This window comes from Mycetomoellerius zeteki, unplaced genomic scaffold (genome assembly GCF_001594055.1).
Source record: "Mycetomoellerius zeteki isolate Tzet28-1 unplaced genomic scaffold, Tzet1.0 scaffold204, whole genome shotgun sequence".
NCBI classification, from domain to species: Eukaryota; Metazoa; Arthropoda; class Insecta; order Hymenoptera; family Formicidae; genus Mycetomoellerius; species Mycetomoellerius zeteki.
The window spans coordinates 89,095-161,183 of record NW_017257000.1 but is presented as its reverse complement, the minus strand read 5'-3'; the positions used below and the strand labels follow the sequence as shown (position 1 = coordinate 161,183).

General features: G+C 34.5%; 5 protein-coding genes across 7 annotated transcripts in view; 3 read left to right on the top strand and 2 right to left on the bottom strand.

Moving 5' to 3' along the window:
* LOC108722467 (protein lozenge) overlaps positions 1–13,791 on the top strand; it is a 38,091-nt gene extending 24,300 nt beyond the window's left edge. The window contains exons 5-6 of the mRNA XM_018447597.1: positions 11,881–12,051; positions 12,866–13,791. Coding sequence (XP_018303099.1) covers positions 11,881–12,051; positions 12,866–13,341 — 647 coding nt within the window. The 3' untranslated portion in view covers positions 13,342–13,791. The remainder of the gene's footprint in view (positions 1–11,880; positions 12,052–12,865) is intronic.
* A 2,986-nt stretch (positions 13,792–16,777) lies between these two features.
* On the bottom strand, positions 16,778–34,084 carry LOC108722465 (brefeldin A-inhibited guanine nucleotide-exchange protein 3). 2 transcript variants are annotated; one of them, XM_018447595.1, is made up of 22 exons: positions 33,920–34,084; positions 33,397–33,530; positions 32,664–32,798; positions 32,346–32,511; positions 31,905–32,034; positions 31,557–31,841; positions 31,018–31,251; positions 30,677–30,904; positions 29,970–30,346; positions 29,676–29,860; positions 29,441–29,603; positions 28,984–29,292; positions 28,669–28,891; positions 28,421–28,594; positions 27,827–28,235; positions 27,475–27,687; positions 26,511–27,396; positions 26,288–26,420; positions 23,075–23,303; positions 20,411–20,640; positions 18,330–19,896; positions 16,778–17,455 (listed from the first exon to the last, which is right to left on the bottom strand). In XM_018447595.1, the coding sequence occupies exons 1-22, from the start codon at positions 34,002–34,004 to the stop codon at positions 17,312–17,314; spliced, it is 6,639 nt and encodes a 2,212-aa protein (XP_018303097.1). In that variant the 5' UTR covers positions 34,005–34,084; the 3' UTR covers positions 16,778–17,311. The 2 variants fall into 2 exon arrangements, with proteins under 2 accessions (XP_018303097.1, XP_018303098.1); XM_018447596.1 differs by having other exon boundaries at positions 31,557–31,826.
* Positions 34,085–34,678: 594 nt separating this feature from the next.
* Positions 34,679–39,822, top strand: LOC108722449 (C-mannosyltransferase dpy-19). The gene is made up of 9 exons (XM_018447573.1): positions 34,679–34,778; positions 34,881–34,993; positions 36,182–36,319; positions 36,401–36,469; positions 36,539–36,898; positions 37,466–38,285; positions 38,359–38,521; positions 39,343–39,471; positions 39,536–39,822. Exons 1-9 carry the CDS (start codon positions 34,679–34,681, stop codon positions 39,753–39,755), a joined length of 2,112 nt encoding a protein of 703 aa, XP_018303075.1. The 3' UTR covers positions 39,756–39,822.
* A 1,788-nt stretch (positions 39,823–41,610) lies between these two features.
* LOC108722484 (uncharacterized) lies at positions 41,611–62,428 on the top strand. Its single transcript, XM_018447633.1, has 8 exons — positions 41,611–41,977; positions 49,535–49,759; positions 50,318–50,895; positions 57,489–57,669; positions 58,958–59,092; positions 59,873–60,353; positions 60,791–61,046; positions 61,832–62,428. Exons 2-8 carry the CDS (start codon positions 49,537–49,539, stop codon positions 62,201–62,203), a joined length of 2,226 nt encoding a protein of 741 aa, XP_018303135.1. The 5' UTR covers positions 41,611–41,977; positions 49,535–49,536; the 3' UTR covers positions 62,204–62,428.
* Positions 62,429–66,218: 3,790 nt separating this feature from the next.
* LOC108722456 (uncharacterized) lies at positions 66,219–68,328 on the bottom strand. Of its 2 annotated transcripts, none has more exons than XM_018447583.1 (2): positions 67,858–68,328; positions 66,219–66,624 (listed from the first exon to the last, which is right to left on the bottom strand). In XM_018447583.1, the coding sequence occupies exon 2, from the start codon at positions 66,592–66,594 to the stop codon at positions 66,361–66,363; it is 234 nt and encodes a 77-aa protein (XP_018303085.1). In that variant the 5' UTR covers positions 66,595–66,624; positions 67,858–68,328; the 3' UTR covers positions 66,219–66,360. The 2 variants fall into 2 exon arrangements, with proteins under 2 accessions (XP_018303085.1, XP_018303084.1); XM_018447582.1 differs by having other exon boundaries at positions 66,219–66,594.
* Between the last annotated feature and the right edge of the window lie 3,761 nt (positions 68,329–72,089).

Sequence of the window (72,089 nt, the reverse complement as noted above, 5' to 3'; positions counted from 1 at the left end):
ATATAAATTTATAATGTTAGATATGATGATAAAAATACTTCCTTAAATACGACGATTGAAAAATGCATCACCAATAATGTGCGACACGTACCTCGATAAAACGTCCGCTAGAAAGGGCAAACTCGATCGAATCAAACCCTTTGCTCCGATGCACCCACCGTTTTCCCACGCGATCGACGCGAGTTCCAGACCACTGGAGACAGACTATTACTACATCCCGCTTCTTCTATTCACGCTTTTCTCATCCCTTCGTCGTATCTATTGCCAATTTAACTTCCGGTATTTAGATTTAAAAAATCCGTCGTTAATCCGTATCGAGTACAAACAAGCCCTTAAATGGCATCCTTATAAACTCTAACATAAAAATTCTTTTATTAGACAATCGTCTCCAATACGTTACCTTCTATTTTTGTAAATATTTCCGAGATTTCTAAAAGCGTTAAAATTCAAAGTTCAATAATAATAATGACTCTAGCATCAAAATTTTCTTTTAGACAATCATTGAAATCTCCGTAGATAAAATGGAAAAGCGCACACGAAATTATTGGAAGATGATGCGGACTATGCAAGGGTGAGTGTTCAATGCCAAAAATCGAGACGTCCCTCAATCAAGAATACTGATTCGAATCGATTTGAGCTGATCGAGGAGCGATCTCGAGCAAATCGATCCAAGGTTGATTCGCTCGCTGAAATCGTAGAAAGAATCATGTCGGACGAGCGAAGCGAGAAAGTGATTCACGGAGATCGGGATCGTCATTTTACCGAAACATTCATGCACATCAAACAAAAAAGCCTTGAAAGTATCCTAATAAAAACTGAGCTTTTTATTTAAAAATAATGAACGTAACTTTTTCAATTAATATAAGGTATTTTGAAAATGTCACACATACTTCGCTTTTTTAAGTTTATAACATTCGTATACTTACAAAATATACAGGCAAAAAAAATCCTTGAAAGTATCTCAATAAACACCGAGCTTTATTTTAAAATAATGAACAATTTCTTTAATTAATATGAGTCATTTTGAGAATGTCACATATTCCGCTTTCTTTAATTTATGATGATAAAAAAACTTCTTAACGTCATTCGCGATTCATGCCGTGTTTCTTCCCGTTACTTCTCTAAATCGTAAATAATCCCAACCTTTGCCGGCGGATTTAAAGTTCCACCACGTTCCTCGTAATCGTTGCCGTTCGCAGAAAATATTCGCAATGAATTAGCATACTCTTATTCGGACCGTTACAGGAAACTTTCTTCCCAACTTAACGAGTTTGATTTCATGAATCATATTGAAGATATTAAATTGACCGGATGGTTCACGGTTAGTATTGACAATGAGTCACATACTTCAAATGTTCGTTGTTTATAAGTATACTTTATAAGTATTTTATTTCATCATAAATTCCATAATGTAAATTCGGCATTTAATCTCAATATCAGCAAGAAGATTCCATGCGTGCCTAAACGGTGTCGATCCTTCTTTTACACGATTTCTTTCATCTACACCGGAAATTCCACAAATCCTAATGTCGTCACCTGATTCCCTCGTAGTTACCTCGATCCCGATACGTACTCGTAACTCGTAATCTCGGTAAAAGATCTTGTAACTGGGAGATCGAAAAATAATCCATTAAAGTAGCTGATTATGAAGTTCGGTATTTCCGAAAAATATACATCCGTGTAGAGACCCCGCCGTGTACCGTCGGCAAATTTCATGCATCTATAGATGATCGAGGTACCTACCTATAATTGAAAAAAACACGGGAGGCTCTTTGTGGGAAGAAGGAACACTAAAACGGGTGAACGGAAGTACCGAGGCGAGGTAGACGAATTAGGATCAGGAGGAAGCCCATGCTCCCAGTCTTTTTTTCCTGTACAAAATTCCTGTACTCGTAGCATCGCCGGTACACTGACTCGATCGTGTCGACGAAAGAAAGGAGAGGGGAGGTGAGAGAACGAGAGAGAGAGAGAAAGAGCGTGAGGAATAGAATGGATACGTAAAGGGAAGAAGAGAGTACTCTTCGCGGAGGAACAAGAGAAAAGAAACGAGAGACAAGACAAGAGAAGGTGGAGGAGGCAGTTACGTGATCCACGCTCGAGAAGGCACGGCTGCTTCCTTTCGATCGTACCATTTTGCCTCACAATGTTACAGGTCTCACCTGTCCCTATTTATTTTTTAATATCAGCAATACATACCGGTGAAGAATTTTCCGATATCCGCCTGTAAATTTCACCGTTTTATTCATTAATAATTGACTTTCTGGTACTGAAATTTAACTGACAAACGTAATAACTTTAATCTACGAGAAAAAAAAGAGGAAGTGAAATTTTTATTATTTATTTTTTATACAACTAAAGAACGTTTAGAGATTCAGTGAGTTGTCTAACTCGGACTTCTCATACGGGATACATACGGGATAAGGTGGCTTAAAACGTGAAAACGGATTCGTACGTGCGTGATGATTCGCGAAAAAAGCCGTTACGGACGACGGCAATTTATCGGCAAAAAGCGAGCATTGTCGTGATAGAATTCAGCCAATAAACAATAACGGAGAATCGAAGACCAATCGCCAACGACCCATCTGAAACGCCGACCTAGCGCAGTCGAGCAAGAATTCTCCGAGGTCCTCTTCAACTGTACTCTTTTTTACTCTGAATTAATTGATAGCCAATCAACAACTCGACTTGAGCGTGGTCAATTGATTAACGATCTACTACCGCTTTCGCTGATACTCCAATAGTTAGAGATTATACTGCTATAATTATTCGCCGTAAAAACACAGAATTATCATCGTCAAGGAAACAGTACTTTCATGCACTTTCCAAATGAAAAACAATATATAATTTCACTGGAATTGCACAAACTGCGTGAAAATTTCAATTATAATAATAATATTCAAAGTCTACCTATAATATTACTGTGACGTGAAAAGTTATGTTTATTACGAAAAGTTCAAATCTTTTGTTGTAAAACGTACAAGCAAGGTATCGCATAATAAAGATACAACAATAATATCGCCCTGAGATTATTACTTTTATCTGAAAATGGGAAAGAAAATTCGTCGTTGCTGCATTTGAAGAAGGGCAGGGCCACCTACGCGAGTTCCGTCGGCCCGGATCCTAATGAAAGGTCTTCCGTGACCCAACCGTACTTCAATACAAGGAATTTGAGTATACTGATTTAGACGAATTCGGATGAAGTCGAGTTCGAGCTGAAAGATTGTAGAGTCTCCAGCAGAGAGAACAAACAAGAAGTTATTCTTGGAAGTAGCAGTGTCATTGAATGAAAGGTCTCCCTGATTCATCTGGTTCTTTCTATCTTTGCTGCACTTTCTTGCGCGTTCCGATGTGCTCTAGATTCATTTAACAATCGCAATCGCGAGCTAAACGCAATTATAGAAAGTCTTTAAAAAATACGAAATATTTTCTTGCTTTATTTACAGAAAGCAATATATTCGTTTCGAATTAAAAGAAACACGTACATGAGACGGACGATCGCTGTTGAAACGTCTCAAGGGAAAAAATGATCCCAAAATTACGTGAAGAAAGGATCGCTGAATACACGTACGTATACACGAAGCGTACTGTTACCTCAATTATCCTTTCCGTCGCTTTTCGAAGACACAATAAATAACCGGCCTTTCAGAAGCCAAAAAGGCGTAATTGAAAGTCGCTTCCTTTCAGCGCCCACTTTTGAGGCGGTCCTGTGGAAACGTTTAGTGTACAAAATTACAAATAAACTCCGGAAACTCGTTCGCGAAATCTCACACCGACGCTTAACAGCGGAACGATATATTTTCATCTGAAAAGAAAATAGTATTTATTTGTTACAGTAAATATGTCCAGAGTTTAAAACGTCATCAGTGTATTAGTGATTATTAAGATATTTGTCAATGATAATGACAAAGAAAATGACAAACTAAAAAGAAAAAGTTAAATATTTTGTAAAATAAGTAAAAAAACATATACTCTGATTGCAAATAATTGTGAAAAAAATTGTTCCTTTCATGTATTGTAAGTCATATTTCCATTCATTTTCTTACCATCTTTTAATTAGGACATAGTGTCTACATTTTTTAATTTTTTTAAATATTGTACTGCATTTATCTAAATACATGTTTCTTATAATTATAAGAAACTGAAAATTAAATTAAAAAATTTAAATTTAGTTGCTGGTGCAATCAAGATGGTGTAATAATATATTAATTAAATTTTACTAGTGTCCTTTTTTAAATTTATGTGTTAGTATTTTTCGATCACCGACAAAACAAATTTCATGTGTAATGTCACTTTATTAATACAGTTTATAATATAATTATCAATACAATTATTGATCAGTAATAATACAGAACTGATCATACTTTTTTCTTGTTTAGTTTAATTATTGAGATATTTATTTCTTGAGATATTAATTTCGTTATTGAGATATTTATCTTATTTGTTATAACAATTTACTATAAATATTATTTAAAAGTATAGTAAACAATGAAATGTAATATAAATAATAAGATTCAAAAGTGCAAATTGTGTGGAACATAAAGAAAAAAACAATCATGTATATTTTCCTATCAAATAAGTCAATATAATTTTATTTTTATTAACACTCTCGTAAGAAGTTGCATGAATCGCGATCGAGAGTTTTTATGTAATCTTGACGAGCAATTATTGCGATACTATGCGGTTGAAGTTAAGGCCTCGGTATTTCCGGGCGCATCGATGGAGCTCGCCATTCATGCTTCGTTCTTCATTCATCCTGAAAATTGCGCGGGAACGTGCGAGCAAGAGGAGGATGCACTAATCCTGACCAAGAGATGATATCAAGAAAGGCACAAACACCAAAGTGCGTTAGAAGAAGAAAGAGATGAAGCAAGGAATTGAGAAAGAGCGAGAGAGGGGAAGAGGCAAATTCGTCGATTAGTTCTTTTTTTCAGCACCTAAACCTGAAGCCCCATTGTCCGGGCCAGGACAAATTACGGCATGATGCGTGCGTGTGAAACACAGGGGCCCAAACTTTGCGGCCGGCGCGACGTTACGCTAAACAGATTTCCTCCTCTTACAAATTCGGAACCGGCGAATTGAATGGAGCGTCCAAGAACAACGAGATAAAGGAATGCACTGGGGATGAATGGCGATGTGAATGAGAACGGGTTGCGAGGGAGAGGCGAAGGAGGGAGGAGAGGCGAGAGAACGCAAACCGAGAGAACGAAATTACCGGCGATGGTCATTGAAGTCGAGCAGCGCGTGAAGCAACGGCATTGTTGATCTCGGTTTCTCTCAAGTTGAACCTTCAGGTTACTGACTCTTGCAGGATCTGTCGATCGAAAAGAACAGCGCGCAATCGAATTACTCTGAGGGAAAAGACTATCCATACTTTGTATTCCTTTTCATACGTACCAATTTTGATTTAATTGAGCCGCGGCTGTTGGGCGAAATAAATGCAGTGTCCTTTTTATGATGTTGACATAGCATACATTTTACATATCTCTTTTTTGTTTTTGTCATCTATTAATAATTTATTATTATTTTTCATTTTTTCCTTTTTAATTGTATGTTATCTTGAATATTATTACTTTAATCTGCTGCGATCTTTATTCTAAATTCGTTATCTTTCTTATATATTTTTGGCAATTTATTATTCTGTTATTTCATTTATGTAAGTATACGTTTTTACTTTTATTTTTATTGTTAGCTTAGACTTCGAGACAGCATATTGTTGATGCCTTACCATTTGAGGTGCATTTTTTCTATTTTATTTTACACTATATTTACTTATACTCTTATGTTATTTGCACTTCAATAATTTATTATTATTATTATTATTATCATGGGACAATAAAAGAGATATTACAATAAAATAGTTTTACACATCTAGTCCTTTCTTGACATAGCACAAATTTTACGTATCTTCTTTATAATATAACGAAAAAGATATTACAATAAAAGTTAAGTTTTACATATCGATCGTTTTGCTACAACGACACAACCCAAAAAACAAAGTTTTCCAGAGAATAATTAAATGTTTTGAGTCGTTAAAATTTTATACTATTAACAATTTGCAATTTTATGTAATAACAGATTGTAGAGGAATAAACATGTTCTTTCTTTTTTCTCTTTCGTTCCTTTTTCTGCAAGCAATTTAAAAACAACAATTTTTGCATTATGTTGCATTATTGTAGCAAATGAGTAGAAATCATGTAGAAAATTTTCAGTCTTCTGTTAATTTCGGTATTTTAATATTTTCTCTCGATCAGACGTACGAGATCGAAACAGCATCGGACAGATCGGGTCTTGCTGAGATCTCGTCGTCTCCGAGAAGAAATACTATCCTCGAGACAGGATACTCGGTATAAGAAGAAATCGTTGATGGTAAGCGATACGCGCGAGTTTCCTGAGCGCGCGTATGCATAAGACTTCTCTCGTTCACTACATTATGCCCGGTTTATGTGCCGATATATCGACCGATATATCGATCGCACATAGACGGACTTGGCTCGACGTTATATTAAGACGACGCGGCAATATCGACTTACATTACACGACCGAACGAGCATCTATCTCGGTGGGAACCGAAGCCCCACGAGCTTCTTGAGTTCTTCTTAACGGCTATGATCTCTCGGCTTGCCAGAGATTCTGAATCTTGCGGCATGTCACGCTGTGAAGGATGAGGCAATTAGACAGGATGTTGTATTTTCGAAGATGTGCACAGTAGCGAAATAATGGCGTTCGTATATTTCGACCCTAAATGCACACTGAAAAAAATTTCTGATTGAAAATGGACGAATCAGAATTTTCTGGTTAAATTTATTAAAATTCTAGTTGAGATAACCCCGGAATTCTGATACAATATTTTTGGTAAAATCTACTAGAATTCTGATTTTTATCAGAATAATTATATCAATCAGAATTTCATCAATCAGTTATTTCAACTAGAATTCTAGCAGATTTAACCAGAAAATTCTGATTCGTCCATTTTCCACCAAAATTACTATTTAATCCAACCAGACCATTTTTCTCAGTGTAGCTGACATAAATATAACGTTTAATAATTTATATTTTTTCGATTTTTTATTCTTATGTTTGACATATCATAATGAATAACTTAAAAAAAGTATTTTAAAAAGTATTAAGGACTGATTAGCATCTAAGGTTGATTTTTAATTGGTTGTGTCATTGTGCGCAATATAACATCTTGTCTAATTCTACCATGATAAGGCGAGGTGAAATCAGCATTCGCTGAAAGCACGTCGAACTCACGACATCACTTTTCTTTCTCTTTTTCTCTCTCGCCTCGAATAGCTTTAAGGAAAAGTTTGATAGGAAAATGTTACTTGATAGAGGAAAATGTCGATATCTAACTAATAAGGAAAAAAAACGGAATACATTTTCACAGTAAATTTACGTGTGTAGCAATTCCAAATTATGCAATCATCGGCGTATCATGCGATTGAATGTATAATAATCCTAATTAGCTTAATTTGATTTACATGCACTTGAAAAAATATTTTAATAATACCAACAAAATATGTACCAACAAGAATGACATTTTGGTGAAATCAAACAGAATTTCTGGTTATCATAATCAGAAATGAATTGTTATTATAACCAGAAATTCTGTTTGATCTCATCAAAATGCCATTCTTGTCGTTGATATGTTTTATTGGTTTAATCAAAACATTATTCTCAGTGTAAGAGTTTAGTAATTTGAAATGAGAAAAAGTTTGCTTTTTAAATTGCAACATCAACTGATAATAAAATGACTGCGATGCAACTTCTATGCAGCTTGCTAATATCAAGGTTGCAGGCAGTCACGATCGCCTAGGCCGGATCTCTTTTCTCGGAGCGCGGAGAAGAAATCTCTGAACAATCTTAAGTCGGTAGCGAGAAGATGAGGTCGATCGAATCGCCGGATAGCGGTAGCATTGCGGAGTGAAGAGACGAGGGATCGAAATGGTAGAAGAGTGCGGGGGCGACGGCTAGATGGGAGGGAAACCGAGAAACGGCGAAATGACGGCGGTCGATGGATGGTTCGTTAAGTAGATGGCTGGTCGGAGGACTAAGCACCAAAACCACCTCACTGTGGTTTCACACCCGCGGAGAGAGAGAGAGAGAAAAAGAGAAAGAGAGGGAGGAAAGGGCAGGAGAAAGAAAGAGAAAAATATAGGACAGCAGTAAACAACTCGGAGTTCCTTTGGTCAGGACTCGTATGTTCCTTCAGCCACGGGATCGACGACGACGAGGCTGTGATCCTCCACGAGGAAGAACAAGAAGTCGCCTTCTGAGAATTGGTCATCGGCGACAACGCGAGCATTAGCGTGACGACAATGGTCAGCTGTGAATGGTCAGCTGCGATGAATGTTAAATCAACGACGATGACGACGAGCGAAATAGAGCAGCGTGAACGTCGATCGTTAAATTATTAATCGAATAACGATGGAAAATCCAATGGAAAGTTCGAACTGACCTGTTCTTATTTTTGTAGATCGGATTTTACGCTCCTTATTACGCATAGATGAAAGAGTGGATTTTCCTATGCATATAGGGGAATAAAGATGTAAATGACGTAGCTAATTTACATTTAATTATTTGTCGTTTAATCGATATATTATACAATAAGTAATCCAACCCACGTTTAACTTTACCATAATATGCATTATTTTTCCATTCAGGTTACGAAATCTAGCAATTAAGAAATACGATTATTGTATTTCTCGAGTTTAAATTTGAAATATCGCACTGAGAAAAATGTTCTAATTGTACCAACAAGAAATACAAACAAAATGAGTTGATCAGAATTTTCGATTAGAATGATTGATAGATTTTATTACAAGTATCTGATTTATATACCTTTCTTCCAAAAGTCCAATTAATGCGATAAGACTTTTCTAGTGTATTTATTGGTCTGATCTGTTATTTATTATAATGTAAAAATAATTGCAAGGACATACATAAGAAAATGACTAAATGCATTATATGTATAGAACAGTGTTAATTGGAACGACAAATTTGAAAATGTCCCTAAAAAAAAACGGGGGACGTATGGTCACCGTACTAATAAAGCATTGTTAGACAAAAAAGGAGGAGCGAAGAAGAAGAAGATAAAAAACGATCCTTCGTTCTGAATGGAATAGGACGTTATTTTTCTTTTCTCACTCGTCCGCTCATAGAGAATCATTCGGGAGAAACGGACTATTATCCAACAGATGGTCCTGCCGACACCAATCCGAGTAGAGTGCTGTGTTAGTGCCTTTGTTTTGTTACCGTTGTTCCGGTAATTGCGGCAAATACACGGCCATTTTCGGTAATCATCCCCTTCTGCACCCTGCCTGATCGTCCTGCACGGCGGTCCTCTTTGAGAATTTCGAAACGACCTCGACCTTCCGCTTAGTAGGCGTAACGACAGTTTTACCCGAGAACTGATCGGTACCGACCTCGACCTCACCTCATAATAGAGCTCGGCCGATTTGAACGATATTCGAAACTGTATCATTTGTACCTGTCGCATATATCAATGGCTTGAATTTATGAATCCTACACTGAAAGAAAAGATTAGCTGAATTTGGCACAGCATTTTTAATTGGTTGCAGCAGCCAATTCTTGGTTGTATTGCGTTATGTAGCTTATCGAAACCCTAGACATTGCGGATCGGCTAACGCAACCAAAAATTGGCTGCTGCAACCAATTAAAAATGCTGTGCCACATTTTACCATCTAATTTGCTACAATAGCTAATCTTTTCTTTCAGTGTACATATTTCTAACAAATAGAACACAGACCTAAGAAGAATTAACACGGAAATCCCCCAATCTATCATCAACAATTAATTGTAAGCATCACAAGATAACGTGATTGATGACGAATTCTAGTTAATGTTACTAATCGACAACTAATTGTATAAGCATGACAAGTATAATAACTGATAACGACGAATTCTAGTTAATATTGCTAAATAGAGGAAACTTGAAAAAGATTGTAACGAATTCGCGAGAATGGTATTTTACATATATTTTCCATATGAGAAGACAGAGGTATTCCCCACACGCGTGATAGCTTGCACGCGAAAACAGATAATTCCGACGAGTCCCGTGTTAATTTTCCTCGAAGCGTGAATAAAACGTTTAACAGCGATGAGATATAATTATCATTGGACAACGTGCTATTAACAGAGATTTTATTAGAAGTCTCGCAATACAAATTATGTATATCGTAATCTTATTGAGATAATGATCTCTAAAAAAAGACAAGACTGAAATAAATTCGCAATTTTCTATTGAAAAAGATAATGATCTCTAATACAAAAAAACAAGACTTTGATAAATTTGCAATTTTCCATTGAAGAAATTAAAAATGTTTTAAATGTTATTGCTTCTTTCGAAAAAATTTCTAAAAGTTGAAAACTTGTTTTCAAAGTTTCAAGATTATTGAGTTTTCTGTAAGAGAAATCGGTACATTTCGAAACTTGACAATGATCACAGTGAAGGGATTCCCAGAACAAAGTGAATAGTAAATATCCTTGAAAACCGATTTTTATTATTAATCAACCTTCATTCGTTCAGCAATAATCATCAATGTTCTTATGGATTTTCCCTACCGATTTTTTTCCGTTTGAGAAATATTTGTACCTGTCACATATGATATATTGCACGCTAACGTCAAGTAAAGATTATCTAGGTCAATCTTTGATTTTTTTAAAATAAAATTACGTAAACATTAAGAATTAATTATCACAAAATACTAATTTGTAATACTAAAAGAATATATAAAATGCAAAATATATATATAATAAACAAAAATTAAATTTTATATAATGTTGTATCAAAAATTCCAAAATTAAAATCTAAAAAAAAGAATATTTTCACAAAAAAATATTTTAGAATATTTTATAATTCTACAATGTCTTTCTAGGTAAGAATAAAATAGAACGGTATATAATATATGTATATTTTAATTAAATGAAATGTTGAATCGCTTCATACATATATGGGACAATGACACCGAAAAATTTCTCCGAATCGTATATGATTCATCGCATTATCATTTTTCTCTCTCTGTCTTTCTCTATGTTAGGAATGGTTCTATACATAATCGGGACACATGATACTTCAGAAATCCCAGTACTTATAATGGTACGTCCCAGTAATATTACTAATACTTCCAATAAATACAGAGCTGCAAAGAAAGATGACTTGACTTCTTTCGTGGAAGCGAGATTGCAATTATAAAAATTAATAAAGTGACTTCCGCCGGAACTATTATTGAATATTTAATAATATTATCATATATATATTTGAATCACGAGGAAACTCATTTATACAGAAAGAATCCAGGAAAACGATATGATTTAAAAGTTACGAATTATTCAATCGTACATTTACACTTTTATTAATACGATTGTTACGCAATCGTCGCTTTACTTAATGATCTTGATCTCACGACACAATGCTACTCGTTTCTTTCATACGAGATATACGCACGATGCATATACATTGACTTCCAGCGTTAGTTTCCGTCGCGCCTGCTTCGATTCATGACTCATATCAATTAATCGGCCTATGTTACTCACTCGAAACTCCTTTACCGACTCATGCGATTTGCTGCGCATTTTAAGAAGAATGTTTTACAGTACACTGCCATAAAACGATTCAGTCCTTTAGTTTCTAATGGATTACATACGGAATTTATTTAAATTAAAATTTAATGTATAGATATATATATATAATTTCTTTTAAATATATTTATTGCATTAAAAATTTGTTTTTAATTATAAAGTGTGAAGGTAAAATATAAATCTTGTTTTACAAATTTATGTCATAGGTTTTATTCATATAGAAAATTAATCAATTAATCAATTAATGAATTAATCAAGTAACATTTTCTGTTATAGACACGGGTATCGGTACTACAGAATGGGCTTATCCATCCACGGCGCCGTCTTATCCGGCTCCTGCAGTCAGCAACAGTGGTTCCTATTCTCCTTTACCTGGCGGTGCGTTTTCATATCCAGGGGAATCACTGTCACATCATCCAACAACAGAACCGGTGCCATTGCCAACCGGTACGATTCATTAATACATAAAATAATCAAAAAACTTGAATTCATTTACGTCGCTAATCCAGCAATGTGATTCGCCGACGCATTGCTAATTAAAAAACACCTACGATGGTTTAATACATTCTGACGCATAACTCGTTCCGGGAAAAAGTTTCGTAACACACTATCTGTGAAGGTGTATCATTTGTATCTATTTCAGAAACTATATTATCATTGATTTTTTAGATGAAATAAAAAAACTTTCTGCAGAGTATAAATCATCTTATCATCAATATTTACAAAAATAGAAATGATTCTTAATAAAATAAAGCAAGTTATACACACAAAAAAATTTTTGGAAGATTTTAATTACAGAAAGAACGATTTTGTTAAAGTATTTAAAAATTTAGTCACACGGAAAAACGATTTTGTTGAAAGATCTAAAATTTTACTGAAAACAAATCTGAAACTAATTTTGTCAGATCATCAAAATAATTTGGTTGGAAATTTCAATTAGTTGTTAGAATAGCAATCAAAATTTTTTGTTGCTTTGCAGTTTTTAATTTCCAGCATAATTCTTTCGATAGTAAAATTATTCTCTCTCTCTCTTCCAGTAAAATTATTTTAAATACTTCAGCAAAATCGTTTTTTCCATGTAATAATTAAAATCTTCCAAAAATCTACCAACATTACAAGTTATTCAATGTTTTCATTTGCGCGATTTGTTTGTTATAAATATCGTTTGTAACAAACCAAATTTTACTATAAAGACTTTGTAATTGTTTTCATGATTGTCGAATAATTTGCAAATCGGAACGACGTTGTTTTCTGCTTGCAGTACTTCCTTCGGAAACTCAACAGGATACCTACACGCCGAATTGCGTGTCCATGTACTCAGGACATGGCACCTCACCGACCACGTCCTTGCCCTTGGTGCCGACCAGACCCAGCGACCCTGACATTTTTGCCGGTAGTGGCACGGGCAGTGCGGGTAGCCCGGGTTACCATTACAGTTCCTGGACACCTGGTCCGGCGACTCCGGTCCCAGTGGCTTCCCACAATTACAACCCCAATTATCAAGGCTACTACAACAATCCGAGTCAGAATTACATCACAGGTCCGACACCAATGGTCCTCTATCCTCAGCTCTACAGCACCGTCAATCAAAACCAGATTCATTTGCATCTGCACGGCGATCTGAGTGAGGAACAGGTCACTATAGCCGGTGGCAATCTTACCATCAGTAGTATCCGAGAGATCGGCGTACTTGGCGAGGAAAGCGAGCAAAGAAACGATGTATGGAGACCGTATTAAAAAGAAGAGATCCGTGTTAATATAATTGAAATTATGCGACATATCGTGTGCGACTTACAATGCGCAAATTTCCGAGTGTGGCAATATAATTTCTAATTAGTGTTCTAATTAGTGTAACAAAGACAGCAGGATTTTTACCAAGTACTTTCCAAAAGAAAGACGTGCATAAGATAAGTGCTGTATGAATAGCAATATTTCTTCGGGTCATCCATAGTTACGCGAATTATTGCGTCTGTAAGAACCCAGGTGAATGATATCCGGTGTTTCTCGTAGTGCGTCGCGTATAGGAAAGTAAAAATTATTGACTCATTCACGTTGAAGCGAAGTGAGAAAGTGGGAAATAAACTTTACTAAAAAAAAACTTCTTCAATTTATGAAGAATCACCCAGTAATGGGAGATTTCATTAAAGACTCCTAATGAGACTAATCAATGAGTGAAGAATCGTCATTGTGCGCACAAAAGTGGAGAGCCTTTCGATGTTTCGTGATCGTGTATTTGAAATTGATTCATTCATGTTGAACATGAGATGAAATGAAATAAACTTTACTGAAAGAAACACTTCTTAGAGATCAGCGAACTTCTGCGAAATCTGGTTAAATAAAATTGATAAAACTGATCAATGATTAGAGAATTATGTGCGCGCAAAGCGGGATCTTCATCTTCGTTCGATTGTTTGTTAAAACGAGTTGAGAATCGGATCACGAAAGTATCATTTGATTCTTGAGCGGAGAAGTTAGTCAAACCCTGTAACGTTGTAAATATACACATATTTTCAGAAATGAAATAAATTTGCTCGATAGGTTTTTAAATCCTTTCTCTTGACGTGAAAAAGTTTTAACACGAGTATTAAAGGTAATCAAATACATTTGAAAAAAATTTCCTCTTATGTCCACAGAATATACTATGTGAATAAACTTTTTTAAACTCTTTCACAAATTCAAGATTAATTTCAGAAGTGATGAATGGATCATTCCGATGGAGTCTTCACACATAAATGCGATAGAAAACTTTTCATTCGCACGGGAACGGACTATAGCGACGCTGTTGTCTCTTTCGTCATGGGGGAACAGATAACCCTTTTTACGAGCGCAGCAAGCTCTATTTAATATTTAAAGCACGTTGGAAATGACGAACGGATGGATAGTTGCGGTCTGGCTGGTCGCGACATCGTCGGTTCGTCGTTCTTGCGTCCCTTTATTAGCGAGTCACCCCATGCTGCCTCGTGTCAACTAAATCTTTAAACTTGCCTCACCTAAATTAGCCCATAGCATATTTTGTGCAACAGCTAATTTATTTATAAAAAATCACACAGGTCGCAGCTAAATTATAGTCATATCACATTTAAATTAGAATAATTCTTCTGAAATCAACACGCCTTTACATTCTAATTAAACGTGAAAAGATGGAATAATTAATTTTTCACTCAACTTTCCCATTTTCGACAATTTTCTTTAAATTTATTAGATTTATGCGCAATACATAAATTTTAAGTCAGAAATCCATCGAAAACAACACGCCACGAAGATGTACCATCGCATTTGATAGAAAATAATAGAAAATAATAGAATATCGTCTAAAAATACGTTGGAATGAAATTACTACGTGGCTAAGAACTTAATAAGCGTCTTGGCGATTTTGCCGTTTGACAATATATATACGACGACGAAGTAATCTTCATAAGTAACTGAAATCAAAGTATAATAAGAGACTGGAAATACTAAATGTCTACTTCCCAGTTACAAGTAATTTCCTCTTGTTTTCTTCTTTAATATATAGCCACATTATTTGTTTCTATAAATAACTACAAGACTAAAAATATTCAGAAAGTGCCTAAAATAAAAACAAACGTTAGTTTCTCATTAAAACTGATTGAATGTAATCGTCGTAAGTAATTTACGAAACGAATCTTTGCAAACGCTCCACTATTTCTTCGCAATTATTAAAGAGTTAGATGTTGAAAAAAGTGTTTTAATATCTGATATTTATTACATTTTTGTTTCTTCTTCCTCTTGACAATAGACAAAGTGAGAGGCAAAATATGTTATTACGATCGAAATTACTGATAATAGCTGAAAGTTAGACGAAAAATTTTTCCTACTTCACACTTCGGAGAGATCTCTTCACTCTTCCCCACTTCTCTTGTTTACAGCCTCGACGCGTCCTGCGAATAGAACGCCACGAATAAAACCACGGAATAAGCCAAGGCGGCCGTCGCTCGTAAGCTTCTCTCTTTACGAGGATGACTCGACTCGCAGTCGACCGCAGACGAGAGTCTCCCGCCCTTTCTACGTCCGTTAAAACGAACTGAAATACGTTTCGTCTCGCAGGAAATGGTCGACATCTTTGGTACCAGCCGAGCATGGCCGATGGGAATAAATCGCGTAGTACTCGCGACCTCTGATCGAAACAGTCTTTAAATCCTTGATAAAATATTGTTCGAAAACTTAATACCAGTTTTAGTAAAACACACTTGACAAAAAAGATTAAAACAATATAGGACTCTTAATTTTAAAGAACAATACAACGATTATAAAGGATATTTAAGAGTCGATTAAACAATTACTTATTCAAATTTTAGTAATGTAATATATTTCATGTCTTAATAATTATTTTACACTCAGTATTGTTTAATTGGCTCTTATATGCCCTTTATAATCATTATATTATTTTTTTAAAAAAGATTAAAACTATATATATTAAAAATTAAAATTATATCTTTATATATATAAAAAAAACGCGCAACAATAGTTACTCAGTAAATATTCAGAGTAATAAAATAGTACTCAGATATTAGAATTCATTTATTTTAACTTTCATACATCTGATTAGAGATATATGTTTCGTACCATATACTGTATATATTTCGTGGACACGCACCTTTTAGCTGTATTGAAATCCATAACGATTTCTTGTTATTCCCAATCGCGCTACTTTTCGTACATCTAGATGCATTTTGGGGAAAAACGGAGGATACATAGGCACATTTTATTATCAATTATTAATCCTTCCATTTAAACCATCTGATGTTCAACAACATTTATAACATTTATGGAATACACCATACGTAGAGAAACATCGGACATAATATCTGATATATATACATCAACGTTCAATTATAATCTCTACGGTATTAATTGCAAAACGAGGGAAATAAATAAATAAATAACACCAACTATATTTATGTTATAAATATAACATAATATATATATATATATATAATATAAAATATTATTATGTTACTATTTTATATTAATTAAACGCACGCCTCAACAATATTGCGTTATATATAATAAAATATAATACTCATTACAAGGAATATATATAATCCTTCTCAAACATCAAAATTCTTTACTCTATTTCTTCTCCTATAAAAAAAAAGATATTCGCTATCTATAAAAATCCACTAGCAAAAAAATCCGCGCAAAAAATAATAATATTTTCCGCTCCTAGAGATCATTTTGATAAGTAAAGAGGAGTGCCGATAGCAGCGTTCGTCGCGAGATACCTTTCATTTGTCGCTCGTGTTTTCGTTTCAAGCTTTACATTGGAAGCAAAAATCCGATACACCCGGCACTATGACCGAACCGCAAACTACAGTTAAACGCAAAGAGCATAAAATGAGAATCGAGAAATGTGCATGCTGAATGGATCATAAATAAAATCCTTGTCTCCGACATGTCGACGTGTCGACATATACGGAAAAAATAGAGACTCGCGTGATAACGGAAACCTCGTGATTTTTTCCGAATTCAATTTACTTGTGTGTATCTCAATTGGCATATTTTAATTTTATCGAAAAGTACGACTAAAATATATCGACAGATTCTACATCTTTTCTTCGTATCTCCTTTCAATTTTATCTATCTATCACAGTAATAATAAAGAACTTGAAAAGAATCGTTCCTTCTTCGTCTCTTGAAAAGTCTTATAACTAAGGCCGCGATTGTATATATCTAAAGACAATCGCTATTAATTATTTGTCAATCCATAAAGCACAGCGATACGATGAAACAGAGCTGAGAGACGTTGTTTCAGATTTTGATCTACGGCATGTCTGGTCAGTATTCGCACGCCGCGTACGAAAACCGGAAGCAACGGTGCTAATCGTTCATCCTGCAAAAAGATCCCCAAAAATTCGTATAAAAACTCAGACTTAAAACAATTAACAATTATTCATAAATTCAACAATTCTTATTGGAGAAGTTAAATTATTTATCGAAACAGATTCTTATTTATAATTTTGACAGTCTAATATTAGCCCTTCAGTATCACTTTCCATGTGGCACACGAGGTTTTTTTTATTTTTCTACGTTATATGTTGTGAGAAGTTAAATTATTTATCGAAACAGATTCTTATTTATAATTTTGACAGTCTAATATTAGCCCTTCAGTATCACTTTCCATGTGGCACACGAGGTTTTTTTTATTTTTCTGCGTTATATGTTGTTATTACCAAAGATACACACATTTGCTTGTTACCATTAAAAATTGTTTAAAAAATACAGATTTTTCTATTGTATATTGTATTACAAAAAGTTGGTCAATAATTTAGAATCTGGATCAAACATTATTTCAATAAAAAATATATGTTTTTAAAAAATAATTAAGATAAAATGAGAAAATTTTGAGATTTAAAATATAAAATTTTATTGTTAAATGTGTGTTTATTGTTAAATATTGATCTTATTGAACTGCTTCATACGTACATAACATTTATTTTTACATAAAAAGTATAAATCCATATATCCAATTCCAATTACTTTTTGCAGAGACTGTACAATTCTTATCTGGCATTTCGATTGAAAAAAATTGTTATATTTTATGTTAATTTTTATGCAATATTATTCACAGTATCCAGTGTAGTGACAAAATAGTATAAAGTGACATCGAAGGAATAGAACTTGTTTTATGATACATTGCAAAATTATACAAAATTATACAATATTATATAAACATATGTACATAGAAAGAAGAATAGAAAACTCACTGGTAAAGCTAAAGCCCATTCCAACGCAGTGCTCAAAATGTCTGCCCAAGCTTTCCTATGAGCCTCGCTATCTTTATTGACGTTTCGCCTCTGGATTTGCACTTCCGGGTTAACAATTGACTGGCTTTCAACTGTAGACGTTTCTTCTTCGTTTCGCAAAAAGGGATTTGTCCTAAAGCCACGCTTGCTACGTTCGTAGTCGCGCAGTAATTCGTCTATATTGTCAAGGATCTGGGAAGATTTAGAATTTTTTTTATCCTGCTCCTTAATACTCTTTTCTGGTTCGTGAGTCTCATTGGAAGTATCACTGGACATCGTCCAAGCGGGTTTCCTACGTAGCTCCATCACGGACTTTGGTCGAGGATCCACGGAATTGACCTGTAAAGATTCATCTTTGTCTTCAAGATCTGCCGCCATGACAAATGTCAAGGATTTCCGCCTGGATAGTGGACCCACGTCGCTGATACTTCTTTCCGAATATGATTTTTGATATAAAAAGCCTTCATCGGAAAACGAATTTCGATTTAACATTTTCATGTCAGTCATGGAAGTTCTCATGGAAATCGACTCTGTTTTCCAATGCGAATTCAAATTATAAGAGAAATCGTCACGATTGTACATCATTTTGGGGGGCGCCGGAGTCATGGCGTTATACTTGGCGTCGATGTAACCCTCGCTGGAAGTTCCACCGGAACGATCAAGGTAAACAATCTTCTCCGTGACCGATCCCAATCTGGACACCGGTCTAGAGTCATCGGTTTCCGGTTCGGACTGTGGACCAGAATCAGTTGAATATTCTGCTGCCAAATCCGACAATCTGAAAGGTCTCGGATCGTTTTCGCTCTCAGCTCCAAGTTCCTCTAAGCCGCTCTCGTCATCCAAATTTGGGTTATACACGTCATCTGGATCATCCTGATCATCTTCCTCGTCATTATCCGGGTGATTTTGACGGATTCCAGGATCTTCTTTTTCCGACGACTCAACGAAAGCTGATGGAGTACTGGTGACGAGTCGATCGTCAATAGGCTCTTTCCTGGTAATCTCGGGATATGGCTGCATCACAAGCAAGAATATATTCCTCTCTGCGAAACTGTCGACCTTAGTGTACCTGCCGTCCTCGTCAAGAATCACTTCAACGTAAGTTTCGCAAAGTTCGTCGAAAATCGTACGAAGTTGGCGCAGATATTTATTGAGCTTTCGATGCTTGATGTCATAGACACACTCTCTGTCGCCCAGCCCTGTTCCCAGAATGGTCTTGACCAGTTCCAGAGTCGCGTGAAGTTCCTCTATCTCGCGTAAACATAGCTCGAATAACGTGATGATCTTAATGGTCCAAGCAGCCGCCGCTTGACGATATAAATTAGCTGGTTGCTTAAGATTCGCCACCGTTTTCATCAAGAATTTCAGGCCAGGCCGGCAATCAAACTTCAGTGCGGCGACGTATGAGATGTCCAGAGCAGAAAGGAAAATCTCCACGTGATGTGAACTCAGATGAGACAAATAACCTCGTTTGACGTTAGGATTAGGCGGACTGCATGGCGTCGAATGCGGAATCACGCGAGACAAACTATGGAAAAATATTCTTTCGAGTGCCTATCATTACATAATCATAATCCTACATTCACACACATATTTTTAACAAGAATTTCTCGATCAAAGTTGTTAACCCTACATTATTCGCGTGACTTTTTTTAACGTAATTATTCGCGTAGGATATTCCTAATACTCCAACATCTTAATTTTTAATATTATCTTTAATGATTTACAATTAAATAAAAGTTAATAACATTCTACAATAATCCTTTAGATAAAAATAAATGTAAATTTTTTTAAATTGTAAAACAGTTCACGTCAAATATAATACGTAATAAATAGAATATATTTAGCAAATTCATAAGGTGGAAACGTTCTGAACATTTTATGTGAATAATGAATATTAACGTAAATTAAACTATTGACAATTTAAAAAAATTCCATATAATAAATTAATAAGTAATCGATATTATATTATATAAAATATAAATATGTTAGTAATATTTTAGATATTACTAATGAATGTACAAAAATAATTGTATACGAACCTTGAAGTTGAAGGGCCAGCACCTTGAAGAAGAACACTCGCGATGCAATGAAGCAGCATCTGATGTACCAAAAGTCCGACTACCAACGCACGCAACTGAACTCTAACGATGTAAAGATCGGGATTGAGAGTAGCGCCTGCGGCAGGAGGGTACAAAAGGAACACGTACGACTTTTCATCAGGTGATCGAGAATCCTCTTCGACCCGTGTTTGTTCCTCCAGGAGGAACACCTGAAGACACAAGCGCGTCAATTATAAAATCTAAACTTGTTTCAAGCAAAATTCTGAATGTATGATATGACACAGTTTTTCGAAGATCTGGTGAACTTTGTGAAAATTTGCTATATATTTTGCTACAATGAAGCAATCGTTTAGTCTTCGTAATGTTTTAATTGCAAGTAAGATTATGTTTTCATTATCAAGTTTAATAATGCACTGAAAAGCTATGTGTAAAAAAATTTTTCAATTGAGAATACATTAATAATAATAATAATAATGGCTTTATTGTCATGTAATATATGAGTTAGATATCGTTTTCAGTAAATAAATGATGACGAGAATAATCTTAATTACAATAATAGTAACGGTTATGCGCTTAGCCTAACACGACTCCGTAATTTTTTCCAATTGCAAGATAATGTGTGCAAACTACGAAAGCTGCAGCTTCTATAATACGGTGTCGTGTACCGTTACCTACACGTTAATGTGACAGTGAAATTCTAGCCATGGACCCAAGCCATGGATTTTAATAGTGATTCGCAAGATCGTGCCAAGTAAAATTGAAATGATGATTTCAATCAGCGACGAGGTCCTTTTTCATAATACTGAAATAAAAAACAAAAATTACAAATTTAACTATATTGTTTCTCTTATAATCAAAATATTTTAAGCATTCTTTAGTACTTTATTAAAAAATGAAAAGGTTGTCAATTATTTTTGACGCTAATAGATGTGAACGAAACAAAAAATTTCTATTTAAGTAAAGATTTAATTTAAAAAAGATAATCGCAATTATATCGTTAATTTTTTTTCTCTTTTCTATATTATAGATCTATACAATTTATATGACAATATTTATATCTTCATTTCTTGAAAAGGATCTCGTTAAAGCGCTTCTGCAGTCTAACCCGTGCCTTCTACCAGCATGTGCAAATGTTAAAAAAAAAACAGGTGATCCAAACCGAATGGCGTTTCCTCGTCGACAGGCATATTCCAAATTGACGACCTTTTGTTTAAGGTAAAGGGTGAGTGAACAGTCAGTCAGCTGATAATAGAAGCTTTATATTTGTTAACCACAGTCATTCAGCGTACAAAAATACATAGGAAACATTTTGACTCTATCACGTCGCCAATATTAGCAACATCGAACAAGCTTGGAACACATCGAAAGCGATCGTCGATATCTTATGCTTGCGTCGTATAAAGCGTATATATAAATAGTACTCGTGTTCAATGTATACATAGGTGAAGTATGTTGCTCGATATACAAAAATATTTTTTAGATTGAAAGCAGCTTCTAGAATTGCTCCTGATTCAAATAGGAGTGCTAAAACTTGGCCTGTCGACGACGACGTGAAGGCACGCCTCCACGACTCTGTGAATCACTCGGCGTGGATGTCGGATATCCATCCACGTTATTCGCTTTTCTGCCGGTCGGAATGGTGAATCTCGATACGATACAATAACATTATGTTTTTTTTCTCTGGGTTTGATCGGTTCTTAAAATCCATGACGTGAGTTACCGTGGTCGGCTAGAGCCATTGGGGGCCTGTGTTCGTCGTAGTGTTAGTGTAATCAGGGGGTGTCGTGTGCTGCCTACAACCGATGGGGTAGGAAGTAGTGTGCTGGTCGATCAGTGTCGTCTCAATGGTCGTCAAATCCTGGAAAGGCGTCGTCGGCAGTGACGCCGCGCTCTGCCTCTTGATGGCAGTCAATACCTCACGCAGCTGGCTCACCTGAGAGCAAGTCAGGTCAGGAGGGAACCACCTGTGTCCCTGTATCTTTATCTTTCTTTTTTTCTCTCCCTCTCTCTCTCTCATCTTTTCTCACACAAACTCGGACATTCTCGCACTTTATCGCAATGAACAATACACTATTAGAAATCTATCGAATGACAAGATGTCTATACGAGGAAAAGTTTATTATCAAACAGATGATGAAAGTCGGTAGTAAAAATATTGATAATTTCGTGTAAATTTTAAATGATTAACGATTTTCGCACCTCGTACTTAACACTGATTGCCACATTTTGACTTGTATCCGTTTAATATAATGTTTTCTTCGAAATTAATTATATTAGCATCCCATAGAGCACAAAAGTTTGCAGCAACATTGCTGTTAACGTTTGCAATGTTACTGCAATATTGCTGAAACGTTGAAATGCTGCTGCAATATTGCTAAAATGATCTGTGCTATATGGGACGAAATATACTATATCAAGGACAATCTTAATATCGTGATCGTGAATGATAAATGCAGAAATGAAGTTGACTTTCTTAAGTTAGAGCATTGTTTATATATTTCGAATGTTCCGTCTCGTGATTACGAGGAGCACATCGACAAAGCACATTGACGGAAACAACAACAATTAGAAATAACGGAGGCTCTCTCATTGGCAATCTCCCAGCGTAAGACACCTTTCGAAAATAAATCTCGGATTACTTACCTGAGCAGCGAGTTGTCGCAACCGTTCCGTTTCTTCCGGTGTCGCATCTCGGCGCGCCGCGACCTTCACTTGGGCGACGTCCCCGTAAAAAGATTCCGATCTGGGCGAAAAAGCCATGGTCAGCTGGTGCAACTCCTGCAACGAATTTGAACAGGCGCGGTAGCACGCGACACCGCAGACCTCCCATTGTTCCGAAGTGAGGAGTGGTCCGCTGCTCACCAGGATATGCCTGTCAAACATGAATTTAATCTCTATGTGATTCGTTAAACCACTTTGTATTAATTGTGATTTTCAAATAAGAATAGCAAGCAACAACAATAATAATATAAAGTAGAAAAATTTAGATCTTTTCCACACTCATATTTTTTTATTTTCTGCGTAGAAAGGTTTTACTGAAATATCTAAAAATTTTACTTTAAATACTAATCTAAAAATAATTTTATTGGACTATCAGAATAATTAAGACGTTCAAAATGGTTATTGGAATGTCCAAACTTATTACGATATTATCTCAACGATTTTGCTGAAGTAATCTGAAAATTTAACTAGATACAGGTATAGAACCCTCAAGCTGATAGAATGACAAAACTTTTTGCTCATCGTGCTCAAATTTTGTACATTATTTTGATCCAACAATTTTATTTCATCTGTGTGTATTTAAATTTTTAGAAATTTCAGTAAAATCATTCTTTTCGTATACAATAGAACTTAAATTAAATTAAAAGAAATCCCAAATAGAAATTAAAAGAATTCGTAACCCCGAAAGAACATTTTAATATCTTTTATAGCCTATATCGTCATTACATTTTTGTTCGGTAATAAATCTCACAAGGACACGGGCAACGATCGGTGAACGGTAATCAGATTTCTCGCGCTACTGTGTCAACGATAAAGTTGGCCAACGCCTTCTGCACGGTAGGTATCTCAAGCAATCGTTCCTTCACAGCTACGGCAAGAATCATCCGATCCGTTGGATCATACCGTGGAAGTGGGTTGTCAACACTGGGTGACGCTAAGATTTCAGATCAGGATACCGTTCGTCATTCGCGAACCTGCTCCGTTTTTAAATTCCGACGTACATACACAACATGTGTACATCGATACCTCGCGATCGGCGAGATTCGCGAGATCATGTTACTGACTCGATCCAGTTGGATGTATACATGTCTGCTGTGCACGTTAATATAGAGAAAACGCGCTGATGGCTCTCCAGATGAATACAGCGTGTGCAGTCGTTAACATGACGCTCCGAGGGTGTCGAGTGTCGGTGGCTACTTTATCCTACCGGACAGCTTGTCAAGCTTCGTTATCGTCTTACACGCACGCTCCGCTCCGCCGTAACAGCGATATACCTAACTTAACGTCCGTCACGAGATACATTCCATCAAACTTAGTTGATGTACCAATTCACTCTGTAAAACTGTAAATCAACGCGATCAAATCGATAAACTAAAGGCACCTCTAGACATTAGGGAGTTTTTGCAATAACGTGAATCCAGATATGGTGAACGTTAAAGTCATCTTATCCTTTTCTTAATTAGTTGTTAAGAAGGAGATAACCTGACTTTAATGTTCACCGTATCTGGATAAACGGTATTGCAAAAACTCCCTAATATGGCCAATGTATGCGCCAATTTTGCACCGCTAAATATTGGCCTACATTCAATATGGAAAATTACGTCATGTATGTGTATGATTTTTGCTCCTTTGTATGATGTTAACATACGTTGGCTATATCGTCTGGAGACGTCTTTACATAATAAACCTTCTGCAACAGATGTAAAATAATACAGCGAAAAAACCTGTAACTAAGGAAAACTTCGACCTTATTTTTTTGATCCTCTTATAATCAATAATCAGCTGATTTGACTCATACTTCGTTTCGATGGAGCTCAGATCTATAGATATCTATTGCCGAAAACACACAAAAAGAACAATTCTCCTGAAAGATCTAAAGTTTTGCTGAATATAGACAAGAAAATAATTTTGTTGGAAACTATTATAGAAAATAAGCATTGCTAAAAAAAAATTATTTTGATGGTCTAACAAAATTAAATAATACCAAAATGAGTTGAAAAGGATAAATACAGTCAACTCATAGAACTTGTTAAGTAAAAAGATATAAAATAAAAAATTGAATACAATAAAGCTTCGATTACATAAAAATATAAATACGTTAAACTTTGCTATGGATATTAACATCAAATAATAAAATTATTTTCAGATCTATATCCAACACAAATTTAGATTTTTCAGCAAAATAATTCTTTCCGTGTAGAATTTAAAAAAATTAAGTCATTTTTGAAAAATCTCGCAGACGGACAGAGATGGACGAATACAGGATCAACACTATGAAATGATGAAATACTCGGCGCTCTCGAAGTGGCGTCGGTTAACAATTCGGATTTAGTGGAATCAGCACCTTTAATAGAAGCTTTCAAAATCTTCCTCTCAACAGACAACACGTTGATCTTCGCTAATGCTGCTTTGGACTGTATATTGTATCTGCTGAAATACGTGAGAGATATCAGCAACAATGAAGGTCAATCTAATGAGATCGAGAATATCGACAGCGCAGAATCGAGAAGAATAAGACTCTGCATGGAAAAAGTTTGAAGTATCTGCTGGATTGCAACGATATTCTGTCGTTGATGTATCGAATGCCGGCTTGTCCGATCTTCCGTTCTGCTCAGAGGATTCAAATGTCTACGATTCCGCAATATATGGATCCGATACAGCTAAAATTTAGCTGAATCGAAGTAATTTACTTGCCCGCTCGTTTGTTCTTTAATGAGATTCGCTCGAGCTTCGTTAATTAATATTTACGTAGTTTAACGCGCGATAGTTGTCTGTGCATAGAAAATCTCGTACTGTTAATGCTATCGATGTTCGACGACATTAACGACGGTTCGAAATTGCAGTAGAAAACCGGAATGTAATGGCGACAATGGTGGTTCTTTAACGGCTGATTGAAACGACGTTGCTGTTACCGGTTATTTCGTAATTCAATTAGGAAAGCTCGTGATCATAAAATGAATACAGAATGAAGCGCAATATCTTTCTTATATAACTCTGTACTGTGTGATTGCTATTTATGAAGTAGTACAGCTGCACGAATCGCAATAAAGAACAAACGAGCGGGCAAGCAAATTACTTCGGTTCACTTCAGCTGGATTTTATGTCGCGAGCTGGAATGTCGCGCTTTTGACTTACCTGATACAAGCGCAACCGAGACGAGCTATGCTCTCCGTAGGTTGTACCACGCATTCCGCCATCACTAATAAAAGTTGCTTCAACATCAGCGTCGTGGCAGGTAAATAGGCATCGTTTCTAACGACCTCTGGACCTAAAAAAATAATTACATGAACAAATTAGCAATCTCTATCTCTCGCTTACTTCTTATCTTCGTTTTCTAGATCAATGTTTTTTGTATTACCTTGCAAATGAGTCAAATAATCGACCACGAGATCCGTCGTGAGGCCACAACACTGTTTAAAATTGGGCGCAAAATTGTCCCATCCGCGATAGATCTTCGAGGTTTTTCTTAGCCAATTTTGCACCATGGGCAACAGTAGATGATTGACGCAGTAGAGTCCAAACGCTGGCCCAGGTACATTTAAAATGTCGCGCAAGAGATGGAACAGAGTCTCCAGAGTGTGCGGTTGGTAGCGTTTTGGACAGATCATGGTCGCGCTCGCCAGGCCTTCGATGAGGATGTACCAGACCCTCAGGATGCCACTAGGTTTGTCCATGCTCTGCAACGTAGTGATAGGATGAGCGTCCTTATCGATCAGCGGGGTCAACGCGTCGTAGGATTTTTCTGGGATGACTTCATGCATAGATTCGATATGCTTGTCGAATCTAGTTAGCTCAAGATTTGGAATGATAGGATCCACATATTGCGGAATCGTAGAGACTTGAATCCTCTGAGCGGAATGGAAGATCGGGCAGGCCGGCATTCGATACATCGACGACAGAATATCGCTGCAACTCAGCAGATACTTCAAACTTTCTACGCAGAGTCTCAGTCTTCTTGATTCTGCGCTGTCGATACAATTCTCGGTCTCATCAGATTGACCTTCGTTGTCCCCGACACCTCTCACGTGTTTCAGCAGACACAGTATACAGTCCAAAGCAGCGTTAGCGAAGACCAATGTGTTGTCCGTTGAGAGGAAGACTCTGAAAACTTCTAGCAAAGGCGCCGATTCCACTGAATCCGAATTGTTAACTGACGCCACTCGGAGAGCGCCGAAAAGCGGACGCCAACCTGAACGTATCTCAGTACGATTAGTTTCAACGAACTCACAGATGCAGCTGACAATCTGAAAAAGTAATGATTCAATCTAAACAATCTAAATTTATAAGCTTTTATTTACATAAATAAATGAATGGTTGCTAACTTGATCTTGCACGTCGCTATCGCAAAGTTCAAGACATAAGAGATTTTCGAAAGGTTTGAAGAGCGCCTCGTTAAAGTGAAAATGCGGAAGTTCTATTTGTTCGTTTAATAAGGCCGCCATGGAATCGTGAATGCATTGAACAGCTTTCTTCGAAATGCTACGATCCTCATGGCAAGCCGCCTCCATGAAATGTGGTCCCAAAATAGTCCATACCTGAAAAATTATTCTACCATTATATACTAAAAAAAGAAAAACATGATAGCAACTATAAAGATGACAACTTACAAATTATATTATTCCTTTACTCCAAAAATGCCATAAATAAAAAATACATTAATTACTACTTTCTTACCCCCATTATATGTATCAAAGGTCTGCCACTCTTTACACACTTTAGCATAACTTCGCCTAAACGAGTCAGAAGCAGCACATTCATCTCATTCTCTCTCGGCTTACTTCGTCTCCACCAAAATCTCTTATTATCTTTACAGCCATCGGTGGTCTTGAACAATTGCGCCTTGCTGGCCTTACAGAGAGCCATGAGAAACGAGCAAAGCGATCTGAGATTTAATTTAAGTGCCGCATCCTCGAAAAGTCTATCGACTTGTTGGGATAGCACGCAAATAATTTTGGCGGCATAGTCCGCTGGTAAAATGCCATTAAATTGGCTATCGGCGTTTGATTCTTGGATAATCTCCGGAATTGTGTCCGAACTGGGATTTTGTGTGTAAGGACTCGAAAGGAAACTATAAACATCCACACTATATAACAGAAATTATTAAAAAATTAGGAATAAATTATATAAATACAAGATATATAGAATTTCAGCATTTTGTAAAATATTTACATTAAATTGATATATTAATTAATTAGAAAATGAGCAAATTTTTGAAAAAGACAATATCAACTAATTAAAATATTGTAATATAAAAATTTTTTAATGTACCAAGATTCCTCATCATCGACAATGTTGAAATTTAGTCGAAGCTTATCTTGGCCTTTCTTAGCGTCGCCATTTACAGTATCTTTCTTTTCCTTCTTCTGAGAGGCTTTGGGCAGTGAGGGATTTTGGTTTCTTCCAAAGAAGTCATGTTCCAACTTACTCACGTATAGGCAGCACCTTTTTTTCAAATGCATGCTTTTTAATGTATGTAAGAAAAAACACATTATTATATATTTTGGAGTGTCACTTACGTGAAAACGTGCGGCCAACAATCACTACCGTGACTGCCTAGTTCCAGACCTCTTCCTAGAAGCACATCCATACTGAGCGCGTGAGATGTATGAAGATTGGTCGCTTTATTCTGTAATTTAAGTCGAAGAACGTCCTTCTTGCGAGTAATTTTTGAAATGGACTGTTCCGTACAAGCAGCCTTTGCGAGAAGGGCAAAAATAGAGCCACAACGATTCTGTAAACCTAAAATAGAAGAAGATAAGATAAAGGAAAAAGATAAATATCAAAATACAATATATTAAAAATCTTATTAAAAAAAAAGAAAGTATATGTACCAAGTACGTTGCTTAACGTGGCAGCCTTGTGGAGACCTTCAAGCGCTAAAACAACCGTATCTCTGACTCCTCTTCGACCACCGTCTCTATTTAGGATGCCTTTGTTGGTTTCTTCCTTAGGAGGATTCAGTCCTGTCGTGAGAACCGTCATCATACTGCCCCAGCAGCAAGTCAGCACTCTTCGGGAGAGTTTTGCGCCAGCCTCCGCTTCCGGAGTTGGTTCGCTTCGAGAAAGTTGGGCTCGTTCCAGTCTTATGTAATCAGAGAGCAACTGTCCACCTCTGTGACTGCCGGGTATACCATCTACGTCTATAAAAATTGCGTAAAAGATATTTTATTAATTAAATTTAAAATAATTAATAATCCATTTTTTTAAAAAGTACTGATTTGAATATTTACAAAAAATATAATTTTATTAATATATTTATTTTACTGTAAAAAAAATGTTGATGCGTACCCGTGAGAACATTGACCAACGCGTTATTTTCCGTGGAACTAGGATTGTAACCACACTTCTCGAGTAAATTACATGCGAGAACTTGTTGATACAATTCGGAGAGCCATGTGGCTGAAAGATAAACTAACACACCAGATCCATGCACCTCTTCCACAAATCGTTCCTTAAAAATAAAATTAAGGAAAATAAACGCAACGAATTCGGAAAGCATTAAAATATTTGCGATTAGACATACCTCGCTGATTGGTATTTGCCGACCTTCCTCATGATAATAATTTATTTGGATTAATTTCAGATTGAGAAGCAATGCCGCATACGTCGCCAAATAAATTCCGTCAGCATTCATGATTGTGATTAACGCACACGAATCCGTACTAGCGTCAGTTTGTTCCTGTATCTTCTGTTGAGCTACAAATACTCCTAAAATATATCAAATATGTAAACTTTTTTATTAATAAAAATATCATTATTTTAATATTAACGTAATTTTTACGTATTATTTTATAAGTTTCATCAATGGCGGTTGTACCTTGACAGTATTCAGAAGCAAAATTCTGTAACGCCTCATCCACCTCTATATTACTTCGCAAAGTGAGAACCATCGGTATGAGATCGGATCTAAGCGTTCTTACGAATCGCCTGGCGTTGTGTCTCTCTACGTCCACGTTGCATTCGTCGGCCACTTGTCGGCCCACATGAAGACACTTGGGTAATTTTTTCAATCTCAATTTCTCGTATTCATTCTCCGTTGTGCAATCGTTATCGTCAAGACTGTTTTCTTCCTGAACCTCATCCGATTCGTTTTGAGGACCTTCAGTGTCTGTTGAATCACCATCTTCTGATGGTCCATGTCCAGATGAGTCGGAATCCGAGCCTACACCTTTCTTCATTAATTCCAATTGTTCCCTGAGAAATAAATTGTCATAATGTATTGTAATGTATACAACTTGACAGAAAATTATTAACTGATCAAAAAGAATAATCCTTAAATCGATTTATATCATTAAAATTATAATATTTTGCATTATATTCACATATTTCTACAATATTCTGTACTGTATATCTAATACAAAAAAGAAAAAATGAAAATAATTAACGGATCCAAATGATCGACAATCAAATCACATCAGATTTTAATATTAATTACTTGTATTTCTCACTAATTAAATATTTTTCAAATAATTTAACATAATTATTCTACTAAATGATTCATCATGAATCATTCGATGTGCTCACCTGTATGTTTTTGGTAATCGTGCCATGCTTTGGTAAGTCAGAGGTCCGCGATAATCACAGGATTCTAAATCTTCATACAAACTATTAATTGTGCACGTATAATTATGATTAATAGCCTTGCCCTCGCAAAGTTCTTGAAGTGCTGACAGCATGGCAACAACGCAGGAAACGCTCGCGTGCAATATAGCCAATCCACCCGTTGTTGACTCTTCTATCGAGTCCATAGCCCTAAAATACAATGTAAAAAAATTTAAAAAAGGTTCTATTATTTAAATTAAACAAAATTTTATTTAAGCCTTATTTATTATCATACATCAAAGATTGTTGCAAGAAATACTCACAGTCTCATTAGTGCCATGTCACTTTGTATATGGCTCGATCGATCTTCTTCTACAAGTAATGGTCCAGCAAAATCAACCATTCGGCTGGGACTACGTAATAACTCCTTCAACGCTTTTAAGGGTTCTAGACGTTGCTGCGGTGGTGGATACAGCAACATTCTATGGAATACTGATTCCAGAACTGGTCGCAACGGACCAACGCATCCGACTAATCTTACTAATTCCGTGCCAATGCTGAAGAAGATATATTTAGTTTTTTATACAATATCACATAAATTATAAAATATTAAATATTTTACATAAAAAAATATCAAAGGAATGGCTGCGTTCAGTAAAAAAGCAGCTCTGCAACTATAATTATAAGATTCCTTAATATGGTTGATATATGTATTTAGATTCAATTTAAGAAATAAGGGTAAGATCTTTTAATCATATTAAAGAATTTTACAACACTTGCAAAGCTGCTTTTCTGCTTAACGCAGCTAACGTTTACGATATTAACATATGACGATGATATTCTGAATTTGCCATTCTTTTACCTGTAAACAGTTTTAGCCTGATGACTATCGAAACTCAATGATGTGGCCAAGTATCCGGAACCTCTGCCAACTTCGTTCTCCTTTCCCTCCCGGGAGGTAAAAGTCTTATCTACCCGGGGAGTGCCTAGAAAGGCTATCAAGGCCGGACAGAACTTCTGCCATAGGAAAGTCGTAAAGTGTGTGTTAGTATGAATCTTTTGCGGTAACGACGATATCAGTGTGTGCAAACATTCCAATAAGAAGACTACGGTGCTGCCGTTTCTGCCATTGCTGGAACAGGATTTCCTAAATATTACTATAGTATTAAACGTAACGATTCTTCACTAATTTTCTAAGGTACATTATTACTTCTGAGCCTCGTCCAGTTTGCTGCAAATGTACTGCAAAATCGGTAATGCCTCGTTGAAACACGAAACGCCTCGCTCGCGCACATTTTTATTCCGTTTAGCATTCTCGTCCATCTCTTGACATTCCTCATCTGCAAATAAATATAATAACGCATAATAGTGAATATTGAAATTCTGACACGCTGGCAATGCAATCGCATATAAAAGGTAATAGTCAGTCATTAGGATGTTTCGCCGATAGCATTCTTCGACCCGCATGCCACCAGCACGCGATCTTGAAAATTTATCGACCAAACATCTGTGTTTGGAAATACTATGTCTGGAAGCTATTGTCACTAGAAGTGCCATGTCTGGATGGTATTATCACTGTCTATGGCGAAATGCATCGTCAGCGACGTTGCATTAGTTTCTTATTTTTTTTTCGCTCGAATTTCCATATTACCTAAAAAGAGGCAGAACGATCGCAATGTTTGACTGGTTGCAGCCTGTGCAGCTGTACGCACAGCTTGATTGCCATTCTCAAACGCCTCACAACAAGTAGTCAGTATAGCGATAATCAAACGGCCGTTCATAGTCCAATAAGGAGAGCAAGCGACTTGCAGCAGGACCTGGAAGAGAAACGACGAAATATTATCAGCAATTAAATTCATGATTTTAAAGCAAGCACTAAAATAAGAAACATGTTACATTTCTTTCGAAATTCCAATTAACTTTCTTGTTTTATTTTTGCGTACTTTTATAATCACTGTGAAACACTCACTTTGAGCATATCCGTTTGTGTGTCATCGGATTGCGAGACGATGGAGCTCATGGCGTGCAACATTTGTGCAGGCAACCATAACGAATCATCTTCTGGCTCGTAAGGTGATTGGAATCTGTCGTCTCTTAACATTTTCTATAAATTTTATTAATTTAATACGTTACGTTAATTTAATCATCATATTTATAACGCATTTAATAATTAATAATAAAAATGCAATTAATGTAATATAATTAATTTAATATTATTTTATTTTATTGCGTATGAATAAGATTTACATAAATATTACGTACGTAGAAATAACAATATGCAAATTATATATTAAATTACGCTTAAGTAAAAATCTATGTAATTAATTGCAATAATTATGATCTATCTAAGTATTTAAATCTTTATTACAGAATTCCTATAAAAGCTGTAAAAAAGTTTCTCGTTTTCGAAGCTAATTAAAAATCATTTGCCATAGCGTGACTTCGCTTAAACTGTCGCAGCTGTTCGGTATCTATCATTTTATCGCGTACAGTTCCGGGACATACGTCCACAAGCGGTTACATTAATGCTAGCCAACGTACACGGAAAAAAAAATAATCCAGAGATAATTAATTTCACACACACGAAACTTGTCCTCGCTGTAAATATTTTAATCCACATTCGCGTTTTTGTACATAAAACATTTATTTTTTCGCGTGAAAAATATTCTTTTACAAAAGATTATTTTTGTTATGTTACTTACGTGTAATCCCGCAAGTCCGAAAGCAACGAACTTGCTTCTGTTGCTTTCCAATGCTAACTGAAACGTATGTAAGCATTTCGCGCGCAGTTCGTGGGGTGGATCTCGTAGCAAGCCTTGTTGCTTTTCCAGAAAATCTGTAGAAGAAGAAATTGTTCTCAACACAAAAGAAAATAAGTCCGAGTATATTTAAGAAAATATTTGTTTTTTCGACGACACAATCACATCCGCAATCATACTGCGCCATTATGTTACCTATTCAAATTGGCGTAAACTTAAAAAATAATTATACGTATTAGAGGACATTTATGATTTTTTTAACTTTGCACAAAAATATTTAAATATAATTAAATTAAATGAGAAATATTTATATTTATGCAGTGATATTTAATGCGAGGAATGCGGGTGTCAAGCAGACGTCAAATCTGTTTGACGTTTTCGGAGTGAAGAAGCCTCCGAATAAAAGCGACTCTCGCACAAAAAATATTTAATGAAAAATTGAATCAAAATGAAATGATGCGCTTACCATACGCTTCTTGTGCTGATTTCCGTAAATTTTGTAGTCTTGCATTGTTCGACTCCCTTATGATCTGCAGCAGGAGATCCTCCATGACACGACGGGCTACAACCGCTACCACGCGTCTGATCGATAACAGGAGGGAGTGCCGATGCACGCCATGCTTCACTATACATGCGCACTTCCAGGAACGTAAAAAATATTACTTTTAAAAATACCGATACACGTTAGAAAGAATTAAACAAAAAGCAACGAAATTTTAATTATAAGTTTAATTGCGCATTTATACACTGAAAAAAAGATTGGCTGCTGCAGCAAATTAGATGGTAAAATATAGCATAGAATTTTTAATTGACTGTAGCAGCCAATTTTTGGTTGCATTAGCCTATCTGCAATGTCAGTATAGAATTTCGATAGATTAACACAACCAAAAATTGACTGCTGCAACCAATTAAAAATGCTGTGCCATATTTTACCATCTAATTTGTTGCAGCAGCCAATCTTTTTTTTCAGTACAAATAAAGTAGAAAGTCAAAATATGGAACGACAATTAATCTTAGTAAGTCTCAAAGTAGATTTAATTTATAAAATCAAGCATTTATAAATAAATAATTTTGTATAAATTAAGACAATATTAAGTAATTTGTGTAGGAAATTTCTTTTTACAAATTCCTATGTATAGTAAAAAAAAAAAACTGAGTAGCTACTTTGAAGGATTTAAAATTTAGCGCCATTCTTTGTGAGCATGTAGCGGTCACGTGACCCATAATGTCGAAGATGGCAACGAAGAGTGACAGGAAACGTAGAGTGGCCGAGAAACCGGCACACGAGAGCACCGCTTTTTATCAGTGGACCATAAATCTTTTGGGTAATAATATTCGCTTTCCCGCATGAAAGAATCGTGCTTCCTATGTATCTACCGATCGAGAGACTGTTTAAAAGTTTAAAATAATTTTTGTTCTAACGGCAGGTCTTGGTTTTGGTTGTTTCCATCGGTGGCATGTATCCACGCTGTTCGAAAATGATCGACACTTCTCTCATCTTTCGGAGATCGAACGAGAAATGTCCTTCAGAACTGAGATGGTAAGATTGGTGATAATATTTTATCATCATACATGACATTAGGTAAATCAATCGTATAGAAATTTATATCGATCAAACGGAGCGTCTTTATCTACCTTCAAATCGCATGTTTTGCCGAATGCAATGCCGTATCAAAACTGTGTAGCAACACTGAAAATTTCCACAAACGCATAATAAAGCAACAAATTGTTGCTTTATTATGCGGATTTATTATTCCTTGAGAAACGTTTGTCAATAAATTTTATAGTTTTATCTCGTTGATAAAAAAATGATAACACACCGTTGTTGGAGCTATTATTCTAGAAACGTTTCAAATAATTTATTCGAAAATCAACTGCTGTGTTTCTACAGTACTGAATAATAATCCACATGCTTTGCTCTTGGAGAAAAAAATAGTGCCAGGTCAGAATTGTAGTAGTAAACGGTTCGTCAATTTCGCATACTCGAAATGGCAAAAAATTCCTTTGTCAAAACTGCAATATTGAAGGATAGCGATGGAGCGATTAGAAAAAAATTTGTGCCCACATTTTTCTAATACTAACAAATGGTGTTTAATACTATTTTATATTAATCTACATTGACTTCAACAGAATAATAGTGATATAAATAACGAAAAAGTGGGACTATTTTCTTCAGCGCAACATGCTTATTCGACATTCATGGATATTTATATTCAAAAGTGTTTTATCCCTAAAAGAATTTTTGTACATTATTTATACATTTTATAAAATTTAACATTATTAAGATATATAGAAAGGTTTTAACAAATAAGTAGAAATTGATAGTATTTAACTTCAAATTGTCTTCTTTTAGAATATCTTATTTAAAAACACAAAACGAATTGAATTTTAATTATACTTATATATAACAAATATTTAGCAGAGAATTTGTATTCTAAGTACAAATCTTTATATGTATAAATAAAATTCAATTAACATAATTACTTTTAATAACTGCTAATTTATCATGCACTTGCTGTTTTTCTTACATTAGCAATATCTCGCGCCAAATATACATATAGCAATATAATATACCAGAGTATTTGTGTTTAATTACAAAATATTAGTAAATATAATATAAATTTAAAGATAATATATTAATAAAGTATATTTCATGCAAATAATCATTTTGAATAAGCTGCATTAAACGTATTATAATTTCTAATGTCTACAAATGTTTTCTTTTTAGGGGATGTATTATTCCTATTATAAGACCATCGCTGAGTCCAAAGATTTTTTCGACGGGATGAACAAGCTCAGTCGCGACAATTTATCAGAGTACAACAATATCATTGATGCCACTAGAAAATATAGTCTTTTACCTGAGGTAATTATTCTTGATAAAGCTTCTTCTCAATTTTTCATTTTTGAATGTAATCGATTTTACACTATATTATTTATTATGCAGATTCTAGCAGGTTTCCTCTATCATATTGCAAAGAATCTTGGTGTCATATCTCAGGCACAATGTTGGCAGGTAAGACTTGTAAAATTTCTTTATGAAACATTAATTTTATGAAATACTCACCAAATTGATAATTTTCAGATAGAAAGAGGAGATGGTCTGCCACCTATAACTAGCTGTGAAGGTCTGAGTGTACCTGTATATTTCTATTTAGAAATAGTCTGGTTTACTACAGTAATCACAGCAGCAGTACTTTTTTACTATGCAACGTACTTGAGTAATTCCATTTACGGTGGATTCATAACGATTTTATTCTTCTTTTTTAACCACAACGAATGCACTCGCGTTCAATGGACGCCGCCGTTACGAGAAACTTTCGCGTATCCTATGTTACTTTTTCAAATGTACAGTGTTACTATGGCTATCAGAAAATATACAAAACATGATGCGGATAAAGAGCCAGCATCGTTAAGGAACAGAACCAGGCAAGGGCTATTCATGGTGAGATGTAAAATAAAAAATTATTTATTAGGTATACAGGGTGTTAGATTTAACCTTCTATGTGAATATCTCGAAAATGATTAAAGTTAAACAAAAAAATTAAAGGTTTGGGATTACTTTGAAATGAATTTAGTAATCATACTTAAGCCTATAAAATTTTAAAGAAGGAAGGTAGTTGAATTTTTCAATGGTCCGATTTTATGGCACTAAAAAAATCTGATTCAAGTATCTTTTTTAATTTTTCATCTAACTTTGATATTTTCCGAGATATCGGTGTTGATTTCAAGTTTGATCGAATAAAAATCCATATCCCAAAATTTTCAAAAATTTGTTTTAATCGTAATTAAAAAATAAACTCTTAATATCATAAATCATTGGATTCGTCTTTTCAGGATCAAGTTGTGTTATTTTTGTTGGTGGTTTTCATCTGAAAAATTCGACTATATCTTAAATTAATTTTATAGGAGGTTCCATCACATTAAAACAGGTTAAATCATAAGGACAAAACACCACCCTGTGTATCAAAACTTGTTTTTGTAATGTAATAACTATATTTTACTTTTTCAGGATATATTTGGCTCGACAATTTGCAGCTTGTGCACATGGCAATTTTCTCATTTCGTTTTCACCACGCAAATTGTAGCCATTCTTATACTAAAATGGCTGAGGATCGTTCCGTATGAATTCTATAAAAATTTTTGTATGGCGCATGCTTTAGCAATCGTAGCGGCGACTAAAATAACAAACGGGGCTCTTATAATTTGTTCACTCTACACGTGTATCCTAATCAGCAGTAATGCGGCCAGTTTTATAATGAAATTGTCCCGATTTCAGAACATCAAACGAGAAATTATTTTTGAAATTGCTATAACAATAACCGTTACAAAGTGGATAAAATCCTACGTTTTATATTCCCAAGATGACGCTCACGTGTTTAATATATTGAAGTCAAAATTAACGAATTATAGAGATTTCCACACTATGCTTTACACATGTTCCGCAGAATTCGATTTTCTGCAATACAAGACTTACGAAGCGATTATTAAGACTTTATTGCTGCCAACAGCGATACTCGTTGGAATGCTTATATTGTATTACTGGTACAGAAGTTTTAAGACGAGTAATTATCCATTTTGCATTGAGGCTGATGTGGCATATAATGGCCTACAGACTGGCGCCTTTATAATCATGGCCGTTTTTATTATGAGATTAAAGCTATTTATGACACCACATCTTTGCATAATAGCTGGTACCGTGTGTAGCAAACGATATCTCGAAAAAATTGGCTTGAAAGGTGAACTCATGCGACTTGCCATTGTTGTGCTTTTACTGGGTGGCATGTCGTACCATGGCGTCGACAGATTTCAAGAGGAACGCGGATTTATAGGTGACTTTATAGTATATTTAAATCGATTTACTATTTTCTACAGCATTTCAATTGTATTTATTTTTACACACAGGTGAATATAGTAATATCGAACAAGAAGAATTATTTGAATGGATAAAAAGTAATACACCAAAACACGCCGTATTTGCGGGGAAAATGTCATTGATGGCGAACTTGATGCTCTCCACTAGGAGATCGATCGTTAACAATCCTTACTACGAGAGCAAAGAAATGAGGTATGATCTCTCGAAATCGGGAATTAATTCTAATCGGTTTAGTGGCCCCGGATATTTTCTTCAACATTATGTTGTAAAAGATTTTTTATGTCAAATGGTTTTCATAATCTTACATAATTTTAAGTTACAGGCTCTTATTTCTTAGATTTTTGAAATGAAAAAATTGTTTAATTATGTTTAATTATGTTACCTTATATAAAGATACATTAATTTAATAGCGAATTCGGTCATTTGCATTACATTAGACTAATGCATATTTAAAAAGCTACTGTACATATAATTAATACAGTTAAATGTAAAGGCATATAAGTATTTTAAAAGATTAAATACCTAATAATAATAGTCACGTTATTTATTTAATAAATATGTATTATTTCATTGTCTAAACTGATTATATTATGCCACTGCATTTAGATATTTTATATAAAACAGTCTCTCTAAAGTGTGTGTACTAATTTAATGTATAGTGCGAGTAATTGAATTCACCATAAAATACATTGGACCTGTAAATTAATACTAAAAATTCCAACATTTTTTAACTTACTAAAAGAATAAATGAATAAATGACTATAAAAATAGAAAAAGTTAAAGAAATTAAATATTTTGTCAATATAAAAGAATTATTGAAAAATTAAAAATTTTAGAATCCTATTTTTAACACAAAAAAAAATATATATATATATATATAAAGAAGCCGATCAATAATGATTGCTTGATACTTTTAGTGTTGAGAAAATTTCGAAGTGAATACCGATTAGGATTGATATTACTATATGATAGAATTATATGGATTTATACATAAATGTTTTATGATATTATAGAGACAGGACTATGAAAGTTTATGAGATTTTTAGTCGAAAAGATGCTGCTTCTGTGTACACCTCTTTAAGAAACATGAAAGTTAGTTACGTCGTATTAGAGGAACCATTGTGCCTTGGATTCGCAAACGTGTAAGTATGAAAAAAGCGTAAGTAAGACGACAATTGCGTAACATCAAATAATTTATTTCTTCAGGCCGCGAGGATGTCAAATGATCGATTTATGGGACATGACTGATAATGGAGCGGCAAAAATGACGAACAAACCGCCTCTATGTCCTCTTTTATTCAAAGGAAATGCGTATCCATTCAGAAGAGCATTTATTAACAATAATTTCGTCGTATTGCAATTAGATTATTCGCATTACGTAGAATTTAAACCAAAGACTTCTATGCCATTGCATTATCAGTTTTAGAGTTTTAGAGTTTTACGTTTAAAAAAAATGAAAATCTCCAGAAGAATGGGATACCTTGTGAGATTATAAAGCCTATTTTTCTTAACAGAAGTATTATCTTTATGGAGAAATATGTATATATATTTTTATAATATAAAGATTCACACGAGTAAGTTAAATATTAGGTAACATTGTGAATCTGTAAAAGTTTATCAAGTATAGCCTTATATACAAATAAATTTGTAAAGGGGCATTAAAATTTTAAGAGACACAATGTTATAAAGTCGGATTTATCTTCTATTTTGTAACTAAATCCAATTTTGTTTTCGCACAGAGATCTTTTAAAACATTACATATTCCTTCTTCAAAAAACGTGATTACCATGAATGAGTTAAGTAAACATTATTCTACCAAAAGTGAACTAAATTAACTTCATGAAAAAATCATCAAAATGATCACAACTAAAAAAAAAGTAGTTTTTTATAAGTTCTGAAACAAAAATAACATTTGATTATGTTAAAAATCTATTTTTTGCCAATATTATCTGATTCAATCAATAATATTATGTCAAGTTGAAAAATAGTTTTTTCTCCTTTTCTGGAAAACTTAATTTTTTTACTGTGTCATTTTTTAAGTAAGAGGGAACGATATATTGCAGCTATTAATAGAATGCAATGTGCAGAATACATTCGTAACATTATATTTATTAAATTTCATAATACTGAACGCAGTTGTTGAAGTTGACCAGTAAGGAAACGAATGAAAATTAAGATAATGCTTTATTTCACAATGTGATGTACATACTTGTGATACCTAATTTTTCTATATTTAATATTGTCCCGCACATTTATCGATATACTCGATTTTTAACGACGCGAATATTCGCAAATATATAAGTGTAATTATGTTTAATCGATTTATTATGTTCATTCATCCGTTATATAACAAACATAAAACATTTGTGCCAACCTCAAGTACTATTTATATTTGTATAACTATCATAAATCACATTTTTTAAGTTTAAACGAATTTCTTTTCGATTAACGAACATTTCATAATACATATATTGGACAATAATTCTTTATGTTAATATCGATTGCGCTAATTAAGATCGCACATTACTCAATCGTAATATGATCGTAAATGTTATCGTAATTGTAATGATGAGATTATAAATAAAAAGCAACATGCAAAAAGAAATTGCACAAGAAGATAAGAATGTATCTTTTTCTCTGTTTAAAAAGGGAAAAGAAATTTTTTATTATATTTTAATATTTCGATAAATTGAAAAATACACAGATAAAAAATTTACATTTTGGATATCTTTCGCAAGTGAATGATCTGAAAAAAAATGTGCGCACGAGATGCCCGGAAGAAAAATCGAAGCGCACGAACGGCGAAGATAGCTCCGTTATAACGCATATAGCATAGCACCTTCACTCCGTATAGTCGTAACAGATAGTATAGTCGAGAGGCAGTCTTTGGTATACTACGTTGTGCTGCTGACCCAAATGAATCCTGGCTGCCAGTCAGTCCCGCTCCGGGCTTCTTCGCGGCAATATTGGTCCGCTCGGACGTATTCTCGATCGTGTTCAAATATTAAATACCGTTGCATTAATTGTTAATTTTTTTTTTTAATACACAGAAATCAAAACACACGAGTGTTAAAATTCTTTTTTTGCAAATATGGTACTTTTTCATTCTCATCTCTCCTTTCATCATCGTATCTAGCTACAAAGTGATTATTTATTATTGAAAATAAAAACCAACAGTAGTGTTAATTATTAATAATTTAACTCTGTTTAATCAATAAGTTAGATTTAAACATTTTAATTTTTCAAGTTTAATCGTGCACTGAATATTTTTTTTTTTCAGCCGATTGATCGGTTGGACCAGAAATCGACGAAAACAAATTTCTCGTGACTGGTGTATCGTGCGTGTTAAAACGGTGCCCCTTCATCCGCGAGTGAAGGTACTCCGGGTTTACGACTACAGCTGCCACTCGTCAAAGTTAAAGGCACGGAAACACGCGAGTTGATCTGAAAATATACATCGTGGATAGTGGATCAAGAAGAAGGAGTGGCATTTTCGTTCACGATGTAAGAGAGCTGATGCCAGAACGAAGAATTCGCTGGATATCATCGGGAGGATCCAGACGTCTGTCTGGAGCACGCGCATTCTGCAGGCTCATCCTAGCGATGCGACATTCCACGCTGGTTCCGCGTAATCATTGACAATTGGCAGTAAGCAAATTGAAAACAAATAGTAGACAGCGAATAGTAATAGAGAAAGTATGAAAGTCTGACCGACTAAAATTGCCTTATAATCCATACATTCCAGCTACACAAATACAAATCGTGCAGAATTATTATCACATTTACGTATTATTTTTATGTATTTACGTCTCGCTGAATAATTTGTATTTATATTTTTATTTTTACATAATTAGAGATTGTTTAGCAACAAACATCCTGCGAGGCTCGATAGCTCTTTAGTTTTAATTTGAATTACAAATTATGTAGATTATATCATTATTCGACATTCTAATATTTATATTTTTTGTCAAATTACACTTCCGGTGCCACACGATAAGAAAGAGATCGTTCGGATACAATTTAATTTGTTCGGTTTGATTTCTAATTTTTAACTATTTGACTTGGACCTGGCGGAACGTCAAGGACGTGTCTTCCTCGCGTCCTTGCGTCGGCTTATGGACGGTGCATTAATTCGCTCAATGAGCGTAACAATGTAAATGCAGTCCTCAATCAGATAGACCGTCCAAGATCGCTGCTACGCTGAAGTACCGCAATTTCACGGTAATATCCGCTCCACCTTCGCGAAATATTATATCTGCGATTGTTATACGGATTTTGAATATGTAGCGCGTGCATTTCTACACGCGGCAGATGCGCAATTTTATGAGCACGTAATCCGGAATTTGCATCGGCATCCAACCTGCGTAACGTGGACTTGTTTCCTTGCATCACGCGCGTACGCGGCTTCGCATAATTTACGTCTCACGAGTTAAACAGGAGTTCGTTAAACATCGAATCTCTAATCAGCCGCGTCATTAGCGGCGTCAATAGCGAACGCGTAATCATCTCGCAAACGGAACGAAGAATAACTGTACGCGGGAGAATAATAACAGAGTACGTTTGCATTCTTCGTGCCTGTTCCTCATATTGTAAAATAATCAACTCGTAACGCTATATCGAGCATCGGCAACGGAACCCTTCACAATCCGTATAAAACCCGTTCCAAAGAGGCTTTGGCCTCGAAACCGCACGGATGACTTGACCGGGTTGGGTTTAGGAATTTGGCACGTGCCGAGTGTAGTAGAAATATTTCTTCCACGCAAACGGAATTGACAAAGAAAGAAGAAGAAAATAGTGAAATATAAATTAAAAAAGCAGTATCAAAAAGCTTTATCCAAAAATAAAACATTTCTAAATTTATTAAAGAAAAAACAGAAGAGAGAAATTATTAAAATCTGTGACAATCGATATATCTTCATACTATTTTTAAATTTATAAGTTTATTTAGAAGCTTATTTATAAATTTATTTATAAGTTTACTTATAAATAATATAAAAATATCGATTGCCATAGACTTCAATACTTCCTTCTATTTTTTCTTTAATAAATTTAGAAATGTTTTATATTTAGACAAGGTTTGTGAGGCTGCCTTTTTTTTTAGTAGTCACTGCAAACAATTTTATTTTTTAATCGCAGAAAATGTATTTTACGCGCAATCATATGTTTAAAACAAATTTTTGATCTTATTCTAGTGAATGTACACACCTAATCATGGTGAGCGAGACAGATCGACGGTGTTAGTTACTTTCTCAAAGCACGGTCGTATTCGTAACCTACTTTGAACGTAGCGATGCAGTAACCGGGCGCAAACAGCAGACGTTCGTGCCAAGATTGGAATTAGAAAGATTTGAATCATCTCAGCTATATACAGGCTCCTACATCTTCTTTGCATTTTGTTGTCCTACAAATTGATTAAGAAACTGACAAAATTCGTTTTGTAAAATTAATTTTCTAATTTTCCATTTCAAGAATTAATCTGAGAACATGTCATCCGAAATAAATAGAGAAACATTTTTAATAGAGAGAATTAATGTTTATTAAACTATTAAATTTTTTAAAACAGCCGTTAAAGAATATAAATAGCATTTTACGTAAAGTATATATTATTACTCTTGAAAAAAGTCACATTGTCAGTGAAAAAGTTTTGAATTACTCAAGCATTCATCTAGAAAGTCAAAACAAATACAAAAATACCTACGAAAACTCGTTTCCTTGCGTTAAGTGGAGTTTCTAATCTCTGGGTGAAATAAAATATTTTGCAGAAGGATTTATCTTCTGATATGCTTGTCTTTCTTGCTTACTCGAAGGGTGGTCTCGACATTTCGTTAGACAACCGTGAAACATAATCCCAAGGTAGAGGTCGTCAGGCATCCGCCAGCATTCTTTTAGAATCAGTTCTTAAGAATGAGTGAGAGAGACAGAGAGAGAGATAGAGAGAGATCAAGTGAGAAGCAAACTATAATAGAGAAAGGAAGAGACATGAGAGTAGTAGGTAGTAGGTGGTCTATCGTAAAAGTTTCACATGACCGAGTTAGAGCTCGAATCTACCGACGACAATGACTACGATAAGAGGGATCATTTTCACGTGGGCGCCGCGTTGTACGTACGTCGCACGTCCCAGTACGTTTTAATTGAACGAAGGCCATAATCATAAACGTAATTTCGTCGTTCATCCATTTCGCGTAATACACACACACGCTCACACATGAGCACGACGATCATCGCCATTTGTGCGCACTCGTGCTATTGCGAGCATTGAAATCACGGCGTTCACCTCTCTTCCGCATCAAACATGCTCGACTACCCCAAGAGACATTGATCTAATCTTTGAAAATTTGCTGGCATTTTAAAGATAGATTTTTGTTTGAAAATTTTCAAATAAAATTAACAAATTTTCCCAAAAGAACTTGGTACCTTTGAATATTCTTAAATGTGTATATTAAGATTTTTAGAAGTTAAATTTTAATGTAATAAAATTATAAGCAGGAAAATAGACGCTGATTAAAAGACGAATAGAAATGAACGCGTTTAGTTAAGGTTGCTTAATCAATTGTATAGAAAGTAATATTTAAGCTATATTATTCAGTAAGAGGTATTAAAATTGCGATAGCAATAATAAAGGTACAATGGTATTCAGAAAACTCTTCGCTTTTATTTATGTACAATATTTTAATTGAATTATTTGAGGCAACTTCCACACACACACAACAATAGCTATTTTATATAAATGGAAAGTTATCTTGTGCGCTCGCGTCTATTATACGCTTCGACTATTTAATCAATCGGTTTCTAAACCTACCAGACTTTCGTCAGTTTCATTCCCTATTTATTTGTCACCGACATGACGCTTGGATAAATACATAGATAAAAAATGGTTATGCTAGTCGTAACCACGATCTATAGCTAGTTTATTCGTAATACACTGTCCCACATCCGCACAATGCATCCAACAGTAAATATTATTGCGCTATCTTTCCTCTCTCTTTCGGAGTTTAAAGAATTTTTAATTATTTTAATTGTAATGATAATATGTTATAATAATATAAGTTATAATATATTATGCAATATTCTAGCAAAAAATTTAATTTTGCATATCGTAACAATTTATATAAAGTAATAATAAGCCCTTAAACTAAATTGAATATCAAGTTCTAGTCTTTACATGGAAAAAATGATTTTATTGAAATATTTAAAAATCTAGATAGATATATATATATACAGATCTAAAAATAATTTTATTGGACCATAAAAATAATTATTTGAGAAACTCAAAGTGGTCAGATATCCAATGATGAGCAGTGCTACAAAATATTTTAGCTTACTAGTAACATTTTAACATGCAGTTTAAATGTCCTTATACATAATTATTTTTATATACGCGAAATTATTTTCATATGCGTATCCAGCTAATTTTTTACATATTTCATCAAAAATGTCCTTTTCGTGTACATTATAAAATCTCGTTAGAAGTTAAATGTTCGAAAAAACATGGGTAAATGGTTTTCAGTCTGCATTTGTGTAACAGTGAATTCTGAACCGTGCAGGAGCTTCTCCGGGATCATTCTTCTCTGCGGCGATGTTATCAAAGAAACAGGTCCGATACTTCGGCTTCACCGAAACAAGGTCTGGCGCCGATCAGCAAAATAGCAGCATCCCCCTTGACGATTCAGGTTCACCTCCACAAGTTGTTTTTCTGACCTTGATCGCGCTTCTGCACCTCTCGACATTCCAATCTAATCGAGGAGATACACCTCTTGCTGACAAGTCAGACCTTGTAAACCTATACCCATATATGCGTGGAATGCATTCCGATGGACACACCTTGATGCATAATATTCACCTTTAACCCTACTACGTAGAACATACAAAACCGTCAAATAAACTCGAGCATTTCATACCTAATAAATTATATTTTTCATGGAAAGTATGAATTTTATAAAACTTTTTGTGAGTACATTTATAAAACCACATAGAAATTGTTACAAAAGTTGCAAATTATACTGAGATTGCTAAGATAAAACTTAAATACAGCATATATAAAATATAATTTAAACGGTTTTTTAATAAAATTTATATATAATTTATTTATTACAATTATTATTATCAAATTGTAAATATAATTATAATTATAGTTATTAAATCTATATGTATAAATAAATTTATTATTTTATAAAATCTATATTAGAATTTTATGTGAAATATGAAATTTCTGTCAAAAAAATTGCATCATTTACATATAAAATAGGTAAACTTTCAAAAAAATCCATTATTATTATTTTAGTCACATAATTGTATTGTTTACGTATAAATAATCCTTATTCTTCACAACTGCAGTTTCATCCAATTAATTCGGTATAATTTTATTTCTCATATAAATAATGCAAATTCAAACTTCTCTAAGAGTCTATTTTATACCGTTTGAAATTAAATCGTCATTTGCCTCCGTTAAAGATACAATACAAAGGAGACACTTTAAAAGCAGTACGGATTGCGGAAGTAGAATCGACTTCCTACTAATGCACCAAACGTGTCTCACTCACAGAGGAATTTCAGCCTAGCTGAATAACGGTTACAGCAAGCAAATCGCGTAAACCATCCTCGACTCATGTTTCTAATTTTACCGTATGTTTAAAGAACGAATAATCAGGTCGACTTTTATGGTGGCTCGTACTGGTATTGTATAACAACTCAGTGTCGACAGATTCTTCGCGTAATTCGTCACGTCTTCTTTCGCAAAGTGTCGTTGGCAAAACTTTAATGCAAAATTTCCTCTCAGAATAGCCCACATCTTTCGTGTAAAAGTATAGTAACGAACAAGGACGAATCAATTATACAAGCTGAGTATAATAGTGTGATGCGAGATTGTCGGTCCAGTTTCCTCATTGGCGACATTGTTATCACTCGCGGGAAAATTAACCCGATTTCTTCTACTTGCGCAACCGGTTTAATATAGCGATAGCCATGATTCTATTCCAATATACTAGTGGCATGAAATTAATAAAATATAATATATATCTTAGAATATTATATTTATTTACAATTAGTAAAAAAAAATAGAAATAAAATTTTTGCTAAATAAAATGTCCAGAAACTTTAATTTTTTAAACAGTTGTTTAAAATTGAAAATATGTTCTTATAAAGTATTTAAGTTATTAAATATTTAAAAGTAACAATTTCTCATTGTTTATTTAAATTTACATTTTTTGCTTTTCTAGAATTTTAATTCTGAAATATAGATAAATCTCTGCTTCAAATATTTCTCTTTTTCTCTCGATTTATACATATACATATGTATATAAAATTTAATTTTTGTTAAGATTATTTCGAAAACTTTCATATCAAGTTTAAACTAGATTGATTACGAAACATTGCGGATGATAATTACTGTCTGCCGTGTCTGAAAATTATTCGCCGCTTGAAATTCAAATACTGAAGTTTATTAGACGGAGAGGAAGAATATTTTTCCATTAAAATTTTAGATTATTTTTATAAGATAGTTAAGGCTACTGTCGATTATCCAATTTGTTAGAGAAAAATACACGCTCATGCTTATCGAGCAAAAAAATTTATGTGTCAGCCAAGCGGAAACTGTTTATTCATGTTTGCACGTGAAAGTGCGCGTACCACATTGTAAAAAGGAAAAAGAAGGATACGCGACTCACAAGCATTCGGAAATATGTTGGAGAGGATCAAAGATACATATCATATTTACTATTCCTTAAGCAGAAAATTCGATGCGTTTTTGATAAGCGTTCGCGTGAAAGTACAATTACCCACTCACTATATTTGCCAATGTTTTACGGCAAACTAATGGCATTTCCTCATATGGATGTAAAATTGTAGTGAAAAATCAGAAATAAGAAGCTTTTTATGATCATGATAATATAATACGCTGGACAATCAATTTTTATTACTATTTTTATTACGTTATTTCTAACACCATTTACAATGTAATAAATTTTTGTCATGATAATCATAAGACGGTAATTATTTGCGGTGTGAAAAGGACTTCGATGCAACGTTCGATCGTCTGGAAGATGCCGCGAAAAATGAATGTGCCGTTACGCGATCGGATGTGTCTTCCTCTTCCTATGTCCGCATCTCACGAGTGACTCCGGTAACGGGAAAGGGCCCGACGTCGAAGACACACGTTGGGACATTCCTCGCGATTCAGACGGAGAGGAAATTCGCTACTGAGCACGCGGGCACGAGAGTCGACTTGAACGATAAATTAGACCGCGACGCTGGCACTGTGCGGAATAGAAAGTTGCCTCGGCGGTGCAGTGTGAGAAGCGTCGAGCAAAGAGAGATGGTAAACGTGCTCTGACTTTGTACAAAAAAAGAAGAAATAAGGAAAAGAGTGGAGAAACAGATTTATCATACCTGACCATAAAAAAATAATCAAGCAAACATTTACATGTTTTCCTAAAAATCTTAAAGTGTAACAATTAAATAATAGCAGTCTTTTAATTAATTAAAAGTCACAATCGTGATAAAAACTTTGAATCAAATATATCATAGTTATTTTTATTTTTTCTTAAAATAATATATTGTATTATAGTAATATCTCTCTTTATACGATCTCGTGAAAATATCAGCTCCACATAAAACAAATACCAGTAGATAGGAGAAAAGGAGAGAGTCACTGAGGAATGAGGATAGGGAAAGGAGATACGTCGTGTGAAAATGTCGCATCCCCTCCGCGCCATCCTTCGTGACATTTGTACACCCTGTTGCCTTCACCATCGCGTTAATAATTTAACTGTAACCAACACTGTCGTTGATTAACAATAATTCGCCTCTCTTCCACGTGCGGGAATATAATTCGACACGGCGCGTTAATTGCCACGACTCAGGCTTTCATCGAGATTAGGATATTACTACTCTCACCGGGAATAGTCCCGCCTCATTCCACGGTGGAGGACGAACGCGGGAGAAATTCCAGACGAATCGTTCTGTCTCCATTGGTCGCACATATAACAATACTTGCTGTGGAAACGCTTATACTTGAATAGCATAATAGATATTATCGTTCAAAAAGGAGCGTCGAGAAATTTAATGCAATGATAATTAAATTTAATACAATGACAGATTTATTTGTGTGTCACTACCACAAAATCGTGTGGGATACAATTACTCATGAGGTTACGGTATAATTAATCATTAAGTGAATAAATGTTGACAGCCTTTATTCTTCCTTCGCAGAGATGCGAAGCGAGGTGGGCGAATGGCTGGCTACGTGCGTAGGCTCGCCAATATGCATCCTGCTGCTGTCATGGTCCCTATTGATCTACCAGAATCAATCCTCATCCACGAAAAGAAAAATCGACGTGCTGACAGTCGCGATTCTTTCTCAAAGTCTCACACATCAATTAGGGTTACTGCTGTACGCGATTCTCACGTTGATCCGTCCAGCGAATCATTTTGGAGGTAACTATACAGTTGTCTTACAAATACTGTTTTTCAAATAAAAATATTTCAAATACATGCCAGTCCTGACTATAATTGTATTCGAATAAATCGAATAAAATGCAATAACGTATCATTTTTCTTAATTTAAAAGTGGTACAACTAAAAAATGTTTAATTTTCGAATTATCATAAATAATTTAAGTAAACGTTACTCTATCAATTATTTCAAAAATTAATTTGACTTCATAAAAAATCGTCAGAATTTTTCATTTTTACTTAAACTCAATTTTTATTAAATAAGAGTTTTAACATTTCAGTTAAAAAACTATTTGGTAATGTAATAGAGATCTCGAAAGGGTTTTGGTATTTTAATTTAGTCACAATTTCTGTACAATACCATTACGAGGTCATTATCCTCTTTGGAATTTATGGACGCGCCAACCAATTCCCAACGATTATATCATGTAAATTAATTCAACGGAATAGATTGGCCCGGAGCCCAAAAAATATTCATTTCAATTGAGCCGCGCGACTCTTTAAATTGCGAGACTCTTTAAACAATGATTCTTTGTCGCAGAGTTATGCTCAACGTTAGTGTGGGTCCTGAACTCGTCGAGTATCCTCCAGGAACTGACCTTGACGTCGATCGCGGTGTTCGCGGCGATCAGCAGTCGCGACGATGTCATCAATCTCACGAAGAATCATCTCAAATACCATTTGGTGAGCCTGAGCGTCATCAGCGCCTGCATTGGTGTCACCGGTGTCCTCAACTTCGAGCCGGAGGTCTGCGTCTTTCTGGCCCACGAGATCTCCCATAAATATGGAGTCTTCGTCAACTCCCTCAGGGGTCTGTTGGCCCTCACGTCTCTTTTCGGCGTGTTGATTGCGATCTTTAAAAACCTTTGTCGTCCACCGACTTCCGAACTGCTCAAGTCGGTTTCCGATCTGTCCGAGGCGAGCTCGAAGAACTCCTCAGGAGCATTCGAGTGTCACCCACAACATTGGGATCCCTCAAGCGGATCGTGCACCAGTGGTTCAACGAACAGCAGAGCGTGTTTAAGAAAGAAGAAGGTGCAGGTGGACGAGACCAGCGGCAGATCTACCGTTTACAGCATACTCTTTGTCTGCTACGTCTTCGAGCATTTACCCATCCTGGTAATTATATCTTTAATTCTTACTTGTTACATTTATTTACTTACTTATTATTCTTCTTCATTGTTTTATTAAACTTTAATTAAATATTATTTTAATTTTTGTTATTATATCTTTATTTTTTATGAGATTTATAATGGATCTAACAAACAATCGTAACATATCGTAACGTATAGGATTGATTATCGCACTATTTAATTGAAAATAGATTAAACATGATTAATGTAATCTAGCACGCCTCTTTGAATAAACATATCCTGTTATTAACTGAATACGTTCAAAAAAATAAGAGTCAAAAAATTAGAGAGTCAACTATTATACAAAATGTCACGAAATTCTTTTCTCATATTTATTCTTTAACAAATTACTTGTTCAATAATACATAATATTCATAATTTCCAATTTGAAGTTTATTAATTCTGAGAGATTTTTATTAAAGAAAATTTTACTATAAACTTGTTAATGATTAGAAAGAGACACCCTATATATAAACGGCAAAACAGTCACTTGTTTTTTTTCTACAAGTTGAAAGTTAATACGAAACAGGAAACTCGTTTGCGGAAAATCGTTTTGATCGTTAGCATAATCTTGTTACGTTAAAAGTATTTTACTGTAAAATCCATTTCTAATTTATGTAAAAGTGTAAGAACCTAATGCTATCGAGATTAACGTGCTTTTCCATATCGTTGATTTAATTAATTATTACTTTCGAATTGAAACTCTAACTCTAACGAACCGGTAACGCTAATTGTTGGCTCACAGTTAAGATATATCAAAGATATCTAGAAAGGACATATGATTTATTAAATCACGTTCATGGCTAGGCTAGTCCGTATACGTTTTTTTTATCTTGACACTGAAACCATTTTTTGCACGATCATCTCGATTGTATAAAAGCTGCATTTCGCAATATCCTCGAAATTGCGCGTGCCAAGTCGACCGTTGCAATGTTACATAGTTAAAAGTAGCCGACCTAATTTATGGCACGCCCTCGATTATGCTTCTAAATAGCGAAAAATATAGGATATTCTGTAAGTTTTTTAAACTGCAGCCTATCATTTACATGATATGCAATAAATTTCAAGCAACGTAGAATTATTTATTAGTCACACCGTGTGCTTAATGTTCAAGGAAACTTTAAATCCTTTCTCCTCTTATAGAAACAATTTAGATTCTTTTGTGATAAGGAAAAAATAATAAGGTTCAGATCAGAAAATAAATGTAATTAGAAAATTCTGTTACATCCGAAATATCACATTGCTGCATTAAATAAAAAAGTGACACATCTCAAAATTAGGGATTTTTTAATAGACAGATATTTTTACAATTCTAAATTGAAAGTATTAAGATACTGTATATGCAATTTCTATAATTTCACTTCTCTCCATGTTATACTTTCAACTGTATGTATAATGTATTCTTTAAAACTATGTCATGTATTTTCAAAATTTAAACACTGCAATCCTAGTATAGTATAAATTTCATCCCTTACCAGAATTGTCAGTTTCTCTTTTATTATCTCAAAAATGCTAATTTTTTGCTTGTATCAATTTTTCTATTGACGTACTACACATGTAATAATCTAATAAGTATAGACTGCGCATTTCTATCAAGTTGTCATTATTGATTCAGAAAGAGAGAGGTATAGCTTGATCTTTCTCTCTTTCTTTCTGTCTCTCTAAAATATCGACTACAAGAGAGATGCTGATAGAGTTGACGAGAAATGCTGATTCATTTCTTTTTAACGATACTTTTTAACCATGCCAAGATCAAGGAATGCGCAGTCTATGTATATCTATTACGTTTATGCAACGTAGCGATATATCTCCGAACAAAATCACTAATTTTTTTGTTTGCTGTGAGACGTATTGTTATAATTAGTCACGTCCCTGAAAATTTCATCGTATCTCACAACAGATCCGATACGGTGGTTGGTTGAATTGTCTGATCGCCGTCACACCAATTACATCTATACAATTACATCACACAGTCGAGAGGATTTTCATGCAAGCGAACTCGAGCCGGACATGAACTTCACTTGCGTGTGTCATCCGGAAGCGGGACTTTTCGGTCGTAAATGCCGCTGCTCGAGAAAGTAGTCGGGAGAAACAAAGGGGATCTAAGGTGGAAAAAGGGTCGGACTCGATACATAAAGCGAAATTCGAAAGCGCGATCTTAATTCGGACAGCGACCTTAATCGGCGAATCAAATTAAGAATTCACGCGGTGGCGTCGACGTTCCGCAAAAGTCGTCCCGCGGAGAAACTCCCATGACCTTCCTCATTAATATTAATGATCACTGCTATTACATGCGTGACGCATACTATTTATATCGTATAGGAACAACGCGCGGCCAATTAGGCTAACGTCAGGTGGGCGTATACGCGATCTCGCCGTAGAGAATGGCAGAACGAATCGTTAAAAAATGGTTCTTATATATTTCAAACGTCACAGTACGCAAAATGCGAAGTGAAACTCACGGTGAATTATTCTCTTGTCGCTCACCATCTCGTATTAACGAGCGATATTTTATGAATCACCGTTTTTATTGCTGATGCCGGTGTATCCAGGCAATATTACGAAATGAGACGATTCGTTGCTCGATATACGTAAACCTGTGTCCAAGATTCGCGTGTATTAGTTCGTTGAAAAATAATGGTCGGTGCACCGTTCGTCGAAATAAACACCGTTCTCTGCTTACATACGTGCAAACAGCGTGACGGCCGTTACACTCGCGTTTTTGTCTAACGACTAAACTAAATCACTGATGTAAATTTTAATTACAGGCTCGAACAAAAATATATATATTCCAAAAATCGATGAAATCAACGAGTTTCTATATTTTTTCGTCATGTACAGTTATTTTAATGTGCAAATAATCCACATTTAATAATATGTGGAAAATTGATCAATATATGAATAACACAAATAAAGAAATAACGGCCTTCGATCAAAATAAATCTTTTTCGCAACAAATTCTTTATAATAGTTTAAAATGCTCATTAATATCAATATTATGAATATAAATATTAAAATGTTTGTCAATTTAATAATATCATTTTTAGACCGCGTATGTGAGACACAACCGATAAATAAGAGCCCTATACGGTCGAAGTTAGATCTTAAAATGCTTTAAATAATTCAATCTTGAATCACTAAATATGATATATATATGTATTGTACTTGACATATATATCACAATCGTAGTCCAACGAACTGTGCACCGAAATATTTCCAAACTAAACACAATTAAACCACTGTAATAATTTCGCGAATTACAATTAAATTCTAATAATTTCGACGCTCAATCAGGCATCATATTTCAAAGATATTAATATGCTGAAAAACTGTAATTAAACTTATTGCCAAAAATATTACCTCGGCCGGGAGTCGAATCCGGATCTCTTGTATTCCATACGAGCCATTAGACCACCGAGGCCAATTTTGTCAATTTAATTTGTAACATTATGTACTCCTTTCAATTTAGGTCTTTCAAAATCAGCAAATAATTAGCACACAATGAAAATTTCGCATAAAATATTCATGCAAAAGTACATTGAAAAAAGAATCTGATTGCATTTACTGGTTCTAGTTGAAAATGGACAAATCAGAATTTTCTAACTTTATGATTTTATATTTAAATTTTTCAAAAATTTAATATTTTGAAAACATCCCTAACATCTATTAATTTTAAGAAAATGTTTCACTCCATAAATTAGAAATTGAGCCAATATAAAAAAAACACATGTCCCTTAGATTTTCGTGTTTAACATATTTCAAAGAGAATCGAATCGGTTCCGGATAGTTGTAACAGGTTGCTTATTAGTGTATCAGTAAGCACCAAGATTCGCTTTGACTGAATAAGGCCTTTATCTTTTTGTTTTGTAAATTAATTTACATTTATCTCAAAATTTGCCGTTCTTGAAAAATTTCGAATCGATTTCGAACAGTTTCTCGCAATTAAGCAATTGTTATCGGAGCTTCGATCGATCCGAACGCATTTTTAACAAACGCAATGAGCATGTTCGTGGGCGTTACTCTTGCGTTTACCAACGGCAATTAAAGTAAAACGTCAATGCATGAGATCAGCGTGAGTTGCTACGGCTAACGTCAGCACTGAAGAAACTCACAGATTGATCAAACAGAGAACAAGATGCAAAACATTATGTAGTTCTTTTAAGATGTGAGAGAAGAAAAGCAAGGCATGACGCTGTGCTCCGTTTGTTGTGTCAATCGAAACAATGTACTCGAGATAATAGATAAATATGCGATTAAGCGGAATATTAGTTCAAATTAAAATTAAAAAAATTTAAACAAAAAATAACGAAATGGAATATTTTATTAAAACAATTATTGAAATACGAAAAATGCCGATATAATCTTGTATCAATTTTACATTGCAAAATAATACAAAATAAAAAATTTAATTTTTCTCTATCATTTCACGCATTTTAAAATCTACTAAAATGCTAATTTTGTAACGTAAGTACAAGACATAATTTTGCAAAAAATATTTTTACACGCATATATTACACTAAAAGAATTAATTAAAAGAAGTGCAATATAACAGAAAATTTATGATTGTGGCAATCATCGCACCAACCGGAGCGATACACGTTCGGGAGAAAGAGACGGGATCGAGAATTGCGCGTGTACTTTATACACTGCACTAATACACGCGCATATAGTGCCGCTCTATTCTCTAATTAAGGTACAACTAGTTTCGATTTCATACCTCGGACTAGACCGGCCGTTACTCACGTAACCAGCAGCGGTACTACCGCACGTTATACCGTTCGTGATAAAATATACGCTATATACAGTGGAAGGCAAAAATGTATCAACTGAAAGGAAGGCCTTGCTACTCGTTAATTAACGGTAACTTGATTACCGTGATTAAAAATTTACATAAAGTAGCAGTAATAAGTGAAGACAAATAAAAGTATTTACACGAATGAATTACCTTGAAAAAGAAACACCTCCAAACTTGTAAAAATACATTTTATTTTCGCACAGAGTCATATATATTCCGGAAATCCTCGTACTTATATAAAGATAATATTAAAAAGAAGCCGATTTTTGCCCTAAAAGCTGTAAAGTCCAGTGCCACAACTCACGGTTAACTCTTAACCGAGGTTCAACTTATTCTAGAATTAGAAAGAGATGAGAAACAAGTTGAACCTCGGTTAAGAGTTAATCGTGAGTTGTGGAACTGGGCCTAAGTAAAAGAAGTAGTGTTTTTTTTTACCTCCTAGATATGATAAAGTTATTAAAAAGTTCATGGAAGTTGATGAATATCGCAAAAATTAAGCAAGAATATTGAAATTTGAATAAATACACCATATTTGGTGTTATTCAGTTACATAATTTTCGAAGTATTTCCCAAACGCTACGAACTTTTTAATAATTTTATCACATATCCAGATCAAAATCTACAAAAACACTGTTCCTTTTATTTACATCTTTTTTAATAGAAATCGGTCTTCCCTTTTCATCCTCCTTTATAATTACACAAATTTAAGATTTATGTAACAAATAAAATATTTTTTAACCTATTAGCATCAAACAAAATTAAATGAATTCCTAATTAAGGTTAATTTTTTGTTTGAGTGAACATATAAGATCTTAATCAATTTCTTAAAATTTCTATTAAAGTAAATTCTATGGTTACAAGTTGTAAAACAGTAGATTTCAATTTTACAACAAAGAATCTCATTTATCTCGTGCTGTTTGCACAAGAATTTAGTCAGCAGGATTATCTACCATCGCTCGCTTATCTTTAAATGACATTGTAGTAATCAACGAAATAGTGCGATTCACATAGATACAACATGCGTGTTCAGTGCACGTAAAATTGCGTACATGCTCGCACCACATCACATCGCATTGCACCGTGTGTGATGCGCGTACTTTTGAAAGCGCGACCGCGGAGTTTTCACCGCGAATTCTTGCGCGAATCCGCGGTTAAAAACGAAAGTTTTTTTTTCGCAGTACCTCCGTAAGAGGCCCGCTCGCATATTTCTAACTTATGTCTTCCTATAATCTGCGAGGTACGATCCTTTTTCTCTTATGACGTTAGATATCGCGTGCACGACATCCAGACGCACGTTGAACAATTAGCTGCGTGTAATTGACCCAATCTGAACGTTCAACGTATATGGTAGATTCCTCACGGCGAAAGCTGGACCCAATTTCTGAATATAGAATCTTCTTGACACGATTTCTGGTGAAATTTATTAGCGCGAAGAAAAACCCGCCGTGGTCTAGAATGCCTAGATTGCATTATGTTGCATTAGGCGCAACAGATTGCAGGGATACCGTTTTCTATACATTCAACAATAATGATCACATTCGATTAATGACTATCGCGCTTATAAGTGTTATTACAAAAATACTCCAAGTAATCGATTAATATATTATATACTTATTATAACAGTAATCATTACGTTGTGTGCCTATTACATTATATTATATATGTATATTACAGATATGATTATATATCCTGTTGCAAAATTTATGAAAGTACTTATATAAATTGTATAATATTATTTTAAAACATGATATAAATGTTTAAATTAATTAACCACGATTTCCTAGATCATCTCGATTAGGCCGAGCCTTCTAAAGAACTTCTGCACACCGCAAAATCTGGCGACGTGGTTGCCACTGGTGAAGGATACTCTGCTTCCGGTTTTTCTGGCTCTCTTCGATAAGATGTTTTGCCGATACGTGGCCAAGGTGTACACAAAGCAGGATCATGCAAGGAGACTGTCGCATGGTGCGTTTTTTTTTTCTAAATAGAGAAATTCTTTGTTTCGTAACAGAGACACTACGTGATTTCCATTCTTTCGTTAAGCAAAAACTGACCTGTCCACTGTGCGTGGGAAAGTTAAGACTCCTACCTTGTAATAATCGTAATACCTGCCTGCACAGCAGCGATATTCCGCGCGACAACCACCAATTTTTCGTTAACGACACGCGTTTGAGTAATTCGTCGTATTTTCATTTTGCAACATACGTAACTATTTGCAGAGTTTCACGTGTACTCCCACGATTTACAGCCATTACAAGAGTTTTTCATTAAATTGCTCAGTTTTTGCATTCTATACATTTTCATTTTAGATATAACGATCATGTAACGCTTCCAAGGTGAAAAGCGATCATTTTTATCATTGAAAGTAATGGAAAAAATTTTTACTTTTCACGTTTCCACTTTAGAAAAAAGGTTACATAATTACGCCTTCTAGTTTAAGATATTATTACACAATTTTATAATACAATTATTAGATATACATAAACATATTTATAAGACAACGATTATAGATGTAACAATAAGTGAATATAACGATCATTCATTCACTATTGATTTTATAATTTATAATCCATTGTATTAATTTTTATAATATTGTTGACAGTATGTGTTCTTATACTTTATCGACTGACTTCATATTTTCAACCGATTTTATTAACATTGGATTAATTGCGACTGCTAGACATAGCATATGTGAAGGTTAACGAATGAAATTACAAGAGAGGAATTAATTATAATTTTAGCGATAATACATGAAGAATCACGACTACCTTCTAACAAATTTTTATATCAGCGTAACTATGAATTTAAAATTGTAACTGTTACCGAAACTTAATTTTTGCTTTCCACTTTAAATATTGTAGATACTGAGGATGGCCTGATAAAAAGGTCGAAACGTTTGTTTAATATTCAATAATTCATAATTTGGTTCGTAGCCCTTATTGTTATTTTATGTTTATTTATTATTATTGAGGCATTATAATACTATTTTTATTTACATAATTACTATTCGAATCTAATTAATGTGAGATATCAAAAGTAAAATCTAAATGTATCGTCAAACGAACCTCGGTATTACTGCTTTTGAATTAATGTTTGGAAGAAGTAAAAAATTTAACCTTTATTTTCTCAAAAATAAATACCATCTTAGATAAAGTGTTGCACTTATTTCAATCAGAGAAAAACACTCTTACGTCATAGTACTTAAAGCGAAATTTGTCTATGTAATGAAATTTCTCTGGGATTTCTCTTTCAGGCGGTATAGATGGTAAATTTCGACACTTCGAACAAGATACCGAGTACAAGCTGCAGTTGAACCTCAATCATGGGCTGAAGTTCCCTCTGACTAACGGAAGCCTCTACGGACGGTTGCACAGCCATCAGAACAGAGGTGAGTGAGCGAGAACGGATGTCAGTGAGATTTAACGATGCGAAAATATTTTGATCGCTTGATAGTTCTCTCTCCCGGCCTATATTGTTAATTGCGACGTTTCGTGCGGCTTTGTTAATGCACCCATCGAACGCTCGGCACGATCACGTTAGAAAGTCCGAGACGAAACCATCTCTCGCGATCGTCTCTGTTCCACCATCACTACCAACGCTACCAGATATATCAAACATTACAGATCACTGTAACGTGAAAAGCCGAATGTTTCGATATTCCCGAAAGCGACTTTCACAAATCGCGACTGTCTCTTTTCTATTACCTTAACATTCGATAAGTCAAATTTAAGTCAATTCGATGATAATTTCAAAACCGCAATTAAGAAAATAAATTATTAAATTTTCTAGTAGAAATGTTTATAATTACTTATTGTAATAATCAGTCTTATGTTCGCGTTTTTATATAAGAATGGTTTTGCTGAAGTATCTAAAATGTTAACTAGATACAAATCGCAAAATAATTAGGACGTTCGAATTGATTACTAGAATGTCAAAATTTTTTACAGCATTACTCAGCTTGAGATTCTTACATAATTCTAATTTTGATCTAACAAAATTATTTTCGGATTTGTATCTAGCTAAATTTTTAAATACATCAAAATCATTTTCTTTCGTGCAGCGAAAATGAAATATATTTACAATTAATTTACGATTGTTAATTTATAATTGTTAGATTTTCTAATATAATTGTTTAAATCATTTCAATAATTGTTCTTATGTTTTACAGCAAAAACTGGCACGATTACTATGGGAATTCAGCAACATTATCCCAAAACGCAACCTATGAATGAAGACGGCAGCTATGCATCTCTGCCAGCAGAACTATCGTCCTTCACGAGTTCGACCTTTGAACCGCGTCAGGATAAAATTCCCGAATCGCCGAAAAAGAATCCAGTGGAACAACCACCGTCGGGATACGGCAGACGACCGAGACCAAACGAGAATTTGCACGAATTGGCTGGTAATCGCAGGAAGATCGGCAGCACTGATGTCTTCGGGCAGAACATGGAGAACCTAGTACAACTGGAGGATTCTGCGAATAATCGAAAAATGAAGAATCTGGACGAGATTCACGAAGAACCATCCAGGCGACACGCTCGGAGCGTCCTCGGTCTGGAGAAGCTAATTCTCGGGCTGGAAAATAACCTTCAAGAGCAGCATTATTCTAGAAACGTTCTACGCAGGAATCAAAGCTTCGACCATACCAGGTGCCACTTACTTGTCGATTCGCCGATTGCTCTCGCGTATCTTTTAGCGTACCTTCACTTTTACCTGTGCCATTAAACCACCGTCACGATACACGGCAAGTGTATAACTGGAAAGTGTGAGACGTGAAGTTTCCTATAAATTATTCAAAATGTATATTTTGACGTACATCATACGTGCAGGATGACCTACATTTGTCTCAACTTTTCTTTTTCACAACCTTTTAATATAAATTAAATTGCGATACATTTTTAGATACATTTATTAATGTGTTATATTTTTAGAATATATATATTATTAATGTTCATAAGTTTCATAACTTATGAACATTATATAATATTTCAATTTATAATATATCTCTATCAAAATATCTAAGTATATTTTTCATAAATTATTGTAAAGTCAATGTAAAATAATGCCCTTTTTCTTTGACATATAGATATCATCGACCTATGCTCGACTCAAGAACTTATAATTTAAAAAAAGACGATCTTTCGAGAGAGAATCTTCATTTAAATCTCCATAGACGAGACAGTCACTGCGACGGATATGATAGCTCCGATGATGAGAGTTGCGATTTGGAGAACGGCGACTTCGACACAATGAGCTCCTGCAGGAGCAGGAGCAGAAGCTGTTGTTCCGTTACCACGGTCGCCAATGATGACTTTGAATATTTTCAACGTAAGGGAACCAAGGTAATTGTATACAATTAAATTTCGCCGTCTTTCTATAAATTTTTAACAAATATTTTGAAATTTATCCTAAAGTAAATTACAATAAATTAATTAAGTTCAATATTATTACAAATGTCTCATTTTTGTTCGTAATTAGACATAATTCTACATTTTATATTGTCTTAATTTCGTGGTGAGAATAAAATTGTTATAATTCTTTGTACAATTTTTCAGAACTTTTATATAAACTTTAAAATTTTTCAGAATTTCTGTAATAATTTTATAACATTTTAAAAAATTTCTCAGATTTTTTTATACAAATTGGAATATCTTTCAAAAATAAGTTTAATTTTATAGAAATCTAAGAGGCCTATTCTCTACAGAATAAGCTCCTAAATCTTTTCTAGAATATTTTTAAGATTTTTCATCCTTTTTATAAGAAAATACTGAAAAAAAACAAAATCTAGACAAAATTAAGATATTATTTTTAAATCTTTGTTTAACATGTTTATTTAGAATTTAAAATATGACAAAATCTTAAAAGTATTATGAAAATTTTTTCATCAGGATGATAATCAATAAATTCAATATTTATCGATAGCGGTTAAAATGATCGGTTTTCTCGAGTTTAATGTTAAACGCAAGAGGATGCAAGGCGTGCCAGAGGCACTTTCACGATACAAGAAAATGCATCGTCCTAGTAGAAAAATATTCGCCGCTGACGGAACGTTTCGTCGGCCTTTCCGCGGCGTTAAAGGCGCACACGCTTACGTAATCCCGCATCGTGAGAACGTTCTGTTTTACAGGTGGAGTTGCTGCCCTCGAAGCGAACCGGCGAGGTAAAGGTCAGCATGCGATCTTTCACGCCGCGTATCATAGAGAACGGTACGGAGGATCGGGAGGACAAGAAGTGCGGTAGCAATACGAAGCTGTCCGACACGAAGCCTAGCATACAGTCCTATCATCTGAAAACTAAAAGGATCGCGCCTGGCTATTCGATGAACGACCTAGATAAACTGACCGCTAATAGAAAATTGCCGAATCTCTCGATGGAGAATCTGAAGACCATCCTAAAAAACTCCGACGTGAGTTACCTCGACAATGGCGACATATGCAAACACGACATTGGCGGCTCGGTACCGGACTTCAAAAAGATCTTCGTCACCGAGTTTATATAAAATCTGTCACAACATTATATAAAGACTGCATCGTTTGTCCTTGTGATGTTAGCAGCGACATGTCAACAGATGTAAATGATTTACTTTGTGAGATCTATAGTCTATTATAGATACTGGAGCGAACCTTCCTCTGTACTAAACTATAGAAAACTGCAACGGATAGAGAAAAGAAAGGCATAAATACTTGCCTTTCTGACTCTTTCTTACTTATGCACTGAAAAAAATTGTTTATTCGACTGCATTAATTTAGTTCTCATCTTTATTTCCTTCGTTAGAAAATGTATGTATTAAGTAAAATCTAATTTGTTTGACTTAAATACATACATTCTTCTTCGAAAGGAATAAAAATTAACTAAAATAATTTAGTCAGGTGAATTTATTTTTCAGTGTGGTAGTGAAAGATTTTAAGTTAATCGGCAAATCCCTGACAAAGAAAACTGTACAATCTTTGGCTCAGAGTGTCATTGTTTAAGAATTGGAACATTCTCACTCCTCGATGGCTCATTCCAGTATATTATAGGGCTCACTGACTTTGTACAGCCGAGAAATATTATTCTTCTTGGCACGAACGTTAAAACGTATGTATAAAAATTATTGGGAATTCTTTCATTTTTTGAAAGATTATGTTGATAATGGAATTGAGAAGAAGTACGTAAATTAGAACATTAAGGTGATAATCTTAACAGAAAAAATGATTGACATAAATATCCCTCTGTCAATCAAGTTAGACTTTGAAGGCACGGTCGAATTTTTTAATTTTGTGAATTTTGGTAAACTCTGTAAAAAAATGAGTAAAAAGATATAATATAAAATACTTATGACAAAATACCTTATTATGATAGTAAAAACTCATTAAAATTTTCTCAAGTTAAGGATTTTTTCAGATTTTTATATCGGAACAATATAAAAATCTGCACTGAACCTCAAAGACTCAGGTTGCTGACGAAAGATGCAAAATTCCTGGTCGAGGGATATCTATAACTAGCGCACATTGCGCATATTTTTAAGACACGAAAAGTCGTTCTTTTGTTTCTATAACGCGAGAAATTAGTATTTTTTTACATAATCAGTTTTTTTTCATTATATCTCATTTTTGGACTTGTTATTAATTATAAGCTGCAATTAATATGTTACAGATATGTAATATACGTAATTATTGTAGACGCTCACGCAGGATCGTGCCTATTTTTGTAAAAATGCTGTAAAATACTTGACAATATGTAGCGAATTTATCTAGGAGACGGGGAGTTGATTATATAAACGTTACTTGTAAATATTTTGTATATTTGTACTACAATATTTAATATAATAATTATGTACATGTATACAATTATCAGTCGCGCGCCACGACTTATTCTAACTATAATATGGAAATGACGAGCAAATTGTATAAATTAATCGTAAATATATTTTACCTCTGGGTTTTTGTGTAAGGAGATTGAATTTCAATTTATTATCTTTGTATATATCATTTCATGGCAAGACTAAAGATACTGAACAAACACATTTGTCTCAAATTTTCCATTAAAATATTTATCTTATTTTCAATATATTAGGTAAAAGTATTAATTCTTTAGAGTATTTTTTCTGATGTCTCTGAATTATCAAGCACAATACTTATCACGGTGATCGATAATATGAAACACTGAACTTTCGAATAAATATAATTCAGTTTATTGAACTGATTCCTTTACAGTTCGTTTCCAAAGTTTAAAATACTATCTTTCGATTATTCAGTTACAATCGTAATCTTTTGGAATTGGCGACAATCATAATCATAATTATTGGCTTCAGCCTCTCGCACATAATTTTTCTCTATATACGAGTACATAGAGTGAGTGTAGCTCATTGCTGGCAAGATTGAGCATAGCCAATGTCGCATGAGCTCATGCGACTGATTAGAGATACGCCTTCCTTCTATCGCGTGATAGCGACTAATCACCGCCGTTGTCGTAATTGTCTAATTAAATGGTCTATCCTATTCTTCCACGATTCATTATGCACACATTGACTAGTAATACACAATTTGGCATCGTTAATTGTATTTTTATCTACGATTGCATTAGCTAGTGGCGTAGAAACGCTGTGCGCTTACTTTTACGTCAATCCACATTCGCTAACTATTACGGTACGTATATATAATTGCTTAGAAATATCGGCAGAATCTTTTTTTTTCGAAGATTAAACGATAGCTATATTTTCATCAAACATGTAGTGAATATTCTATGTTAATGTTAACAATTAACAAATTAGTAATTTTGTAAAATTTTATCTCAAAAGCATTTAGTTTCTTTGCCTCTCACAATTCATGTACACTGAGAGAAAAAAAAGGTACAATTACTATAGTTTACAGTTATTTTTGTGTCATCTATATATATATATCTTTTTTAGAGAATCATAATATAATTCCTTTTACTAACATTATAACAATAATAACTATAAAAATGAAGCTCCTGATCATAATTATTTTACCATGTAATTATAGGACAGAAAGAAGGTTTGCTGAGGTAAAAATTTAGATAAATTTAAAAATAATTTTGTTTGTACCACATTAAAATAATTATATAGGACGTTCGAACTAGTTGCAAAAATTTTTACAACATTGTCATCAACGCTTAAACATTCTATATAATTATTTTGATGGTTCAATAAAATTATTTTCAGATCCGTATCAGTTAAATTTTCACATATTTCAACAAAACCGTTTTTTCCATGTAGTTACAATATCAAACATTTTTCTCTCAGTATGCATTCGCTGTTATTATTACATAATTCAATTTTGTTTCCGCTCGAAAATGTGAAGTATATTAGAGTAATGTTTAGCTTGTTAATACAATTTGGACTTCAGCGTTAATGAGGACACGTGCGTGTCTTTTTTAATTTCGAGACTAGCTTGTTTGGAGTTCTTCAAGGATACTCGCACGTAACGATACTTGCTTCACGTATAAACTTATGAAAGCATTCGTCTCCCAGAACCATTAAACTCCCCTCATGCGGATCTAAAAATAGTGTGTGCTCGACGTCGAACTATAATACACAGCCACGTTAACCGCGTCAAACTGCGCTCTTACATCCTACTCTCGACGTCGCATAGCAATCTCAATACATCAAAAAATATCCATCGAAACTTATATACGCATGTAACATCATTCATCTACAGATGAAAAACGGAGTGAGTTTCAACTGACTATTTACTGTTTAACATACTATAATGAGTATTATTTTTTCAGCAATAATTAATTAGATCAATAACACTAGTCCGTGAATTTACATTTCAGGATCATTGCCTGAACGGAATCGTTTCACATAGTTTTTAAATGCTGAATATAAATCTGTTTCTAAAATTTAGCTATCACGTCATAATTTTAAGAAAAAATGACGTCAACGAGATAAAAAAATAATGATTTTAAAGGTTTCTATGACGTAACACTGACAGCTAATTTATTTTTCTAAACTTCGTTAATGTCACGCGAAAGGATCAACTTTAAAATGCATTTTGTTTAATTTCAGTATAATTTTTTTTATTTTCGAGATTAGCAATTTAAAAATAGTATTGTATTTTTATTTCAATTTCATGCTTTTTGATTTAGTATTATCTATATAATCATACTTTCCATATAATTAATTACTTTCCATAGTATTAAGATGCTTTTTTATCCATTACATATGAGAACTATTTTTAAATTGCTATATCTCAAAAGCAAAAAATTATATTGAAATGAAACAGAATGTATTTATTACAAAGATAAAAGTTGACATTTTTGCGTGGCATTTACAAAATTAAAAAAAAATTTACTACCGATACTACATAATATTAAAATGTTAAAACAAATTTTTATCGTAAACTAATGTAATAATTACTATCTTCTAATGACTTTGTAGAGATAATTAGTTCTTATTAGAATCCATAAAGTAATAATATCGTTCATTATTATTTCATCCTAAAAAAAAGTAATGCAAATATCATTTCCATTCTTTCGAAAAATTTTGCTAAATCCTTGTATAGATCCATCATATAGATTCATCATATTCAAAGAGTATTACGACGTTGCGACTCGCGAATTCTACACCACTGCTCAAAAGCGATTTGATACTGGCTGGCACTTTGGTACAGGAACGCGCGAGAGATTGCTACTCGCGCCTGATCGATCTGCCGATCAATGAGTGACGTAGACGAGATCGGTGCCACGGAAGATCGCCTCGATCACGGACTTCCGGTTGAATTCACCACCTCGGGACTCCATCGTGGCTACTAATCGCTGGTATCGGTTCCAGGCGGTCACCGACGCCACTTCCTTTTCCGGCCGGTCCTTAATCTTCTCGTATACGTCGCTGCCACTGTCGACCGCAGCCTCGGAAGTCTGACACACAGCCTCTGCATCCGGTATCATCTACGAAGTTGCGATCGAATGATTCGATACCTGTCATTGGAATTCTCTATGATCAATGGCGCGAGAAATTATCGCGCTTATCGTTTTTATTATAATTCCAGGAAATTCCCAGGTATTGCAGGATTTTTATTATTATCCTTTTTTTTATCACGCGGCTATAAATATCCATCTCTGTAAAATGCAACATAAAGACATCGAAACAAAAATTATATGCTATTACCGACAAATTAAAGGTAGAAACGATCAGTTTGTCCTACTGAAACGTCAAGAAATGTTACAGTGATTTTTTTAATTTGATTAAGGAGATTCTTTTACTTTGCAACGGCATCTAACTTGATTTGTATCAGATTGGCTCGCAATCGAGCGGAAGGAAGTAAAGGGTTTATGCGAAACGAGCATGACCGATGTTTGTTGAACGCATCGTAGACACGTGTAACGCTACCCTAAACCCCGTGTCTGAAATCAATACTCGAACGGCATTACACTGTTACTAAGGATGCCCATCCCCGTCGTCAGATTTTGCGTCACCCCTGCGTCACTTTAACCAACTTGGAGTTCAACGGCCAACGCGAGCCAATTGCCAATTAATCATATTCATTATTACACGAAAAGAACGATTTTGCTGGAAGATAAAAAATTTTGCTGCAAGATCTAAAATTATTTTTGTTGGAAACTTAAACTGGTTGTTAGTATATAACAACTTTTTGCAGCATTGCTCGTCATTTTTTAGTTTCAACATAACTCTTTTGATGGTCCAGCAAAATTATTTACAAATCTGTATAAAATAAAATTTTAGAGTTTTTAGCAAAATGATCTTTTCTGAGTACACATATTTTATTATGTTTACTTAACTTCTATAATTATCAATAGAGCTCACTTGGTTTTATAGCGGTCAATTATAATCATTTACAATAAATTACATAAATAATTATACAGAGGTAATATTTACGATTGTTATTAATGAACAAATATGGTTCATTAATAGCATAAAATTAACAAGATAATGGTTGCTAAAATTGTTCCCTTCATTCATCTGTGTAAAATCGAATAATTTATGCGAGCAACAAAATCACTCTACGTTTCATGCGAACCTAATATCTCAATAATCAATCGACAAAGCAGAAGAGATCCATTATCCGTCATTACCAAACCCGTTATCTGAGTATCGTCCCGTTAGGTAATTAACAGAGAATAAAACATTCGCTTTGCGTGCCTTTGATTCTCTCTCTTTTTTCGGACCTCTGATCATTTCTCGCTGCTCACCTTCAATTTCCGCTGGTTCTCGCGCGACCTCGCGGTCCAAGGGGTCAAGGTCGTCGTGCTGTGCTGCAGCCTGAACTTCCGTTCTTCGGAAAATCGATATCGAAGCCGGATTCATCCAGCACGACGCGTAGACCAGACCAGCGTGCGGTCCAACAGTAACTGAGGAAGCCCGACCAACGCGTCGACCATCAGCTGGATCCCCGCGATGACTTTTCCCCCTCTGGTAGTGCCCAGAACCTACATACGGCTACCATATGGGAGGGGGAGGGGGGGAGAGGGGGTGACGGTTGAGGAACAACGCCTGGTAGTGGAGGGTCCACCTCTTTCATTCTCACACCCTTATAGTTACGCACCTAGGCGACTCGGCTGCTCGCTTCCGGTTTTCCGCTCGCAATAGTTGCAATTCGCGTGTCGCGGATTTTGTTCAGCGACGCCTCAAGTCCAGCACGGAGGAGGGAACGAGATTGCTTCCAATCGATGCACACGCGAGTTTACGAGCCGATTTATGTGCGATATTATTAAAGGTCACGATACTCTTTGTAGTAGTCATGTTTCAGTAAAGAGGTGTTGCACTCGATTGTGTAACTATCCCACATACTGATCCTTATGACAGTTACTCGTAATTGTAAACAAATAAACTTTCTTTATTATTGTATGTAATAAAGTGAATTTGATATTCATATTCGATATTCGTAACGTAGAGTTGCTGTTATCAGTGAATGTACAGCTCTAACATAGAACTGACATTTTTCTAATTTTTATAAGTTAATATAACTTGTATACAATTATTTATTATAGATATGTATTTCCACATAAGTACAAATTAAATGTTTTTGTATTCTCTTGTTATACTTTTTTAAGTTTAAGTTTTATTTTTAAATTATATTTCAAATCGCAATATAAAATTAACACACAATTATAAGAAATATTTTATTTCATTTTATGCACACGATTTTAGTTTTAAATTATAGCGAAGCGGTGCTTAGTCTTTTTTGTTTTTTATTGTTTAATTCAATGAAGAAAGCTCAAAAATATGTCAAATCTTACTTTAAATGTTGCAGTAATTCAAAGATACGATTAAAGAAGTAAAATAAAAAATAATCAATGCGTTACACTGAATAAATAAATAAAAATTGTAATCTCATACTCTATAAAGTGGCATTTGAGATCTCTCTTTCAAACGGAATTAATTAATCTTCTTCGTGGCTCGACTTGAAGATACGGGCGATCTTAGGAATACAAAAACTAAATGTCGCCTTAATCTTCTATATGGGGATGCTTTGGGAATATCAATGTCAAAGACGAATCGTGAGAATAATAGGCGCGGGTGAACAGACGGGCACGCCTTAACTGACGCGTATTTAATTCGGGACGTCTGCATTCCACGGCGGTCCCGCGTCGAAATCGAAAAACACCAGGCCACCATGGCGAGCACGGCCACACCATAGGAGCCATGTTGGCGGTCCATTGTGGCAGCGCCGGGGGAATCAAGTAAATTGGCTGTATTAGCCCGTCCGTGAACCGGCATCAACGTACGCAGATGCAGATGCGCGATAGATCGATCCTGCGTTGCGTAACCCGCAGACCTTCTTTGGACTCCGAAAACTTTTCAAACGATGTATTAAAGCAAAAAATTATAATCTATCTAAATATCACGTCTCTAATCTTAAAATTTTTTAACCTTTAATATACACGATGATTTTCCGATTCTTTATTACACACGATGAATCGGTCATCGAGCCGAGAAATTAATTTTCATCACTGTTACAAGTATACGAAAATAATTAACTGATTTTTACATAATTTGATATAATTTATATATAATTTAACATTTTTAGACAGTATTTGTAAGGTCGTGTATTAACCTTCCATCTGCAATCTAGGACTTTTTTGCTCAGCCCAAGTTTTTTTGCTATTCAAGGCTTTCAAAAGTGTGGAAAAATTCAGAGTTTTAACATCTCTATTACATAAAACCCCATTGCTAATAGTTTAGAAGGGAGAATTGGACTCTGTTCTCCTTTATTTCGAAGACATTTGAGAATAAAATTTCACTCGTGCTAAAAAGACCCAAATTGCATGCAGACGGAGATTTAAAAAAGGAAAGGAGACTATTATTTAGCCAGGTGCTCCCAGTATTTGAAAAAAAAGAAATGTACAGGACAGTATAACCGGGACCTAACTATTGTGTGTAAGAATTAATGGGAAAAAGGGAAGAAAATTATACCGTAACGCATCGATATGATGATACACACGTAAAACCTTTACGTAAGAAAAACAATAAATTATTGACATTTATATTTGTATATCCTTGATAACCAGAGACAAAGAATTTTTAACGAAAAAAGAGCTAAATTAATTACGCGTCATAATGAAACTAACGTCGTAATTTAATAGGATGGGTACGATAAAATTTATTTACGATAACTCGGAGAGTTCGGTCGGGCCGGTGCAAAAAATTGTCTTAGAAACTAAAGTAGTGGAAAAAACCGTGCACCACCGCGCAGATGGTAGCAACATGCCGTGAATCAAGAAGATGAAAGATATTAAAAGAAGATTCATATAATGAACGGCTGCACATTGTTTTGTGCATACATCTGCCGGCGAGAAAGATATTTGCGCTAGTCTAGCAGTACTTACGATTGCTCGTTAAACTCTGCGTTAAATTCTACAGATGACAATTGTATGTATCTCTTATTACATCCGCAAAAAGACATCACGAAAAAATTATATAAACGTTGAAATTATTTTGTCCGATCGAATCGTGTGTTGAATTGATACCTCGGCATAGAAAATTGATCTCTCATGAAATCCGCCAGATGCGGACCTAATGGCCAATCGGTGTTCATTGTCTTGCCGCGTGCGCGTCGAGGGCGCGTGCACCTATAAAGGAGGTACACCACTTTTACAGCTGCCGGAAGTACATCTGCTAACGTAGAATCTACTAACCGTGCGGAGGAGATCGGGCCCTCGGTTAAGTCACTGTATTGTAATCTCAATACATTGTACTCGCTTTGTAATTTTATGTAACTGTGAGGAGTTGTGCCGTTTACGCGATTAATGAATCGCGTTCCTTATGCCGAGACGAATAATCAAAATGGTTAATTAAAATTGGTAAAAAGTCGAGGGAATAAAATAGAGACCCTTACACGTGGCGGGTTCGCGGACAGACGGCCACCTTTATTTTCGAAAAATAGCAGCAGCTGCTCGAAAGGAACGATCGCGGCGTGGCTCGTGCTGAACACCTTTCGTCTCTAAATCCGAGGGCGCTTATGGTTTCTGGCATAATCTTGATGAAAATTCGTAGCTAAATATAAAAATTTTTATGTACATACAGATTAATAGTCATGTGAAGGAAAACATTTCAAATAGAACAATAAGTTGTGCTAATTAAAAAATGACGTTAAAGTAAATTGTGACTGACCAAAAAGTGACTTTTAATAATTATTTTGCAGAAATTTTGACGAATTTAAATGTTCATCATGACCTTTTGTTTTGCTTGGATTGATATTGTCATTTATTAATTAGGAATGTATGTGTCAAATTTCAAAGCATCACAAAAACATAAAAATTTCATAAATTATTCTATTATTACACGTTTGGGTATTTATGTAAAATATCCAATCATTATTTTTTTATTAAAAGTCTAAAAGTTATTTAATTTTTTTGTTTGTCCTGATTTTTTGTAAAATCGTATTTTATAGTTCTTATTTTAAAGTTGAGGAAATAGCATTACGAATTAAATCAAATTTTTTATATATACTAATAAAATTTTAATAAATATTCGTGCAAAAGTTTATTTGAATTTATTTATTATTCCTTTAAAAGTTATTTATCTAAAACTCTAGCAAAATATGGTCATTAAATTACATAAGCGAAGTTATTTGTTATCTTATACTTTGCAATTTTAAGGCGTTTTTCCGGCTAAAATGTTTTCGCTGATATTAGCTAATTTTAGCTTTTTTAGCTAATTTTTTGGTTGACATTTTCAACTGATATTATATATATAGTCTAAATATCTTCAAAAAATTAAACCAAAATTATAAAATTAATTAAAATTTTTTTATGTAAGGGAAATGAAAACAATTTGTTAAAAGTATATAATTATCAGGCCTTAATTACGCACTAAAGATATAAATTTTTAATTATAATATATTCAAATTTTATCAGAGTTTTTCATATTTTCATATTTTTACGCAATTTTAGATGAATAGAATAGCATCTCGTTCGCAGTC

Coding starts and splice junctions, on each gene's coding strand:
- LOC108722465 (XM_018447595.1), bottom strand. CDS start 34,004: ATGGAGGATCTCCTGCTGCAGATCATAAGGGAGTCGAACAATGCAAGA. Junction 29,604..29,675: donor GGCAAATACCAATCAGCGAG/GTATGTCTAATC, acceptor TTTATTTTTAAG/GAACGATTTGTGGAAGAGGT. Junction 28,595..28,668: donor TGTTGGCCGCACGTTTTCAC/GTAAGTGACACT, acceptor TTTGAAAAAAAG/GTGCTGCCTATACGTGAGTA.
- LOC108722449 (XM_018447573.1), top strand. CDS start 34,679: ATGTCGAAGATGGCAACGAAGAGTGACAGGAAACGTAGAGTGGCCGAG. Junction 34,994..36,181: donor TGTCCTTCAGAACTGAGATG/GTAAGATTGGTG, acceptor TTTTCTTTTTAG/GGGATGTATTATTCCTATTA. Junction 38,286..38,358: donor AGAGGAACGCGGATTTATAG/GTGACTTTATAG, acceptor TTTTACACACAG/GTGAATATAGTAATATCGAA.
- LOC108722484 (XM_018447633.1), top strand. CDS start 49,537: ATGCGAAGCGAGGTGGGCGAATGGCTGGCTACGTGCGTAGGCTCGCCA. Junction 49,760..50,317: donor TCCAGCGAATCATTTTGGAG/GTAACTATACAG, acceptor TCTTTGTCGCAG/AGTTATGCTCAACGTTAGTG. Junction 50,896..57,488: donor TCGAGCATTTACCCATCCTG/GTAATTATATCT, acceptor ACGATTTCCTAG/ATCATCTCGATTAGGCCGAG.
- LOC108722456 (XM_018447583.1), bottom strand. CDS start 66,594: ATGATACCGGATGCAGAGGCTGTGTGTCAGACTTCCGAGGCTGCGGTC.